The sequence below is a fragment of the Oncorhynchus nerka genome, linkage group LG27, assembly GCF_034236695.1.
Source record: "Oncorhynchus nerka isolate Pitt River linkage group LG27, Oner_Uvic_2.0, whole genome shotgun sequence".
Classification (NCBI taxonomy): Eukaryota; Metazoa; Chordata; class Actinopteri; order Salmoniformes; family Salmonidae; genus Oncorhynchus; species Oncorhynchus nerka.
In genome coordinates this window covers 97,140,387-97,192,886 of record NC_088422.1, presented here as the reverse complement: position 1 = coordinate 97,192,886, position 52,500 = coordinate 97,140,387, and the positions used below count along the sequence as shown (strand labels likewise).

Sequence of the window (52,500 nt, the reverse complement as noted above, 5' to 3'; positions counted from 1 at the left end):
ATACCAGTTGTTTATCCACTAGTCTATACCAGTTGTTTATCCACTAATCTATACCAGTTGTTTCTGGCTTTAGAAGATGTCCCAAATGGCTGCTGCTCATGTCAATCATATTACTACCCTGTAACACCACACCACTACCATCATATTACTACCCTGTAACACCACACCAACACACCACTACCATCATATTACTACCCTGTAACATCACACCACTACCATCATATTACTACCCTGTAACACCACACCACTACCATCATATTACTACCCTGTAACACCACACCACTACCATCATATTACTACCCTGTAACATCACACCAACACACCACTACCATCATATTACTACCATGTAACACCACACCACTACCATCATATTACTACCCTGTAACATCACACCACCACACCACTACCATCATATTACTACCCTGTAACACCACACCACCACACCACTACCATCATATTACTACCCTGTAACACCACACCACTACCATCATATTACTACCCTGTAACACCACACCACTACCATCATATTACTATATTACATATTACCCCTGTAACACCACACCACTACCATCATATTACTACCCTGTAACACCACACCACTACCATCATATTACTACCCTGTAACACCACACCACTACCATCATATTACTACCCTGTAACACCACACCACTACCATCATATTACTACCCTGTAACACCACAACACCACACTACTACCATCATATTACTACCCTGTAACATCACACCACTACCATCATATTACTACCCTGTAACACCACACCACTACCATCATATTACTACCCTGTAACACCACACCAACACACCACTACCATCATATTACTACCCTGTAACACCACACCACTACCATCATATTACTACCCTGTAACACCACTACCATCATACTACCCTGTAACAACACACCACTACCATCATATTACTACCCTGTAACACCACACCAACACACCACTACCATCATATTACTACCCTGTAACACCACACCACTACCATCATATTACTACCCTGTAACACCACACCAACACACCACTACCATCATATTACTACCCTGTAACACCACACCAACACACCACTACCATCATATTACTACCCTGTAACACCACACCAACACACCACTACCATCATATTACTACCCTGTAACATCACACCACTACCATCATATTACTACCCTGTAACACCACACCAACACACCACTACCATCATATTACTACCCTGTAACATCACACCACTACCATCACATTTTCTTTATTTGTACTATTTTCTACATTGTAGAATAATAGTGAAGACATTAACACTATGAAATAACATGTATGGAATCATGTAGTAACCACAAAAAGTGGTAAACAAATCTAAATATATTTCATATGTTGACAGCTTTGCACACTCTTGGCATTAGGTGTGTCCAAACTTGTGACTGGTAATATATATGTACCACAACAGTTACCACATGATAAAGAGAGAGAGAGAGAGGGAGAGAGATGCAGAGAGAGGGAGGGAGAGAGATGGAGGGAGAAAGAGAGAGAGAGAGAGAGAGAGAGAGAGAGAAAGAGAGAGAGAGAGAGAGATGCAGGGAGAGACAGAGAGAGAGATGGAGGGAGAAAGAGAGAGAGAAAGAGAGAGAGAGAGAGAGAGAGAGAGAGATGCAAGGAGAGACAGAGAGAGAGAGAAAGAGAGAGAGAGATGGAGATGGAGGGAGAGAGAGAGAGAGAGAGAGAGAGAGAGAGAGACAGAGAGAGACAGAGAGAGAGAGAGAGAGAGAGAGGAGAGAGAGAGAGAGATGCAGGGAGAGACAGAGAGAGAGAGAGAGGAGATGGAGGGAGAGACAGAGAGAGAGAGAGAGAGATGCAGGGAGAGACAGAGAGAGAGATGGAGAGAGTATCTAACAAGCAGTGGTCTAACAGGCATTGTGACAGATCTAACCATATTCAGCGTAGACTCCTCCCCCACTCTCCCTCTCTCTTAATGTCCCTCTCTCCCTCCATCTCTACTTTCTCTCTCCTCCCCCTTCAGTCTCCCTCACTCCCTCCCTCTCTTTTTCTCTCTCCTCATCCCCCCCTGTCTCTCCCCCTCCCTCTCTCTTCCCCCGCTCTCATTCGCTCCTTCGCTCCTCCCCCTCACTCCCTTTCTCTCTCTCCCCCTTCCTCCCCCCCCATCCCCCTCTGCTCCTCCCTCCCCTCTCTCTCTCCCCCCCTCTCTCTCTCTCTCTCTCTCCATGTTCAGCCTACATGTACTCTTCATGGAGCTCCACCTCCCAACCCAGACTGACTCACATGGAGCAACACAACATATCACCAAGACTGTGACAATCTATTTCTACATAGTACTATATCACTCCACAGGCTACTAGTGGACAATCTGTCTGGTAACTGTCTACTTCCCTTTGCCTGGCTGCTGAGGGGCTACTGTAAAGCCCTGTGGACTGTGGGACAAGCCGTGTTGGACAGTTGGATATTGGTCTCTTTCTTTAGTGCATAACTGTATGGATTAACTGCTGTTCTGTACCATGGCGTTCCTGACACTCCAGGAGGATTTCAACCATGGTAAGAGAGATAGACGGCTGTAATATCAAGTTACAGACTAAGTTGAACAAGGCAGAAGAACAGTATAAGTGCAGAGGGACTCTGGTTGAAGTGTTCTATGGGCATATAGGAGAGTCTAAGAGACATGAGAGGTTTGTTGGCTGGCCGTGTAGGAGAGTCTAAGAGACATGAGAGGTTTGTTGGCTGGGCAAGATCCTGTGACTGTCTGTTTCAGCCGATTAGCAATTTAGTTTTTGACGATTGTAGATGAACAACGAGCGCTAGAGATCTCTGTATGTCTCTCTTTTTCTCTCTCTGTGGTGAGATATGGTGAGCTGGAAGCATGAGTCGAGGCTGTGGCAGGCAGAAAGACAGACAGGCAGACAAGCAGGCACTCAGAAAGACAAGCATGCAGGCAGGCTTGTGATGAGCTTCCTTTGTGATTATGCCCGCTGTCATCATCACAGCCGCATATAACGTGACAGACGGGTGTAAACACAATTTTCACGTCTCCTTGGAGACACGGCAGTCAGAAACCACTCTTCACACTCTGAGGACAGAGAACGTTCTGTGCAGATGAACTAACACTGGAATGAAGTCCCAAATAGACCCCTATGCCCTAGGGTGCTATTTGTAATGCATCCCGGACTCAGACAGGGATGTGTCAGCCCGTAAAGCACAGCACATCCATACAAAGTGGTTCTGTAGTAACAGTGTAGACACAGGTGTGTTGTCCCTGTGTGCATTAGGATAGAGTTTAAATGTGATATCAAAGTCACGACAGCTTTGTTTTGTCAAATCCAGCTCCCACTATCTGTGGTGCTACTTCATACTGACCATCTGTGTGGTGCTACGGCTTCAGTTTCAACAGATCAACATTAGTTACATTAGCTACATCAGTTTCCTTAGTTAGTTTCCTTAGTTACCTTAGTTACATTAGTTACATAAGCTAGTGTGATGGATATCCTACTACTTCAGCTCCCCTCAGCAGGTTGACAATATGAATATACAATATGAATGTTCTTTGAGGGGGAGTCTAAGGGACTCAACAAATGATACTGTAGACTAAACTTGGGTGGGGGGGGGGTAAAGTGTACTCCGCCAAAACCCAGACGAAGCTGGGTCAATTGTGCGTCGCCCTATGGGACTCCCAATCACAGCTGGATGTGATACAGCCTGGAATCGAACCAGGGACTGTAGTGATACCTCTTGCACTGAGATGCAGTGCCTTAGACCACAGGTATTGATCTATACCACAGGTATTGATCTATGTCTTACTGTAGTGATTGATCTATATATTACTGTAGTGATTGATAGATATATTACCGTAGTGATTGATCTATATATTACCGTAGTGATTGATCTATATATTACTGTAGTGATTGATCTATATATTACTGTAGTGATTGATCTATATATTACTGTAGTGATTGGTCTATATATTACCGTAGTGATTGATCTATATATTACTGTAGTGATTGATCTATATATTACTGTAGTGATTGATCTATATATTACTGTAGTGATTGGTCTATATATTACTGTAGTGATTGATCTATATATTACCGTAGTGATTGATCTATATATTACTGTAGTGATTGATCTATATATTACTGTAGTGATTGATCTATATATTACTGTAGTGATTGGTCTATATATTACTGTAGTGATTGATCTATATATTACTGTAGTGATTGATCTATATATTACCGTAGTGATTGATCTATATATTACCGTAGTGATTGGTCTATATATTACTGTAGTGATTGATCTATATATTACTGTAGTGATTGATCTATGTCATAGTGATTGATCTATGTCATAGTTATTGATTTATGTCATAGTTATTGATTTATGTGTGAACGTAGGCAATTTGTACCATTGGTCAGAATTCCACTCAGCTACTTTTCTTTACACCTTCATATGGAACTGTCGTAGAGAAGCTGATCTGTAGCCTGCTCCTTGGACATGGTCTCAAAATGCTCACCTCACCATGTCTGTCGCATAATAGACTGAGCATCCCTCCAGTCTCTCCATCCCACTAGTCTACATCATCATCCCAGGCTGGGTCAGGTAACGTTCTGCAGCATTCTCAGCCACATGGCTCTTCACATGGTCTGCTGGCCCTGCTGATGGACACTGCAGTTGATGGGAGCAACCTACCACATTGCTCCTGCTGCTTCCGCGTCTGGCCTCTTCCGGTCCTCTCATTAAACTGGCCGATTCTGTTGCTCGTTCATTCATCAACATATCCTACATATCCTCCTTCCCCTCCGCTCTCCCCTGCTCTGGTGCTGCCTATGCTGATGTTGTTACATCACACTGGCTCACAGACTGACTGGTGAAGCTACTGCATAGCAGACAAGGACCCCAGACCCGCAGAATCTATCTGAATATCTCTGGATCCGAATATTTAGGCTATTCTGTTTAATTTCTGTGTGATTTTGATTCCTTTATTCGGAATATTATTTTCGGAAGGATGTAGGTAGATCGCAGTGCGAGAGATTCCACATACCGCCAGTCGGGGAAAAAAAGAAGACAAAAAAAAAAAACAGCAGGAAAAGGCGACAAGCCCTGCGCATCATGACAGATGGACTATCTACATCCTCGCGCAGCACCAGTAACCTTTCCGAGGGACTTTTACCTCTAACGCGGCTAATAACCCAGTACTGTGTACCATAATCTGAAAATAGCATTTAGGCCAAACTCAGAAAACACTGCATTGCTGCTGAAGGATGAAAAACAACGGCAGCACCTCCGCAGTCCTTCGCAAGCAGAAGCATTTCCAAAACAAGTTTGACTGACTTGCTTGGAAGTTGACACAAATATTAGTATCTCTCTCTTGAGTGCTGATATTGAATATTTATTTTGAAAATATAAATATAATCCTCCGTCTCAGCAACTGTGTGTGACATATGGTCCAAACGTAACAGGCACTGACTACACCTGTGCCCAGTCAATAACAGGTAAAATAGATGCGAGAGAAGTACAGAAAACTATAGGTCATGATTAAATGATTGATTGAATTTGATGCTTTTATACCGCCTATCGATCTGTGTTTTACTTTAAGTTTAATACATGAGGATTTCATTGAGCAGTCAGACTCAACCATAGTCTCTGTGTTTACTATAAATATAAGATATAGGCTTTATATATATATATATATATATATATAGGCTCAATATGATTGTCAATTAGGCCTATGCATTATTTTAGGTACAGACCTACATCTAAAAACAATGACCTTCTGAATTAACATAATCCTAACTATCAGCAGTTTAATAATGAATTGGTGTTAACTGTTGTTAATGGCTGTTAATTGATTTTTAAGTGTTTTAATGACTGTTACTTAATGTTTAACTGTTTTGCGTTTGAGGTTTCCCAAGGCTGCTTTGATCGTCCATTTAATAGTGATGGCGGCCTGTTAGTGTTTTTCCTCTGTATTGGGGCTATCTATTTAGGATAAGATTCTGCCTGGCTGGCTGTCTATAACTTCAGGGCCCACAGCGTAAAATAACAGTTTATTCGGACACTAAGACTATTAAAAAAAAAACATAACAAAAAACACAGTCAGTAAAATAACATCAAACAAACATTAGAAGATAGAATCGCCCTAAATATTTGTTTTTATTCCGATATTTTGAATTTACCGCCCGATTCCCCATCGTCTCGGTTCTCCACGTCTGTTGAATGACGCCGACGCTGACGCGGGCAGCCAGTCTGAATGGCGATGGTAACAGACTCGCAGCGCGGTGCGGACTTAGCGCAGCCCGACCTTATATCGCTTTGAAAAATCATCGCTATATCAAATGAAACGGACGAGAACAGTAAGTGATTCAATACTATTTTTATTTTTTTGGGTTGGATAAATGTATTGTTATGTGGGAAGGTCGTATTATGTTTTTAAACGGCAGGTTATGTGACATTTTCGTCGTCGGGTTTTCGACGTCGGCTTTGTGTTAGGAGGGAGCAGGATCCGCTGTTGTATGAAAGGGGACGACCACGGAGCCGAATAAAGCTAACTAGCGACGGCCTTGTGAGGTTAGCCAGCTCAACTCAAGACCCTCTGGCCAACAACAGGGCGCCTTTGTTCATGTCACGGGGATCGTTGGAAATCTCTCTCTCTCTCTATCAACCAAATATGTGGATAAAACGTTGTTTATATGGGTAACGTTATAATAGAAGAAGCCTTTGGCTGAATATCAACGATATTTCATTTTCCCCCTGTAAGGTTAGGATAATGCGAACAGTCAACTAGGGGGTCTGTTCCCCGAATTATCACCGGAGTCGGAGGTTCACGACTTTAATGGGGGGATCACATGGTTAACTTGGCTAGCAGTGGCTATCTGGAGAAAGTTAATCGTAATAACGTGGTTATCTTCACACAAAATAACCTATAGTCGGTAATACGGCGAGTATGTTTTGTTGGCAAGCTGCTATCGCCATGTTATTTACATTTAAACATTTCGGAGTGTTTTTCTGGTTCCGTTTTGGATAGAAAGTGTGTCGCTAGTTAGCGAATGATGCTACAGTAGCTAGTTTACCAGCCGACTCAACTCCACGATTTACTATGGAGTTGAGCGGCGCTGTGTTAACATTTATTTATTGTATTTTTTTAAAGGAAAAAAAGTAGCTTTTGTCCATTTGTCCCTAGATGACATAAAAGGGATTAGTTTTTACGTTTATGCTGTCCCTCAGTCCTCTCATGCAATGAGACATTAAATCATTAAAATGCACATTTAAAAAAACAGCAAGTACTTTTTTTAAATAGTAGTACACAATAATAGTACACTTTGTTTTTTAACTTGTTATTATTGTTTATGCCTTATAGACAGCTGTGGTGTCATTTGACAAGGAGCCGATTTAATAAATTAACCTCACTTGCTGCAGCAGAGGGGTGAGGACCAAGAGGCTAGAGTGGCGCTACCTCAGTGGAGCAGGAGAGGAGCAGCTGAGTTTAGCCAGGCAGGGCACACAAACACGGAAGTCACTAAATCCCGAGTGACGTAGGGAGCAGCTCGCTAAGACACTGCAGTACCTGGTTCGAAACCAGGCTGCATCACATCCGGCCTTGATTGGGAGTACCATAGAGCGGCGCATAATTGGCCCAGCTTCGTCCGGGTTTGGCCTGGGTAGACGGTCATTGTAAATAAGAATTCGTTCTGAACTGACTTGCCTAGTTAAATAAATGAAATCAACCAAAAGTAACTGGGGAAGCCTTTAAAAAGTATCTAAATACTTTTGCCAATAGAAGTCGCTGGAAGGATCTGACTTGCTAAATCTAGCTACAAAGTATTTAAAATGAAGTTTTTATTATTAAAAACTACTGATTTTATTACCCAAAGAATAGCCTGCAATTACATAAATTGTTCTCTGTAATTGCAGGCTAACGCTATTCTTTGGGTGCTGAAAGAGGTATTTTTTATAAAAACTGTCATTTTATGTGAGGTCGGAGGTCCAGTCCACCCACATTCAAGCCAGGTGTACATTTGTGGCCAAAAGTTTTGAGAATGACACAAATATTAATTTCCACAAAGTTTGCTGCTTCAGTGAATTTAGATATTTTTTGTCAGATATTACTATGGAATACTGAAGTATAATTACAAGCATTTCATAAGTGTCAAAGGCTTTTATTGACAATTACACGAAGTTGATGCAAAGAGTCAATATTTGTAGTGTTGACCCTTCTTTTTCAAGATCTCTGCAATCTGCCCTGGCATGCTGTCAATTAAATTCTGGGCCACATCCTGACTGATGGCAGCCCATTCTTGCATAATCAATGCTTGGAGTTTGTCAGAATTTGTGGGTTTTTGTTTGTCCACCCGCCTCTTGAGGATTGACCACAAGTTCTCAATGGGATTAAGGTCTGGGAAGTTTCCTGGCCATGGACCCAAAATATTGATGTTTTGTTCCCAGAGCCACTTAGTTATCACTTTTGCCTTATGGCAAGGTGCTCCATCACACTGGAAAAGGCATTGTTCGTCACCAAACTGTTCCTGGATGGTTGGGAGAAGTTACTCTCGGAGGATGTGTTGGTACCATTCTTTATCCATGGCTGTGAGTGAGCCCACTCCCTTGGCTGAGAAACAACCCCACACATGAATGGTCTCCGGATGCTTTACTGTTGGCATGACACAGGACTGATGGTAGCGCTCACCTTGTCTTCTCCGGACAAGCTTTTTTCCGGATGCCCCAAACAATCGGAAAGGGATTCATCAGAGAAAATGACTTTACCCCAGTCCTCAGCAGTCCAATCCCTGTACCTTTTGCAGAATATCAGTTTGTCCCTGATGTTTTTCCTGGAGAGAAGTGGCTTCTTTGCTGCCCTTCTTGACATCAGGCCATCCTCCAAAAGTCTTTGCCTCACTGTGTGTGCAGATGCACTCACATCTGCCTGCTGCCATTCCTGAGCAAGTTCTCCACTGGTGGTGCCCCGATCCCGCAGCTGAATCAACTTTAGGAGACGTTCCTGGCGCTGGCTGGACTTTCGTGGGCGCCCTGAAGCCTTCTTCACAACAATTGCACCGCTTTCCTTGAAGTTCTTGATGATCTTACTGGCAGCAATATCCTTGCCTGTGAAGCCCTTATGTGCAAAGCAATGATGACTGCACGTGTTTCCTTGCAGGCAACCATGTTTAACAGAGGAAGAACAATGATTCCAAGCACCACCCTCCTTTTGAAGCTTCCAGTCTTGTTATTTGAACTCAATCAGCATGACAGAGTGATCTCCAGCCTTGTCCTCGTCAACACTCACCTGTGTCAACGAGAGAATCATTGACATGATGTCAGCTGGTCCTTTTGTGGCAGGGCTGAAATGCAGTGGAAATGTTTTTTGAGGATACGGTTCATTTGCATGGCAAAGAGGTACTTTGAAATTAATCGCAATTCATCTGATCACTCTTCATAACATTCTGGAGTATATGCAAATTGCCATCATACAAACAGAGGCAGTAGACTTTGAAAATTAATATTTGTCATTCTCAAAACTTTTGGCCCCGGCTGTACATTACATGATTTTCCCCCCGATTTAGCAGTCTGGTCTCATCGATTAGACGTAGCAGTCCCCAGACTGGTCTCATCGATTAGACGTAGCATAGTAAAAGTAAATCCTGGACACTCAAGTTAGTATGATATGTTACGTTTGGTATTGTTACATAAGATAGGTTACTTATTAAATTTAAAGGAGCGTGGTTGGGTGAGTGTATAACGCGAATGTATAGCAACCCAAAGGTTGCATTTGAGCTAATTAGGACTTTGCAACTACTTACTACTTTTTTTATAGCTATTTTGCAACCACTTAGCATGTTAGCTAACCTTTCCCCTAAAGCTAACGTTAGCCACTTAGCATGTTAGCTAACCTTTCCCCTAAAGCTAACGTTAGCCACTTAGCATGTTAGCTAACCTTTCCCCTAAAGCTAACGTTAGCCACTTAGCATGTTAGCTAACCTTTCCCCTAAAGCTAACGTTAGCCACTTAGCATGTTAGCTAACCTTTCCCCTAAAGCTAACGTTAGCCACTTAGCAAAAAATGATCACAACAAATTGGAATATCCATATTTTTAGCAAATTTGTAACATATATTACTAACATATTGTACTAATTGCAATTTGTTACATATCATATGAAATGTATGATGGACATCCACAAATTAATGCATACCATACTAAACATATCATACTAAATGGAGTGTCTCGGATTTGCGTACAGAATGAATGTGAAATACTCTTTAGACCACGTTGTTGTCCCAGACTAGTTTTTGAGATCAGATTGCCTACTTGAGGCGCGAGGCTGTTACCAACGCTCGTTTAATGAGAGCGGGTCAGAGACGCAATCTGTGGTTTTCCAATCTTTGAGCAGTCCCAGACATCCCAATATTTTCAAACGTTTGATTTTAACGGCACGAACTCTGCAACGCTCTTGTAGTGTGAGATGTGCAATGACAAGTTTTGACTGAGAACGGTGATTATCAATGGCCAATGAGAGCTCGCTAGAGAAGCCAGTGAGATGTTGACGTTGTTTCACATCACCCAGAATGTGTCGACTCGAGCAGGAGCCATGACTACAACTAGTATGCATTTGTATTTGCCTTTAACCATAGCCAAAGTGTCAAATCGGCCGACGTTAATAACATCCAATTCAATTAAAACATGTTGGCTAGATATTTCAACTCTGTACATAAAGTGTGAAAACTAAGCTAACATGTGGAATTGTTTTAAGATGATCCTACCAAGGATCATTTATCTATTTCATTTTTTACATTTAGGACCTCCTTTAGGTATAAAATAAATATATATATATGAAACACTGAATTTGGCCTTACTGCTATTAGCTCATAGAAACACATTGAATAATAGATTGTAATTGAGACGCAGCCCATGCAGATGTCTCCAGCTTAAACAGGTGTATTTTGATGGGAATTTGTTTATTAAGCTAATTAGATTTCCGTAGCTGCGTGGACCTTGACTCTAGGCGTTTTAACTGGCTAATGTATGCCATATACACTGTGGCCAGTTTATTAGGTACACCAATTTAGTACTGGGCCAGACCCTCAGCCTAAAATCATCCGGGCATGGAAACATTGCTCAATTGGTATCAATGGACCTAATGTGTGCAGGGAAAACATTCCTTGACAGTCTCTTTTAGACCTCTCATCAACGAGCTGTTCTCGCCCACAGACAGACTGGGCACAGGACAGACTGGGCACAGGACAGACTGGGCACAGGACAGACTGGGCACAGGACAGACTGGGCACAGGACAGACTGGGGCGGCAGGGTAGCCTAGTGGTTAGAGTGTTGGACTAGTAACCGGAAGGTTGCAAGTTCAAACCCCCGAGCTGACAAGGTACAAATCTGTCATTCTGCCCCTGAACAGGCAGTTAACCCACTGTTCCTAGGCCGTCATTGAAAATAAGAATTTGTTCTAGGCACTGACTTGCCTAGTTAAATAAAGGTACATTTAAAAAAACAAAAAAACATCTGTGAGCCAATACCAGAATGGACACACTTGCTATACATCTTTTTTTTTTGTGAAAACCATCAGTAGAGTTGAAAATGTGATGAGAAACCATTTAACTTTAACTTTTTATTTTTTTACGTGGGAATTTAACCGCAAAATGTATTTTGATGCGCACTATGTCATCACTATGTCATCACTATGTCATCACTATGTCATCATGCGCATGTCATCATGCACATGTCAATTTGATGGAAACTCCGGTGGGAAAATTTGCATGTTGTTTTTATGCAGATTTTTAGAATATTTGTGTGGAAAATCTGTCGCCAATTGGATGAAAAACCCTAGTTTGAAACTTTTTGAAATGTATTAGCTAGCATTTCTCTCCATGTATTTCTCTTTTGGGTCATCTTAAATTGGCCAGTGACAGTCGTTCAGTCTGTTTGACGTCAGGCTATTAAAACGGCTGAATGGAACCGTGTCCAGTCAACCAGCCATGGCAGTGTTACTATTGTCTAATTGTTGTCTGATTGCTGACCTCAAGCATTGTGTTGTTTCTGTTTCAGGTTACCCCTATGTAAAATGGAGGATAGTTTTGATTGCGACTGTGGTGAGCTTGAGCCACCCGATTGTTGAGGGCCAGACTACTCTGTGAAGACTAAAAGGCAAGACACCATTTTGGATGAACGGTGGTTTCAACAGGAAGAAGATTTGAGTAAATATACAAAAAAAAAAAAAAAAAAGAGTTTAAAATTGTAGTTCTTTTTGGCGCAATAGTAATCAATGCAGCTACACAGGATGAGTCTATCACTGAATGTATCTGCACTGTGAGGATGCAACAAGATGCTGTTGTAGTTTTTGAATTGGCCTCTTGAGTTCATTCCATTATTGCTGGCTGTTAAACACTATAAACGTTTAAAAACGGTTTAATAACCGGAGAAGCGGCAAAAACAACCAACAAAAAAAAACAAAACAGATTTTGAAAAAGTAATTCATATTAGGCCTGGAAAAAGTTGCTCCATTTGTCAAACAAACATGACTTTCTACTCTGGATGTGAGTCAAGAGCTGTGTGATTCTGTGAGGGTTAGACAGGGGGAAACAGTAGTCTTCTGTAAGGGTTATACCATCCACATTTCTATTTTCACAATGTTACACACCAGGCAAGACCTCCTATAGCTTATTACCAGTCAGTTTGTCCATTTTTTTATTGAACAACCCCCAAAGTCAATCGCAAACTTAGTCAAAACACCAAATCCAAGATGGCGGAGAAGTTTGAGTCTCTGATGAACATCCACGGGTTTGACCTGGGCCCACGTTACATGGACCTGAAGCCTCTGGGCTACGGAGGGAACGGCCTGGTGTTCTCAGCCATCGACACGGACTGCGACAAACGAGTGGCGGTGAAGAAGATCATTCTGACGGATCCTCAGAGCGTCAAACACGCCCTGAGAGAGATCAAGATCATCAGGAGGCTGGACCACGACAACACCGTCAAGGTAACGCAGGAAATGCAGTAACGAACTACAATACTTTTTATTGGCCTTTCGTATGGAAATGTCTTTTGTCAGGACAGCAGTGGTATGGGTCAGCTCCTAACACTGCAGACAGTGGAATGGGTCAGCTCCTAACACTGCAGACAGTGGAATGGGTCAGCTCCTAACACTGCAGACAGTGGAATGGGTCAGCTCCTAACACTGCAGACAGTGGAATGGGTCAGCTCCTAACACTGCAGACAGTGGAATGGGTCAGCTCCTAACACTGCAGACAGTGGAATGGGTCAGCTGCAGACAGTGGAATGGGTCAGCTCCTAACACTGCAGACAGTGGAATGGGTCAGCTCCTAACACTGCAGACAGTGGAATGGGTCAGCTCCTAACACTGCAGACAGTGGAATGGGTCAGCTCCTAACACTGCAGACAGTGGAATGGGCCAGCTCCTAACACTGCAGACAGTAGGGGGCGGCGGGGGAGAGACTCTCCTTGCTCAAGTCACACTGCAACATCAAACTCTGCAGTCATACGACTTGTCCTGAGTCGAACAATACAAGTCACTTCCAATTGCTGGACAACCTCCCACTAGTTAGTGTTAAACAGGCAGGATGGAAGTTACACGGCACACAGTCAGGACCACACAGACAACATGCAGGTGTATCTGCTCGTATGAGTTGATGTTAACATATGAACACCTTCCCTCTGCCAGGTATTTGAGACCCTTGGGCCCAGCGGTCGTCACCTAACAGAGGACATAGTCTCTCTGACAGAGGTGAACTCTGTGTACATCGTCCAGGAGTACATGGAGACAGACCTGTGTCAGCTCCTGGAGAGGGGTCTACTCTCTGAGGATCACGCCAGACTCTTCATGTACCAGCTGCTGAGAGGCCTCAAGTACATCCACTCTGCCAACGTACTGCACAGAGACCTGAAGCCTGCCAACTTGTTCGTCAACACAGAGGACCTGGTGCTGAAGATAGGAGACTTTGGACTGGCCCGGATCATGGATCCTCACTACTCACACAAGGTAAGAGGCTAGTTAAACTAACAGTCATTACTGTCTGTAATAACCATGTGATACCTGCCTAGCGTTCTGGCTTTATTGCCCAGAAACCAACTGGGCTAATCCCACACCACACTGCACCGCAGGAAGTTAACAAGGAGGTATGGTAGTTCCTGATGTCGCGCCTCCGTTTCCCTTCCCAGGGGAAATGCTTCCGCTGAGATAAGGGCCCTGGGAACCAATATTTCCGTTGAGGGGTGGGAGGCCGCATCCACATCCTGCCCCGGTGCCGAGGACAAGAGTTTAGACTGTTGACCAGGCTGTGTGGGTGTTGACCAGGCTGTGTGGGTGTTGACCAGGCTGTGTGGGTGTTGACCAGGCTGTGTGGTGTTGACCAGGCTGTGTGGTGTTGACCAGGCTGTCCAGGCTGTGTGGTGTTGACCAGGCTGTGTGGGTGTTGACCAGGCTGTGTGGTGTTGACCAGGCTGTGTGGTGCTGACCAGGCTGTGTGGTGTTGACCAGGCTGTGTGGTGCTGACCAGACTGTGTGGGTGTTGACCAGGCTGTGTGGTGTTGACCAGGCTGTGTGGGTGTTGACCAGGCTGTGTGGTGTTGACCAGGCTGTGTGGTGTTGACCAGGCTGTGTGGTGTTGACCAGGCTGTGTGGTGTTGACCAGGCTGTGTGGTGTTGACCAGGCTGTCCAGGCTGTGTGGTGTTGACCAGGCTGTGTGGTGTTGACCAGGCTGTGTGGTGTTGACCAGGCTGTGTGGTGCTGTGTGGTGTTGACCAGGCTGTGTGGTGTTGACCAGGCTGTGTGGTGTTGACCAGGCTGTGTGGTGCTGACCAGACTGTGTGGGTGTTGACCAGGCTGTGTGGTGTTGACCAGGCTGTGTGGTGTTGACCAGGCTGTGTGGTGTTGACCAGGCTGTCCAGGCTGTGTGGGTGTTGACCAGGCTGTGTGGTGTTGACCAGGCTGTCCAGGCTGTGTGGTGTTGACCAGGCTGTGTGGTGTTGACCAGGCTGTGTGGTGTTGACCAGGCTGTGTGGTGCTGTGTGGTGTTGACCAGGCTGTGTGGTGTTGACCAGGCTGTCCAGGCTGTGTGGTGTTGACCAGGCTGTCCAGGCTGTGTGGTGTTGACCAGGCTGTGTGGTGTTGACCAGGCTGTGTGGTGTTGACCAGGCTGTGTGGTGTTGACCAGGCTGTGTGGTGTTGACCAGGCTGTCCAGGCTGTGTGGTGTTGACCAGGCTGTGTGGGTGTTGACCAGGCTGTGTGGTGTTGACCCAGGCTGTCCAGGCTGTGTGGTGTTGACCAGGCTGTCTGGTGTTGACCAGGTTGTCTGGTGTTGACCAGGCTGTGTGGTGTTGACCAGGCTGTGTGGTGCTGACCAGGCTGTGTGGTGCTGACCAGGCTGTGTGGTATATATTGTGTACCAGTCAGGCGTTCAAACCTCAGAGATGTGGAGATGAGGCTGATATGTCTGGCTCTGGGAGAATGTAGGTTGAGGTGGCTCTTTCCCCAGTCGTACACTGCTCTTTAGACAGGACTCTGAGGGGAGAGCAGGAGTCACAGAAGAATGAAGAAAGGGGTGAGGAGAGAGCTGAGGAGTGGAGTAGTCACCATGCAGCTACAGGTGTCTTAGATTAGTCATCACCGGGGCCTGTCTGGTGTGGGACTCGGCCCTCTCTCTCTGGCACAGCACAGGATTCACTCGGGACTTTTACAGTTAGCTAGGCCTCACACTTTCTCACACACACTGCTCAGCCCCGTGCCAGAGTCTTTTACAGCTAGGCCACAGCTTCACACACAACACAGCCCAAAAGCAGCTGGTTTTAGTGGCTCATATCGCAGATCAAGTGTTGACTCGCTACTCTCCAATGACGCATCGCTAGAGAACACTCTCTTCTTTGAATAGCAATCGTGCTGGGGACACGGCAGGAAACTGGCATTTCCATTTCTGTGTGTGTGTGTGTGCGCTACAGGTGCCTGTTTGAAGTTCGAGAGATTTTCTCACGATCTTCAGTCTCTAGCCAGACACCCCCTCCACATTCCCTCCTCTTCCTGCCTCTCCTAGCCCCTATAGCAGCTCTGCTCTGCTGTGTGTTTTCCCTATCTAAGCAGGTTTTGTTTAGATGAGGTGGAGGCAAGGGAACGGCCTATTGAAAAGACCCTCTGCTGATGTCAACTCTTTTTGTATTTCTGCGGACTGCAGAAGCTCAAGTGTGTGTGTGTGTGGACACGCTTCTCTCTGCAGAGGATCACGGCCATTTGGTGCCGCATTCCATGTACCATCCAGAGAGCCTGGACACACACACAGCCTGAGTGGACGGGGGGGGCAACCACTTGACTCACGTGCCCCTGCCTGCCCAAGCTGCCCTGCTGTTGGGGTAGCTGGCTGGCCCTGCCTCTCTGCATGCTATTTGTACAGCTCACTCTGTCTAAATAAAGAACCAGCCCATTTGCAGCAACTAACCTTGGTCTCTGTCAGGACACTGGCAAGAACTTGCACACGTCTCAATGTATAGATATTCTATAGTGTCTATATAGATGCTATATTTGAGCAATATGGCCCGAGGGGGTGAGGTGTATGGCACGACGTAATGCCTGGATGCAGCCCTCGGCCGTGGTATATTGGTCATATACCACAAACCCCCGAGGTGCCTTATTGCTGTTAGAACCTGGTTACTAATGCAATTAGGGCAGTAAAAATGTATGTTTTGTCATACCTGTGGTATACGGTCTGATATAACACGGCTGTTAGCCAATCAGCATCCAGTTTATATTTATATATATCTTCAGCAAGACCTACTCCATGTCCTGTGTTGTACATGACCAGAGATGGGCCTTGATTGGCTTAGTATGACCAGAGATGGGGCCCTGATTGGCTTAGTATGACCAGAGATGGGGCCCTGATTGGCTTAGTATGACCAGAGATGGGCCCTGATTGGCTTAATATGACCAGAGATGGGCCCTGATTGGCTTAATATGACCAGAGATGGGCCCTGATTGGCTTAATATGACCAGAGATAGGCCCTGATTGGCTTAATATGGCCACCATTTGTCTCTGATTGGGTTTAGGTGATTGGGTTCTTATGGAGATTACATTGTCTGTTTCTCAGACTTCCTTTAGGCTCTATTGAAGTTCTCTGAATTTGTCCCATCCCCCCACCCTTAGAAATATTCTGAACTCTGCTAGAGGATTGAGTGGTTCTGTATGTTGAGGGGTTTGTGTGAGAGCCTGTTGTGTGCATAGTTTCTCAGAGCCTCCTCAGCCTGCTTCTGTGGGACCCGCAGCAGTCAAACACCCAGTGGCCCACCACCAAGAATGTCTGGAATTCACGTGCAGGCAGGAATCAAGCATCCTGTGCATTTCCCTCCCAGTCAGTCAATCATTCCTTTGTCCTGCCTATCGTGGGAGCCTTTCTCCAAGGCTAGAGCTGCTCTCAAGCTGCTAACGTAGCATAATCATGCCTTGAGGTTAAGCAGGGAAGGTGGCTGAGCTGTTACAACCAGTGTTAGTTTAGCATTTAGCTTAGCGTGCCCTTGGGCTGACTAGACGCATTGGGTTCGGCAAAAGCATTGCATTTGCGTCCGTTAGCTTAGCATTAGCAATAGCATCCCTTTTTCGGCTTGGCACAGTGAGCATGGCAGGGACTCGGCCGGGACCAGAGTTAGCTAGCTTAGCAGTTAGCTTAGCTTAAGTGTGCCCTTCAGTGAAGCAGGTCAAGGGTCATGGCTGTGTAGACTAGCATTAGCTGAGTGATATGACATCTGCTCAGTGAGGCAACTTGACCTCCTATTTTACAAGTTGTAATCCAACCCTGAAGATTTCTTAATGCCAAATGGCTTTGACATACATACTGAGGGTTTGTTTATCGGAATATAAAACGTTTCATTGAACCCAGTTTTGTTCTAGGAAGTTAGATAAAATGAAGACAATAACATGTGAGCAACAAGTGGTTTAAGGGGTGTTTTTTTTTTTTTTTTTTTTACCAAGTAAGTTAGTCATTTTCCAAACAAGTGGTTTTCATCTAAAACCCTGAAAAGACGTCGGTGTGAATGAGACGTATATCCCCTAAACACCCTCCAGGCCTGTGTGTCATTATTAAGAAGCAGCAGACTGGTAGGTTTGCAGATGGTCGCTGCTCTTGATGTGCAGGTGTACATTTCCTGGAATGTTATAAGGAGAGAGGAGGGGGCTGAGACGGGGAAGATTGGGGGGGCTGAGACAGGGGAGGGGGCTGAGACTGGGGAAGATGGGGGGGTGAGACATGGGGGGCTGAGACGGGGAGAAAGGGAAAAATGTGTGGGGGGCTGAGGCAGGGGGAGATGGAGGGGGCTGAGACAGGGGGAGGAAGGGAAAGATAGAGGGGAGAGAACGTCATTCCACCACCACACATGCTTCCTGCTGTAGCTCTGATCACTCCACCACAGTCCTCCTCCCATGACACACATACTCACGTTGACCCAATTACCCAGCTATAGCAACACACACAGACACACACACACACACACAGCGCTCCTCTTGGCTCGCCGCTTCCACTCCAAGGTTCACAAGGCTTTTAAAACGGCAGGGAAAATGACTTGAGTCGTGTGTATTCGCCTTTTATAAGCAGAGCAACAGCTCTAAAAGAAACCATTCTACATGTCTAACACACATCTCCTGGGGATTAAAGCTGTGTGTATAAAGACATGCCTAACACATCTCCTGGGGATTAAAGCTGTGTGTATGTGTGTGTGTATATATAAAGCCAGTCAGTGTGTGTGTGTGTATAGCTAGCTAGCTTCGTGTGGTTCTCTGAGGAAACCTAGCCACTAATCCTCTGTCACCAGGTTCTCTGAGACAACCCTATAGTACTCTACAACTGCTGCCTTCCTCTTATTTTCCTCCTCCCTTCCTCTTCATCCTCCCTCTCCCCACTCCCTCTTCATCCTTCCTCTTCCCTTCCTCTACACTCCCTCTTCATCTTCCCTCTCTTCCCTTCCTCTCCCCACTCCCTCTTCATCCTCCCTCTCCCTTCCTCTCCCCACTCCCTCTTCATCCTTCCTCTCTTCCCTTCCTCTACACTCCCTCTTCATCCTCCCTCTCCCTTCCTCTCCCCACTCCCCCCCCCTTCCTTCCACTGAGGTGTTAGCCACCCATCTGAGACAGAAATATATGATGTATTTTTTTTTCTAAACCACATTACTTTAGCTTCATTTGTGCAAAAATGTAAACTATTCTACCCAGAAAAAGGCTTTACATAGAGAACCACAGCATGCATGGCTGTTCTTCCTGTCATGAATGGAAGACCCACTAGTCTGTCAGCGAGAACAGAACAGTGCTCAGTGAGTGGAAACAGGTTCTTCTCTCTGTCACACACTGGGCTAGATAACACGGCCTCTCTGACTGTTGCAAACCTGTGGCTTTGGTCTGGTCTGGAGAAATGAGTGTGTGCGTGCGTGCGTGCGTGCGTGCGTGTGAATTCTCCTGAAATGAGTTAGACAATTAGTTAGAATGTTCACTTGTTGTAATCTGCTGTGGATTCTCAGAACCTCTTTCATTCTAGACTTCTTATGCAACATTACAGGCAGTCTACCATGCTGGTTGTTGCCAAAGCTCTGACTACAGTCGTCTTGACTGCTGGGAACAGCTTGGAGTTTCCTCATTTGTGATTGTCATGAAATCAGTCAATACACTTTCTGTTGACTGGCAGACTGTTCTGGCTGGCTGGTTTTCTGACTGCTCCTTCAGTTGCTTAAAAGCTGCTGATGCAAGAGAGACATCTACCCATTTCTAAATATACCCACCCAGCCAACCGGGCCCTGGTGTTGCTTAGAATATCCACCAGGTTTTGTTGAGTAGATCATTTCTCCTGTCTCTACATCTAGATCATTCTGTTATTCAACCTAGATCATTTATCCTGTCTCTACATCTAGATCATTCTGTCATTCAACCTAGATCATTTCTCCTGTCTCTACATCTAGATCATTCTGTCATTCAACCTAGATCATTTATCCTGTCTCTACATCTAGATCATTCTGTCATTCAACCTAGATCATTTCTCCTGTCTCTACATCTAGATCATTCTGTCATTCAACCTAGATCATTTCTCCTGTCTCTACATCTAGATCATTCTGTCATTCAACCTAGATCATTTATCCTGTCTCTACATCTAGATCATTCTGTCATTCAACCTAGATCATTTCTCCTGTCTCTACATCTAGATCATTCTGTCATTCAACCTAGATCATTTCTCCTGTCTCTACATCTAGATCATTCTGTTATTCAACCTAGATCATTTATCCTGTCTCTACATCTAGATCATTCTGTCATTCAACCTAGATCATTTATCCTGTCTCTACATCTAGATCATTCTGTCATTCAACCTAGATCATTTATCCTGTCTCTACATCTAGATCATTCTGTCATTCAACCTAGATCATTTCTCCTGTCTCTACATCTAGATCATTCTGTCATTCAACCTAGATCATTTCTCCTGTCTCTACATCTAGATCATTCTGTCATTCAACCTAGATCATTTCTCCTGTCTCCATCTGATCATTCTGTCATTCTAGATCATTCTTCTGTCCTGTCATCTCAACCTAGATCATTTCTCCTGTCTCTACATCTAGATCATTCTGTCATTCAACCTAGATCACTTCTTCTACATCTAGATCATTCTGTCATTCAACTGTCTTTCTCCTGTCTACATCTAGATCATTCTGTCATTCAACCTAGATCATTTCTCCTGTCTCTACATCTAGATCATTCTGTCATTCAACCTAGATCATTTATCCTGTCTCTACATCTAGATCATTCTGTCATTCAACCTAGATCATTTATCCTGTCTCTACATCTAGATCATTCTGTCTTCAACTAGATCATTTATCCTGTCTTCTACATAGATCATTTCTCCTGTCTCTAGATCATTCTGTCATTCAACCTAGATCATTTATCCTGTCTCTACATCTAGATCCTGTCATTCAACCTAGATCATTTATCCTGTCTCTACATCTAGATCATTCTGTCATTCAACCTAGATCATTTCTCCTGTCTCTGTCTTCAACCTAGATCATTTATCCTGTCTCTACACCTAGATCATTCTGTCATTCAACCTAGATAGATCATTTCTCCTGTCTCTACATCTAGATCATTCTGTCATTCAACCTAGATCATTTCTCCCCGAGCCTCTCTACCTCTGAGTCTCTACATCTAGAGATCATTCTGTCATTCAACCTAGATCATTTCTCCTGTCTCTAATCTAGATCATTCTGTCATTCAACCTAGATCATTTATCCTGTCTTCTAGATCATCTAGATCATTCTGTCATTCAACCTAGATCATTTATCTGATCATTCTGTCATTCAACCTAGATCATTTCTCCTGTCTCTACATCTAGATCATTCTGTCATTCAACCTAGATCATTTCTCCTGTCTCTACATCTAGATCATTCTGTCATTCAACCTAGATCATTTATCCTGTCTCTACATCTAGATCATTCTGTCATTCAACCTAGATCATTTCTCCTGTCTCTACATCTAGATCATTCTGTCATTCAACCTAGATCATTTATCCTGTCTCTACATCTAGATCATTCTGTCATTCAACCTAGATCATTTATCCTGTCTCTACATCTAGATCATTCTGTCATTCAACCTAGATCATTTATCCTGTCTCTACATCTAGATCATTCTGTCATTCAACCTAGATCATTTATCCTGTCTCTACATCTAGATCATTCTGTCATTCAACCTAGATCATTTATCCTGTCTCTACATCTAGATCATTCTGTCATTCAACCTAGATCATTTCTCCTGTCTCTACATCTAGATCATTCTGTCATTCAACCTAGATCATTTCCAGTTGGTGCACATGTCTCTTGGCCCGCTAGCTGAGCCTTGTCTCTTGGCCCGCTAGCTGAGCCTTGTCTCTTGATCCGCTAGCTGAGCCTTGTTGTCCCTTGGTCCGCTAGCTGAGCCTTGTTGTCTATTGGTCCGCTAGCTGAGCCTTGTTGTCCCTTGGCCGCTAGCTGAGCCTTGTTGTCCCTTGGCCCGCTAGCTGAGCCTTGTTGTCCCTTGGCCCGCTAGCTGAGCCTTGTTGTCCCTTGGCCCGCTAGCTGAGCCTTGTTGTCCCTTGGCCCGCTAGCTGAGCCTTGTTGTCCCTTGGCCCGCTAGCTGAGCCTTGTTGTCCCTTGGCCCGCTAGCTGAGCCTTGTTGTCCCTTGGCCCGCTAGCTGAGCCTTGTTGTCCCTTGGCCCGCTAGCTGAGCCTTGTTGTCCCTTGGCCCGCTAGCTGAGCCTTGTTGTCCCTTGGCCCATTAGCTGAGCCTTGTTGGCCCGCCAGCTGAGCCTTGTTGGCCCGCCAGCTGAGCCTTGTTGGCCCGCCAGCTGAGCCTTGTTGGCCCGCCAGCTGAGCCTTGTTGGCCCGCCAGCTGAGCCTTGTTGGCCCGCCAGCTGAGCCTTGTTGGCCCGCCAGCTGAGCCTTGTTGGCCCGCTAGCTGAGCTTTGTTATGAGCTGAAGACATTAGACTGCTTAGTATGGGACTATCCTACCTGAGCTAATTCATTGATTTATTGGTATGTCCATAATAAAGGAGGCCATGGTTACAGACTGGTGTTCATTACATTTAGAAGGTCAGCACAACCTGTGTGCTTGTCAAAATTGTATAATGATATTCTGACTGACACACAGGGTGTGTGTGTGTGAGCCTTTCTAGCGACAGAGACCGAAACAGCCAGCTCACCACTCTGACGTAGCAGGGAACCAAACGGAAGCAAATGGAACACAACGGGGAGGGGCCTACCTGAATTTGTCCAATAGAAACTTGTTTTCGTTGCAAAATGTTTTCCAGTTGGATTAAATGGTTTCAGTTGTGAAATGTTTTTCGACTAATGATTTCTCCCCAGGTCAGAGGGTGTTGTTTTACCACTGTAGCACACACACACACACACACACACACACACACACACACACACACAGCATGGGACCTTGTGGGGATCTATAATTGATTTCCATTCAAAATCCTATTTTCCCTAACGGCTAACCCTTAAGCTTAAAATAGCCTTTGTCCTTGTGGGTGTGATCTTGTTTTACTGTCCTTGTGGGGACTTTTGAGGATGGAAGAACACACTGGTTTGGTGGGTCCCTTTTGTGTTGCAGGGCCTGAGGGCAGACTGGCAGGCAGCGTATTGTTGCTGACTCTACTGTCCCGGAAGTACAGATTGGTGTGTGTGTGTGTGAGGCAGGGGGATTATCCTGCTTTCTGTGGCTGCTGACTGGGCCTGTGTATGTCTCCTCGCTCTTTCTCTCACTTTTTGTGCGGCAAAGGGGCGCGAGGCTGTAGGGGCCCAGGCGCGAGGCTGTAGGGGCCCAGGCGCGAGGCTGTAGGGGCCCAGGCGCGAGGCTGTAGGGGCCCAGGCGCGAGGCTGTAGGGGCGAGGAGTGGGTGGGTGGGAGGGATTGAGCTCTGGGACAAACCTACGTGTATCTCCTGTCGTTACTGAGGATACTGCAGGCAGGTCTAATGTGACCGGGCCCGAGCAGAGCTCTAGTAGCTTTGATCTACCAGGGTGGGTGACTGGCCGCTGGGTAACACAAATAAACAGCGACGGCGGCTGTCTCCCAAATGGCAGCCTATTCCCTTTACAGTGCACTACTGTTGACCAGGGTCCATGTAGGGAACAGGGAGCTGTAGGGCTTTACAGTGCACTACTGTTGACCAGGGTCCATTTAGGGAATAGGGAGCTGTAGGGCTTTACAGTGCACTACTGTTGACCAGGGTCCATTTAGGGAACAGGGAGCTGTAGGGCTTTACAGTGCACTACTGTTGACCAGGGTCCATTTAGGGAATAGGGAGCTGTAGGGCTTTACAGTGCACTACTGTTGACCAGGGTCTATGTAGGGAATAGGGAGCTGTAGGGCTTTACAGTGCACTACTGTTGACCAGGGTCTATGTAGGGAATAGGGAGCTGTAGGGCTTTACAGTGCACTACTGTTGACCAGGGTCTATGTAGGGAATAGGGAGCTGTAGGGCTTTACAGTGCACTACTGTTGACCAGGGTCTATGTAGGGAATAGGGAGCTGTAGGGCTTTACAGTGCACTACTGTTGACCAGGGTCCATTTAGGGAATAGGGAGCTGTAGGGCTTTACAGTGCACTACTGTTGACCAGGGTCCATTTAGGGAATAGGGAGCTGTAGGGCTTTACAGTGCACTACTGTTGACCAGGGTCTATGTAGGGAATAGGGAGCTGTAGGGCTTTACAGTGCACTACTGTTGACCAGGGTCTATGTAGGGAATAGTGAGCCGTAGGGCTTTACAGTGCACTACTGTTGACCAGGGTCCATTGTAGGGCTTTACAGTGCACTACTGTTGACCAGGGTCTATGTAGGGAATAGTGAGCCGTAGGGCTTTACAGTGCACTACTGTTGACCAGGGTCTTTTATAGGTAATACAGTGCACTACTGTTGGCCAGGATCCATTGTAGGGCTTTAATACCAGGGTCCATTAGGGCTTTACAGTGCACTACTGTTGACCAGGGTCCATTATAGGGCTTTACAGTGCACTACTGTTGACCAGGGTCCATTATAGGGCTTTACAGTGCACTACTGTTGACCAGGGTCCATTATAGGGCTTTACAGTGCACTACTGTTGACCAGGGTCCATTATAGGGCTTTACAGTGCACTACTGTTGACCAGGGTCCATTATTTACAGTGCACTACTGTTGACCAGGGTCCATTATAGGGCTTTACTACTGTTGACCAGGGTCCATTGTAGGGCTTTACAGTGCACTACTGTTGACCAGGGTCCATTATAGGGCTTTACAGTGCACTACTGTTGACCAGGGTCCATTGTAGGGCTTTACAGTGCACTACTGTTGACCAGGGTCCATTATAGGGCTTTACAGTGCACTACTGTTGACCAGGGTCCATTATAGGGCTTTACAGTGCACTACTGTTGACCAGGGTCCATTATAGGGCTTTACAGTGCACTACTGTTGACCAGGGTCCATTGTAGGGCTTTACACTGCACTACTGTTGACCAGGGTCCATTATAGGGCTTTACAGTGCACTACTGTTGACCAGGGTCCATTATAGGGCTTTACAGTGCACTACTGTTGACCAAGGTCCATTATAGGGCTTTACAGTGCACTACTGTTGACCAGGGTCCATTATAGGGCTTTACAGTGCACTACTGTTGACCAGGGTCCATTATAGGGCTTTACAGTGCACTACTGTTGACCAGGGTCCATTATAGGGCTTTACAGTGCACTACTGTTGACCAGGGTCCATTATAGGGCTTTACAGTGCACTACTGTTGACCAGGGTCCATTATAGGGCTTTACAGTGCACTACTGTTGACCAGGGTCCATTATAGGGCTTTACAGTGCACTACTGTTGACCAGGGTCCATTATAGGGCTTTACAGTGCACTACTGTTGACCAGGGTCCATTATTGGGCTTTACAGTGCACTACTGTTGACCAGGGTCCATTATAGGGCTTTACAGTGCACTACTGTTGACCAGGGTCCATTATAGGGCTTTACAGTGCACTACTGTTGACCAGGGTCCATTATAGGGCTTTACAGTGCACTACTGTTGACCAGGGTCCATTATTGGGCTTTACAGTGCACTACTGTTGACCAGGGTCCATTATAGGGCTTTACAGTGCACTACTGTTGACCAGGGTCCATTATAGGGCTTGACAGTGCACTACTGTTGACCAGGGTCCATTATTGGGCTTTACAGTGCACTACTGTTGACCAGGGTCCATTATAGGGCTTTACAGTGCACTACTGTTGACCAGGGTCCATTATAGGGCTTTACAGTGCACTACTGTTGACCAGGGTCCATTATAGGGCTTTACAGTGCACTACTGTTGACCAGGGTCCATTATTGGGCTTTACAGTGCACTACTGTTGACCAGGGTCCATTATAGGGCTTTACAGTGCACTACTGTTGACCAGGGTCCATTATAGGGCTTTACAGTGCACTACTGTTGACCAGGGTCCATTATTGGGCTTTACAGTGCACTACTGTTGACCAGGGTCCATTATAGGGCTTTACAGTGCACTACTGTTGACCAGGGTCCATTATTGGGCTTTACAGTGCACTACTGTTGACCAGGGTCCATTATAGGGCTTTACAGTGCACTACTGTTGACCAGGGTCCATTATAGGGCTTTACAGTGCACTACTGTTGACCAGGGTCCATTATAGGGCTTTACAGTGCACTACTGTTGACCAGGGTCCATTATAGGGCTTTACAGTGCACTACTGTTGACCAGGGTCCATTATAGGGCTTTACAGTGCACTACTGTTGACCAGGGTCCATTATAGGGCTTTACAGTGCACTACTGTTGACCAGGGTCCATTATTGGGCTTTACAGTGCACTACTGTTGACCAGGGTCCATTATAGGGCTTTACAGTGCACTACTGTTGACCAGGGTCCATTATAGGGCTTTACAGTGCACTACTGTTGACCAGGGTCCATTGTAGGGAGCGGTAGGGGAAGCTTCCAGAAGCAGATTGTTCTGTTGATACAGCTTTGATGAGTCTCTGCTTCTCAACCATTAAGAGGTCATTAGCTGAATGTAGTTAACAGGATCAATGGTGCTTTTGAAGTCTATACAGACCTGGAGAGAGAGAGAGAGAGACACACACACACACACAGCAGTACAGTAGGATGACATCTGTTTCATTCATATAATTAAACTAGTAACTTATGGGTCTGTGGTTTAGGTGTATCTCATAAGAGCTGATAAACCAGTTTCAGTCACATTCTGTTTATTAATTCTGAACACACACAGAGTGAGAAAGAGGGGTTGAGTCATTCTGAACGGGGAGAGGGGTTGAGTCATTCTGAACGGGGAGAGGGGTTGAGTCATTCTGGAGAGAGGGGTTGAGTCATTCTGAACAGGGAGAGGGGTTGAGTCATTCTGAACAGGGAGAGGGGTTGAGTCATTCTGAACAGGGAGAGGGGTTGAGTCATTCTGAACAGGGAGAGGGGTTGAGTCATTCTGAACAGGGAGAGGGGTTGAGTCATTCTGGAGAGAGAGGGAGGGGTCCTATGAATTCAGCTTTATCAGGCTCTTGCTCCCGTTCAACTCTTAGTGTGCACTTCTCACTAAAGAAGTGTTAACTCACCCTCCCCTCTTCCTCTCTGCGTCCTTCTCCAGGGTCATCTTTCTGAGGGCTTGGTGACTAAATGGTACCGGTCTCCTCGCCTGCTGCTCTCTCCTAACAACTACACCAAGGCCATTGACATGTGGGCTGCCGGATGCATCTTCACCGAGATGCTCACCGGGAAAACGCTCTTCGCAGGTCAGTCAAGCACAGACTCACACGGGTTACCGGTGAGGCAGGTTCACTGTGCCACTGAACTACGTGGCAGAAATGTAGGCCACAGGCTTCATGGCACGTGGGTTCTGGCAGAGCTCACACTCTCTGACATGGTGTGACTGATATGGGGCAGACAGTTTTAAGTGGTGCCACGGGGGGGTTTGGATATGGAGCTGCTTGTCTATATCAGTGTTAACTCTGGGGGGGGTAACCTTGAAAGTTAGCTTGCTAACTGAGGTAACCAGGAGAGTTGGCTAGCTAAACTGAGGAAACTTGGAGAGTTGGCTAGCTAAACTGAGGTAACCTTGAAAGTTAGCTTGCTAACTGAGGTAACCTGGAGAGTTGGCTAGCTAGCCTGAGGTAACCTTGAAAGTTAGCTTGCTAACTGAGGTAACCTGGAGAGTTGGCTAGCTAAACCGAGGTAACCTGGAGAGTTGGCTAGCTAAACTGAGGTAACCTGGAGAGTTGGGTAGCTAACCTGGGGAGTTGGCTAGCTAAACTGAGGTAACCTGGAGAGTTGGCTAGCTAAACTGAGGTAACCTGGAGAGTTGGCTAGCTAAACTGAGGTAACCTGGAGAGTTGGCTAGCTAAACTGAGGTAACCTGGAGAGTTGGCTAGCTAGCCTGAGGTAACTTGCTAACTGAGGTAACCTGGAGTTGGCTAGCTAAACCGAGGTAACCTGGAGAGTGGGGGAGTTGGCTAGCTAAACTGAGGTAACCTGGAGAGTTGGCTAGCTAAACTGAGGTAACCTGGAGAGTTGGCTAGCTAAACTGAGGTAACCTGGAGAGTTGGCTAGCTAAACTGAGGTAACCTGGAGAGTTGGCTAGCTAAACTGAGGTAACCTGGAGAGTTGGCTAGCTAAACTGAGGTAACCTGGAGAGTTGGCTAGCTAAACTGAGGTAACCTGGAGAGTTGGCTAGCTAAACTGAGGTAACCTGGAGAGTTGGCTAGCTAAACTGAGGTAACCTGGAGAGTTGGCTAGCTAAACTGAGGTAACCTGGAGAGTTGGCTAGCTAAACTGACTGAATCTTATGCTTAGTGACCAGACAGAGAAGCATCAGGTCCTGTTTTTAGAGTCTTTGATATCACTCACTCAAACCGAGGATCAAACCCCCCCCCCCCCTTCAACCTTTCAATCTCAGGATGGACTAACCACAAGGCCACTGAGTTGGTGGTCTGACAGTTGGGTGTAAACGAACCCAGTGTCCTCCTGTGTTTTTAACCCTGTGTTGAACCGGTGTTCTTGCAGGAGCCCATGAACTGGAGCAGATGCAGCTGATCCTGGAGTCCATCCCTGTGCTGAGAGAAGAGGACAGGCAGGAGTTACACAGTGTTATCCCCGTCTTCATACACGGTGACATGTCCCAGCCGCACAACCCACTGGCCAAGCTACTGCCCGACGTCAGCCCACAGGGTGAGTCTAGACTCGCACTCGTGTAGACACATACACGGTGACATGTCCCAGCCGCACAACCCACTGGCCAAGCTACTGCCCGACGTCAGCCCACAGGGTGAGTCTAGACTCGCACTCGTGTAGACACATACACGGTGACATGTCCCAGCCGCACAACCCACTGGCCAAGCTACTGCCCGACGTCAGCCCACAGGGTGAGTCTAGACTCGCACTCGTGTAGACACATACACGGTGACATGTCCCAGCCGCACAACCCACTGGCCAAGCTACTGGCCAACCCACTGGCCAAGCTACTGGCCAACCCACTGGCCAAGCTACTGGCCAACCCACTGGCCAACCCACTGGCCAAGCTACTGCCCGACGTCAGCCCACAGGGTGAGTCTAGACTCGCACTCGTGTAGACACATACACGGTGACATGTCCCAGCCACACAACCCACTGGCCAACCCACTGGCCAAGCTACTGGCCAACCCACTGGCCAAGCTACTGCCCGACGTCAGCCCACAGGGTGAGTCTAGACTCGCACTCGTGTAGACACATACACGGTGACATGTCCCAGCCACACAACCCACTGGCCAACCCACTGGCCAAGCTACTGGCCAACCCACTGGCCAAGCTACTGGCCAACCCACTGGCCAAGCCACTGGCCAAGCTACTGGCCAACCCACTGACCAAGCTACTGGCCAACCCACTGGCCAAGCTACTGGCCAACCCACTGGCCAACCCACTGGCCAAGCTACTGGCCAACCCACTGGCCAAGCTACTGGCCAACCCACTGGCCAAGCTACTGGCCAACCCACTGGCCAAGCTACTGGCCAACCCACTGGCCAAGCTACTGGCCAACCCACTGGCCAAGCTACTGCCCGACGTCAGCCCACAGGGTGAGTCTAGACTCGCACTCGTGTAGACACATACACGGTGACATGTCCCAGCCACACAACCCACTGGCCAAGCTACTGCCCGACGTCAGCCCACAGGGTGAGTCTAGACTCGCACTCGTGTAGACACATACACGGTGACATGTCCCAGCCACACAACCCACTGGCCAACCCACTGGCCAAGCTACTGGCCAAGCTACTGGCCAACCCACTGGCCAACCCACTGGCCAACCCACTGGCCAAGCTACTGCCCGACGTCAGCCCACAGGGTGAGTCTAGACTCGCACTCGTGTAGACACATACACGGTGACATGTCCCAGCCACACAACCCACTGGCCAACCCACTGGCCAAGCTACTGGCCAACCCACTGGCCAATCTACTGGCCAAGCTACTGGCCAAGCTACTGGCCAACCCACTGGCCAAGCTACTGGCCAACCCACTGGCCAACCCACTGGCCAAGCTACTGGCCAACCCACTGGCCAAGCTACTGCCCGACGTCAGCCCACAGGGTGAGTCTAGACTCGCACTCGTGTAGACACATACACGGTGACATGTCCCAGCCACACAACCCACTGGCCAAGCTACTGCCCGACGTCAGCCCACAGGGTGAGTCTAGACTCGCACTCGTGTAGACACATACACAGTGACATGTCCCAGCCACACAACCCACTGGCCAACCCACTGGCCAAGCTACTGGCCAAGCTACTGGCCAACCCACTGGCCAACCCACTGGCCAAGCTACTGGCCAACCCACTGGCCAACCCACTGGCCAAGCTACTGCCCGACGTCAGCCCACAGGGTGAGTCTAGACTCGCACTCGTGTAGACACATACACGGTGACATGTCCCAGCCACACAACCCACTGGCCAACCCACTGGCCAAGCTACTGGCCAACCCACTGGCCAATCTACTGGCCAACCCACTGGCCAAGCTACTGGCCAAGCTACTGGCCAACCCACTGACCAAGCTACTGGCCAACCCACTGGCCAAGCTACTGGCCAACCCACTGGCCAACCCACTGGCCAAGCTACTGGCCAACCCACTGGCCAAGCTACTGGCCAACCCACTGGCCAAGCTACTGGCCAACCCACTGGCCAAGCTACTGGCCAACCCACTGGCCAAGCTACTGGCCAACCCACTGGCCAAGCTACTGCCCGACGTCAGCCCACAGGGTGAGTCTAGACTCGCACTCGTGTAGACACATACACGGTGACATGTCCCAGCCACACAACCCACTGGCCAACCCACTGGCCAAGCTACTGGCCAAGCTACTGGCCAAGCTACCAACCCACTGGCCAACCCACTGGCCAACCCACTGGCCAACCCACTGGCCAAGCTACTGGCCAAGCTACTGCCCGACGTCAGCCCACAGCGTGAGTCTAGACACACAGTCACACTCGTGACGTACACACACACGCCCACTGGACTAACTGATGCCTGACATACCACCAGATGAACCCACACAAACTAACACACTCCTATTCTATACCATATTGGCCCGTACATGCCACACTGCACCATGGTAAATGCTCCTCTTCCCTTCCAGCCCTGGATTTCCTGCAAAAGATCCTGACCTTTAACCCCATGGACCGTCTGACAGCAGAAGAAGCCCTAGCCCACCCTTACATGTCTGACTACTCCTTCCCCCTGGACGAACCCGTCTCGCTGCACCCCTTCCACATAGAGGATGAGGTGGATGATATCTTACTGATGGACCAGGGTCACAGCCACACCTGGGACAGGTACATGGAGATGCACTGTAGTCTACATACACACACTGGGGTACATGGAGACGTACTGTAGTCTACATACACACACTGGGTTCCATGGAGATGCACTGTAGTCTACATACACACACTGGGGTACATGGAGACGTACTGTAGTCTACATACACACACTGGGGTACATGGAGACGTACTGTAGTCTACATACACACACTGGGTTCCATGGAGACGTACTGTAGTCTACATACACACACTGGGTTACATGGAGACGTACTGTAGTCTACATACACACACTGGGTTCCATGGAGACGTACTGTAGTCTACATACACACACTGGGTTCCATGGAGATGCACTGTAGTCTACATACACACACTGGGGTACATGGAGACGTACTGTAGTCTACATACACACACTGGGGTACATGGAGACGTACTGTAGTCTACATACACACACTGGGTTCCATGGAGACGTACTGTAGTCTACATACACACACTGGGTTACATGGAGACGTACTGTAGTCTACATACACACACTGGGTTCCATGGAGACGTACTGTAGTCTACATACACACACTGGGTTCCATGGAGACGTACTGTAGTCTACATACACACACTGGGTTCCATGGAGATGTACTGTAGTCTACATACACACACTGGGTTCCATGGAGACGTACTGTAGTCTACATACACACACTGGGTTCCATGGAGATGCACATGGGGTACATGGAGACGTACTGTAGTCTACATACACACACTGGGGTACATGGAGACGTACTGTAGTCTACATACACACACTGGGTTCCATGGAGACGTACTGTAGTCTACATACACACACTGGGTTACATGGAGACGTACTGTAGTCTACATACACACACTGGGTTCCATGGAGACGTACTGTAGTCTACATACACACACTGGGTTCCATGGAGACGTACTGTAGTCTACATACACACACTGGGTTCCATGGAGACGTACTGTAGTCTACATACACACACTGGGTTCCATGGAGATGTACTGTAGTCTACATACACACACTGGGTTACATGGAGACGTACTGTAGTCTACATACACACACTGGGTTCCATGGAGACGTACTGTAGTCTACATACACACACTGGGTTACATGGAGACGTACTGTCTACATACACACACTGTCTACATGGGTTCCATGGAGACGTACTGTAGTCTACATACACACACTGGGTTCCATGGAGACGTACTGTAGTCTACATACACACACTGGGTTCCATGGAGACGTACTGTAGTCTACATACACACACTGGGTTCCATGGAGATGTACTGTAGTCTACATACACACACTGGGTTCCATGGAGATGTACTGTAGTCTACATACACACACTGGGTTCCATAGCTAGTTAGTTATAGAAGAGGGTTTCTTTTACTGTGGAGGTCAGACTCAGGGGTTTGTGCTTTGGGTTGTCTTAACCCTTTTATCTCCCTCCACCCAGCAGGTACCGTGACAGCCAGCTTTCAGAAGGGGACTGGCACCTCCACACCCACAGCATTCTGGACACTGACGAGGTACAGGTGGACCCTCGGGCTCTGTCTGACCAAACTGACGAGGAGGAGGTTCAGGTACGGAGAGACACACACACACACACACACACACCTTAAGTCACCACCCTAACCCCTGCCCCTCCTACCCCTCCAGGTGGACCCTCGTAAGTATGCAGACGGAGACCGGGAGTTCCTGGACGGTCCTTCATACGGCTACTCCTCCCTCTTCACTCCCGAACGCTCGTGGCCCGACCCCGATGACGAACACTTTGACCTTCACCACGAGAACAAGTACTGTGACCTGGAGTGTTCCCACACCTGTAACTACAAGGTGGTGTCTCCGTCCTACCTGGATAACCTGATCTGGAGGGACAGCGAGGTCAACCACTACTACGAGCCCAAGCTCATTATAGATCTGTCCAACTGGAAGGAGCAGCAGAGTAAAGAGAAACAGGCTCAGGCTGCAGGCAGAGACAAGGAGCACAAGGCTCAGAAGAGCAAGTGTGAGAAGAACGGCCTGGTGAAGGCTCAGATGGTTCTACAGGTAGAGAAGGGCCCGGTGGAGAAGGACTCCCAGCAAGAGAAGAACCAGACCCAGACTACTCAACAGAATCAAGGCTTTGACTTTGACTCCTTCATCGCCGGCACCATCAAACTGAGCCTGCGAACTGAGCCCAGCGACGTGGGACTCCTGGGGGACGTGGGCCTCCTGAGCGAGGTGGGAGTGGGCCTCCTGAGCGAGGTGGGCCTCCTGAACGAGCTCAACTCGTCTGTGTACCAGCTGGAGGCTCCGCGGTCAGGCTCCATGTCCAAAACCATCAGCCAGGAGAAGGAGGAGAAGTGCCTGGTGAACTTTGCTCAGGTCAGCATCACCGTGGGGACCGCTGGGCCTGGGGCGCGTCCCGCACACCCCTGGGAGAGCTTCGGAGGAGGGGAGAGGGTGGAGGAGCAGAGAGGTGGGTGTCTGATGGACGGGGCGGGGCGCTGGGACGTTGGGAAAGAGGAGCAGCTCCAGAAGGACAGCTGCTACACCAGCTACCTGGACAGACTGTTCAGCAGGAAGGACGAGGGCAGCGGGGAGAGTGCTGCTAGCGCCGCCGACACCCCAGAACCTGAGCCCTCGGATGTGGGAGTGGAGAGGGAACGGGACGAGGCGGGCTTCCTGGCGCGGAGTGGAGAAATCATGTTTAACATGCAGCTGGACTCTCTGGCGCTGCCGGGATTCGATGCTACGACCGACGTGCCGCTCAAATCCATCCAGGCCTCCCTCGCTCCCTCCACGGTCAAATGCTCGCCTCAGATCGCCCACACAACCTACAGCAGCTTCTTCAAGCATCTGAATTAAAAAAACAAATGATCCAATACCATGTTCCTCACAGTGTAAGATCTCTAGGCTGGTTCTGTTCTGTTGTCCTTGTATTTGATTTCATTATGATAGTGATGTTATTTTACTTGAATCATTTCATACCAGATCGTATGGCTCCTTTTTTTAAATATAAACTTTTATTTGTATTATTTTTTTTATTTTTGTTGTTGTAGGAGTTAAAGGTAAAATAGACTGGGTTGAAAAGTTGCAGATCAAACATCAGAGTTATTACCTCCGGGGGTCACTGACCCTACCTGAGTTGATCTCCCCAATTATCCCTCAGCATCCACAAACTGGCAGCATTTACACTGCACACTGAGTACTGTAGTCTAGAAGGAGAGGAGAGAAGGAATGGGGAAGAGAGAAGGAAGGTGGAGAATGGATAGGGGGAGATATATGGAGGGATATGAGAAGTGGTGCGATTCTAAGCAGAACAGCCCTGTTGATTCTGCAGCCTTTTCCCCTGAGCTCATCACTGATCTAAGACCTGTGGCTGAATAAGTGAAAGGAAGGTTTGCACCCTATCACTTAAACCAATCAGACCCTCTCAGATCAGTCATGTGGTCAACACAGGAAGAGGTGTATAGAAATCACAGCTTTGTATCTGTGCCATTCTGGTGTCTGTGACAACATGGCCAGTGCCATTGAGGCTATCTCTATTTTAAAGTAGTATATTTTATTCTTCTTTTGATGTTTGAAGAGTGTAACGCTAATATTGGTGACTTTACCGCCACCTGCAGTCTTCGAGTCTTGAAACCAAATCGTGTTTTTCATTTATTGTGGCCACTAGATGGCGGTCATATAGCTTAAAGCCATTTACAAACTAGGCAAACCAATTTGAAGAAGACAAATGCTCTGCTGATCGCTCCCAACCCATAGGAATCCCCACCCAGTTCAATACTTTAAAATGGTGGAAGCCCTCAATGGAAATGTCCATGCAAAAACAGGTTATTTCCAAGTAATGATCTCTACATCTCTGTGGGAGGAAGGATAAATATCTTAACAGAGCCAATGTGAGAAGATGGGAGGGCATTGTGAACTAAAGGAGAGAGGTGTATTGTGGGAGACGTAGTCATACTGACATCACAATCGCTGTAGGTCTTTTCACTAGGGGGGGGGGACAGGCTTTTCTTAAAAAAAAAAAAAGAGGTTTTATTTGAAAATGTACTTTAATTATTTTTACCAAGTGTTTTAATTTATTTCTGTATAATTTCCCAAAAGAGGCTTCCTGAAACCCCCTCATTTCATACTGTAGTTTGTTTGACACATGATGCCAGCAGCGAACCATTACTCCTGGACCTTTTGTGAATGTGTTATCTACCTCAAGGTAACAGCAGCGAGAGACATTCGAAGCCGCACTAGTGCTTTACACACACACACACACACACACACCATCCTCATACACTACCATACCATCCTCATACACCACACACACACACTACCATCCTCATACACACACACACACACACAACACACACTACCATCCTCATACACCACACACACACACACTACCATCCTCATACACACACACACACACACACACACTACCATCCTCATACACCACACACACACACTACCATCCTCATACACACACACACACACACACACCATCCTCATACACACACACACACACACACTACCATCCTCATACACCACACACACACATCCTCATACACCACACACACACCATCCTCATACACACACACACACTACATCCTCACACACACACACACTACCATCCTCATACACCACACACACACACTACCATCCTCATACACCACACACACACACTCCATCCTCATACACCACACACACACACTACCATCCTCATACCACACCACACACTACCATCCTCATACACCACACACACACACTACCATCCTCATACACCACACACACACACACACACTACCATCCTCATACACCACACACACACACACTACCATCCTCATACACCACACACACACACTACCATCCTCATACACTACCATCCTCATACACACACACACACACTACCATCCTCATACACCACACACACACACTACCATCCTCATACACACACACACATACACACACACACACACACTACCATCCTCATACACCACACACACACACACACTACCATCCTCATACACCACACACACACACACTACCATCCTCATACACCACACACACACACACTACCATCCTCATACACCACACACACACACACTACCATCCTCATACACCACACACACACACTACCATCCTCATACACCACACACACACACTCCACACTACCATCCTCATACACCACACACACACTACCATCCTCATACACACACACACACTACCATCCTCACACCACACCCACACTCTCTCACTACACCTCATACACACACACACACTCTCTCACTACCATCCTCATACACCACACCACACACTCTCTCACTACCATCCTCATACACCACACCACTCTCTCACTACCATCCTCATACACCACACCACACACTCTCTCACTACCATCCTCATACACCACACCACACACTCTCTCACTACCATCCTCATACACCACACCACACACTCTCACTACCATCCTCACACCACCATCCTCACTACCATCCTCATACACCACACACTCACACACCTCATACACACTCTCTCACACTACCATCCTCATACACACACACACACACCACTCTCTCACTACCATCCTCATACACACACCACTCTCTCACTACCATCCTCATACACACACACACACCACTCTCTCACTACCATCCTCATACACACACGCACTCTCTCACTACCATCCTCACACACACACACACTCTCTCACTACCATACACACACACACACGCACTCTCTCACTACCATCCTCATACACACACACGCACCACTCTCTCACTACCATCCTCATACACACACACACACTCTCTCACTACCATCCTCATACACACGCACTCTCTCACTACCATCCTCATACCATCCTCACTACCATCCACACACACACACACACTCTCACTACCATCCTCACACACACGCACTCTCACACTACCATCCTCATACACACACACGCACGCACTCTCTCACTACCATCCTCATACACATTGCATTGACATAGTGACCTTCTCTTCTGTTTTGACAGTCGTGTTTCCATTATTTATTTCTAGCAGATATTTATTTGAATGGGACAACGTGTTATTTCAATGTAACTGTTCTGGACACCGAGGCGTTGGACGAGAGGGACGGGGGGAGTGAGATGGAAGGACATCCCATTCTTCAATGTAACTGTTCTGGACACCGAGGCGTTGGACGAGAGGAACGGGGGGGAGTGAGATGGAAGGACATCCCATTTTTCATTGTGTCACTACGGTGATTCATTAGTTATGGTAGGTTGCAAGTTAATAATTAATTAATCTGTCTAAGTTATAGAAGCTTTCCATTTTCAATCATTTGTCATTTTTTATTTATAGGTGCATTCTGTTTGTTTTGGGGGGGGATGGTTCATGAGAAGCACCTAAGTCTTACTTTAAAAAATATCTAAATGTAAATGGTTAAAATCGTGTGCATGGAAGACACAGGAGGTACATCAAAACGAAGTTAAGGGTGTACATCATTACATTTAATTGTGTTTTTATTACATATTTAAGTTTCCAAGCATGATACGATTAAGTTCTGAAGGTGTAGCATGTTCAACATGAGGACATTAGTTTTTGCCTTAAAGCTGCCTCTCCATTTTGTAATAATCGGTTCCCCTGTTCTATGAAATATCTCATTTAATAAACATGACCAGCAAACAATTGGACTGTCTTTTTCTTTCTTCTTTATTTTAGAAAGGATTTGAAACCATTTGTTCCAAAGACAACTGTTGAAAAAGCGCTATGGACAAACACATCTTCATGCATCCGCTCCTGTCTCCCTTCTCTCTCTCTCCTCCCTCTCCTGTCTCTCTCCTCCCTCTCCTGTCTCCTCTCTCCTCCCTCTCCTGTCTCCTCTCTCTCTCTCTCTCTCTCCTCTCCTGTCTCTCTCCTCCTCCCTCTCCTGTCTCCTCTCTCCTCCCTCCCTCTCTGTCTCCTTCTCTCTGTCTCTCTCTCCTCCCTCTCTCTGTCTCCCTCTGTCTCCTGTCTCCTGCTGACTGCAGTCTCCTCCAGTTTCCCCCGTCTGGTTTTATTGTCTCTCTTCTTCCTCCCAGCTCTCCAACAGTCTCCGCCTCTTCTCTCAGCTACATGGACCCTTTACCACAGCTACTCGTTCCTTATCTCTCTCCTGTCTCCCTTATCTCTCTCCTCCCTCTGTCTCCTGTGTGTAAAGTGCTGACTGCAGTCCCCTATTGTAGGATCCAGTTTCACAATGTCCCCGTAGACTGGTTTTATTGCACAGCTACTGAACCAACAGCTTCACGGACGTTCCTTTACACACAGCTACTGAACCAACAGCTTCATGGACGTTCCTTTACACACAGCCACTGAACCAACAGCTACATGGACACTCCTTTACACACAGCTACTGAACCAACAGCTACATGGACACTCCTTTACACACAGCTACTGAACCAACAGCTACATGGACGTTCCTTTACACACAGCCACTGAACCAACAGCTACATGGACGTTCCTTTACACACAGCCACTGAACCAACAGCTACATGGACACTCCTTTACACACAGCTACTGAACCAACAGCTACATGGACGTTCCTTTACACACAGCCACTGAACCAACAGCTACATGGACGTACCTTTACACACAGCCACTGAACCAACAGCTACATGGACGTTGCTTTACACACAGCTACTGAACCAACAGCTACATGGACGTTCCTTTACACACAGCTACTGAACCAACAGCTACATGGACGTTCCTTTACACACAGCTACTGAACCAACAGCTACATGGACACGCCTTTACACACAGCTACTGAACCAACAGCTACATGGACGTTCCTTTACACACAGCCACTGAACCAACAGCTACATGGACGTTCCTTTACACACAGCTACTGAACCAACAGCTACATGGACGTTCGCCACTGAACCAACAGCTTGGACGTTTACCACAGCTACTTTACACACAGCCACTGAACCAACAGCTACATGGACGTTCCTTTACACACAGCTACTGAACCAACAGCTACATGGACGTTCCTTTACACACAGCCACTGAACCAACAGCTACATGGACACGCCTTTACACACAGCTACTGAACCAACAGCTACATGGACGTACCTTTACACACAGCCACTGAACCAACAGCTACATGGACGTTCCTTTACACACAGCCACTGAACCAACAGCTACATGGACGTTCCTTTACACACAGCCACTGAACCAACAGCTTCACGGAACCCTTTACACACAGCTACTGAACCAACAGCTGGACATGGATGGACGTTCCTTTACACACAGCTACTGAACCAACAGCTACATGGACGTTCCTTTACACACAGCCACTGAACCAACAGCTACATGGACGTTCCTTTAACAGCACAGCCACTGAACCAACAGCTACATGGACGTTCCTTTACACACAGCCACTGAACCAACAGCTACATGGACGTACCTTTACACACAGCCACTGAACCAACAGCTACATGGACGTTCCTTTACACACAGCCACTGAACCAACAGCTACATGGACGTTCCTTTACACACAGCCACTGAACCAACAGCTACATGGACGTTCCTTTACACACAGCTACTGAACCAACAGCTACATGGACGTACCTTTACACACAGCTACTGAACCAACAGCTACATGGACGTTCCTTTACACACAGCCACTGAACCAACAGCTACATGGACGTGCCTTTACACACAGCTACATGGACGTGCCTTTACACACAGCTACTGAACCAACAGCTACATGGACGTGCCTTTACACACAGCTACATGGACGTGCCTTTACACACAGCTACTGAACCAACAGCTACATGGAGCTCCAGCACCCTGTTCCCTATATGGTGCACTACTTTTAGACCAGAGCCATTTGGGATGCACATTGACTCTGTCTACCCCCTAGGGCCCTGATCTATACCGGCAGATACCAGCACTCTACCCAGCCCAACACCTCACTAGGACTGGGTTAATGTATCACTGTTGGTATGCCTGGGCTTATGACTGTGGTTACAACACCTATTCCCACTTGGCCTAACAGTTCCGGAACACTGGCTGTTCCTCTGTTGTTATAGTAACAACTCATCAGTCTACACTAGAATGGTTTACGGGTGCTAGCCTGCTAGGCAGAGCCATATATTTACAACTGCCTCCTGTTTCAGTCTGGCCCAAGTTCTTATGCAGTAGTTCAGCCAGGCAGCCGGAGAGTTTCAGTCTGGCCCAAGTTCTTATGCAGTAGTTCAGCCAGGCAGCCGGAGAGTTTCAGTCTGGCCCAAGTTCTTATGCAGTAGTTCAGCCAGGCAGCCGGAGAGTTTCAGTCTGGCCCAAGTTCTTATGCAGTAGTTCAGCCAGGCAGCCGGAGAGTTTCAGTCTGGCCCAAGTTCTTATGCAGTAGTTCAGCCAGGCAGCCGGAGAGTTTCAGTCTGCCCAAGTTCTTATGCAGTAGTTCAGCCAGGCAGCCGGAGAGTTTCAGTCTGGCCCAAGTTCTTATGCAGTAGTTCAGCCAGGCAGCCGGAGAGTTTCAGTCTGGCCCGTTTCATATCCAGGGTTGGAAATTAAATGTGTCCTGAATTGGCTGTCATTTACAGTGGGGTTCTGAACTTGACACCCTTGAAAAAGATGACCAATAATGACTTAAGTGTTACCTTTTGACCCTCTCTAACTTCCTCTTTATTCACAATTAATTTTGATTTATTTTTATTTCACCTTTATTTAACCAGGTAGGCTAGTTGAGAACAAGTTCTCATTTGCAACTGCGACCTGGCCAAGATAAAACGTAGCAATTCGACACATACAACAACACAGAGTTATACATGGAGTAAACAAACATACAGTCAATAATACAGTCCAGCAACAGACTTAGGAAGGACGCCTGTGTGATTGTAGCGACTGGGTGTATTGATAAATTGATCTAAAGTGTAATTATTAACTTTACCATGTTCAAAGGAATATTCAATGTCTGCTTTAAAAAAATAAATGTTTTACCCATCTGCCAATAGGTGCCCTTCTTTGCTTGGCATTGGAAAACCTCCCTGGTGTTTGTGGTTGAATCTGTGTTTGAAATTCACTGCTTGAATGAGGGACCTTACAGATAATTGCATGTGTGGGGTACAGAGATGAGGTAGTCATTCATGTTAAAACACTATTATTGCACACAATGAGTCCATGCAACTTATGTGACTTGTTAAGCATATTTTTACTCATGAACTTATTTAGACTTCCCATAACACAGGGGTTGAATACTTTTTTTATTCATTTGTAAAAATGTCGAAAAACATAATTCCACTTTGACGTTATGGGGTATTGTGTTGAGGCCAGTGACAATGTTTGGGGTGATTTAATCCATTTTAAATTCAGGCTGTAGCAACAAAATGTGGAAAAAGTCAAGGGGTGTGAATACTTTGACGGCACTGTATCTCACGCGGATAGATTTGGGGTCCGAGTAAGTCCTCTTGCTTCGCCTTTTCATCTCTGATACAAAGTCAGATATTTTTGAATCGGCAGTTTTGAAACAGGGTCCTGTCTGGCTCAGTTGGTAGAGCATGGCGCTAGCATTGCCAGGACCGTGGATTCCATTGCCCCTGGGGCCTCCCGTACGAAAATGGATGCATGCCTGATTGTCGCTTTGGATGACAGCGTCTCCTAAATGACTAACCCACCTGAAGTTGACCCGTCTCAGGTGAAGGTCTGGACTTGCACTAATAATGTCTGGGATTCAGAGAGGGTAAGCTGATCCTAGGTCAACTCTTACCAGAGTATGAGGGACACACATTCACCAATTGTACAGGCAAGCTATCCAATGACCACTGCACACAGAATTGTAGGTAGATACGTCATTGCCTGCACAACTTTAGCCAACTTCTCCCTCGAGACAGCTCCATGCTGCCTGGGCTGATGTCACTAGCTGTCTGTTGTCAGTAGATAACTAGTTAACCCACAAAAGCATTCCTGACACGAGGCCAACAGCTCCCTTTCGCTCTCTCTTTCCTGGAAGACCAATTAAAACCAACGTGGCAATATTAGCGCCGGGTGGAAATGGCACCGAAGCCTTCCTTCTAGTAAGGGGCTAAAATAAGTCCAATGGTGGAGGACATCTGTTTACTAAAATCTAACATGGATAACCTCAGAGCAGAATTCTGACTTATCTCCAAGTCTCACTTTGACATCAATCTCTGACTTGAGCTCTTAGTACACATTTATCTGTCTTTATAATGTGAAATGTTTATGATGCTTCCTTAAATGTTATCTATCTGCCCATGGACTACAGAAGAAAACTAGCCAGCTGGCAAAATCTAGCACTTTTACAGAAATGTTCATTAAAATAAATATATTTGTTTACCCAGCAGGCCATTTGGTGGGTGATGTTTACTGTTTTGGCACTACTAGTTCCAGAACACTACAGTACAGGCAAGCTATCCATTTAGTTCCAGAACACTACAGTACAGGCAAGCTATCCATTTAGTTCCAGAATACTACAGTACAGGCAAGTTATCCATTTAGTTCCAGAACACTACAGTACAGGCAAGCTGTCCATTTAGTTCCAGAACACTACAGTACAGGCAAGCTATCCATTTAGTTCCAGAATACTACAGTACAGGCAAGCTATCCATTTAGTTCCAGAACACTACAGTACAGGCAAGCTATCCATTTAGTTCCAGAACACTACAGTACAGGCAAGCTATCCATTTAGTTCCAGAACACTACAGTACAGGCAAGCTATCCATTTAGTTCCAGAACACTACAGTACAGGCAAGCTATCCATTTAGTTCCAGAACACTACAGTACAGGCAAGTTATCCATTTAGTTCCAGAACACTACAGTACAGGCAAGCTGTCCATTTAGTTCCAGAACACTACAGTACAGGCAAGCTGTCCATTTAGTTCCAGAACACTACAGTACAGGCAAGCTGTCCATTTAGTTCCAGAACACTACAGTACAGGCAAGCTGTCCATTTAGTTCCAGAACACTACAGTACAGGCAAGCTATCCATTTAGTTCCAGAACACTACAGTACAGGCAAGCTATCCATTTAGTTCCAGAACACTACAGTACAGGCAAGCTGTCCATTTAGTTCCAGAACACTACAGTACAGGCAAGTTATCCATTTAGTTCCAGAACACTACAGTACAGGCAAGCTATCCATTTAGTTCCAGAACACTACAGTACAGGCAAGCTGTCCATTTAGTTCCAGAACACTACAGTACAGGCAAGCTATCCATTTAGTTCCAGAATACTACAGTACAGGCAAGCTATCCATTTAGTTCCAGAACACTACAGTACAGGCAAGCTATCCATTTAGTTCCAGAACACTACAGTACAGGCAAGCTATCCATTTAGTTCCAGAACACTACAGTACAGGCAAGCTGTCCATTTAGTTCCAGAACACTACAGTACAGGCAAGTTATCCATTTAGTTCCAGAACACTACAGTACAGGCAAGCTATCCATTTAGTACCAGAACACTACAGTACAAGCAAGCTATCCATTTAGTTCCAGAACACTGTCCATTTAGTTCCAGAATACTACAGTACAGGCAAGCTGTCCATTTAGTTCCAGAACACTACAGTACAGGCAAGCTATCCATTTAGTTCCAGAACACTACAGTACAGGCAAGCTGTCCATTTAGTTCCAGAACACTACAGTACAGGCAAGCTATCCATTTAGTTCCAGAACACTACAGTACAGGCAAGCTATCCATTTAGTTCCAGAACACTACAGTACAGGCAAGCTATCCATTTAGTTCCAGAACACTACAGTACAGGCAAGCTATCCATTTAGTTCCAGAACACTACAGTACAGGCAAGCTATCCATTTAGTTCCAGAACACTACAGTACAGGCAAGCTATCCATTTTTAGTTCCAGAACACTACAGTACAGGCAAGCTTCCATTTAGTTCCAGAACACTACAGTACAGGCAAGCTATCCATTTAGTTCCAGAACACTACAGTACAGGCAAGCTATCCATTTAGTTCCAGAACACTACAGTACAGGCAAGCTATCCATTTAGTTCCAGAACACTACAGTACAGGCAAGAACACTATCCATTTCCATTTAGTTCCAGAACACTACAGTACAGGCAAGCTGTCCATTTAGTTCCAGAACACTACAGTACAGGCAAGCTATCCATTTAGTTCCAGAATACAGTACAGAACACTATCCATTTAGTTCCAGAACACTACAGTACAGGCAAGCTATCCATTTAGTTCCAGAACACTACAGTACAGGCAAGCTATCCATTTTTAGTTCCAGAACACTACAGTACAGGCAAGCTGTCCATTTAGTTCCAGAACACTACAGTACAGGCAAGCTATCCATTTAGTTCCAGAACACTACAGTACAGGCAAGCTATCCATTTAGTTCCAGAATACTACAGTACAGGCAAGCTATCCATTTAGTTCCAGAACACTACAGTACAGGCAAGCTATCCATTTAGTTCCAGAACACTACAGTACAGGCAAGCTATCCATTTAGTTCCAGAACACTACAGTACAGGCAAGCTATCCATTTAGTTCCAGAACACTACAGTACAGGCAAGCTGTCCATTTAGTTCCAGAACACTACAGTACAGGCAAGTTATCCATTTAGTTCCAGAACACTACAGTACAGGCAAGCTATCCATTTAGTTCCAGAACACTACAGTACAGGCAAGCTATCCATTTAGTTCCAGAATACTACAGTACAGGCAAGCTATCCATTTAGTTCCAGAACACTACAGTACAGGCAAGCTATCCATTTAGTTCCAGAACACTACAGTACAGGCAAGCTTTAGTTCCATTTAGGCAAGTTATCCATTTAGTTCCAGAATACTACAGTACAGGCAAGCTATCCATTTAGTTCCAGAACACTACAGTACAGGCAAGCTATCCATTTAGTTCCAGAACACTACAGTACAGGCAAGCTATCCATTTAGTTCCAGAACACTACAGTACAGGCAAGCTATCCATTTAGTTCCAGAACACTACAGTACAGGCAAGCTATCCATTTAGTTCCAGAATACTACAGTACAGTACAGTTCCAGAACACTACAGTACAGGCAAGCTGTCCATTTAGTTCCAGAACACTACAGTACAGGCAAGCTATCCATTTAGTACCAGAACACTACAGTACAAGCAAGCTATCCATTTAGTTCCAGAACACTGTCCATTTAGTTCCAGAACACTACAGTACAGGCAAGTTATCAATTTAGTTCCAGAACACTACAGTACAGGCAAGTTATCAATTTAGTTCCAGAATACTACAGTACAGGCAAGCTATCCATTTAGTTCCAGAACACTACAGTACAGGCAAGCTATCCATTTAGTTCCAGAACACTACAGTACAGGCAAGCTATCCATTTAGTTCCAGAACACTACAGTACAGGCAAGCTATCCATTTAGTTCCAGAACACTACAGTACAGGCAAGCTGTCCATTTAGTTCCAGAACACTACAGTACAGGCAAGTTATCCATTTAGTTCCAGAACACTACAGTACAGGCAAGCTATCCATTTAGTTCCAGAACACTACAGTACAGGCAAGCTATCCATTTAGTTCCAGTAAGGCAAGCACTACAGTACAGGCCATTTTAGTTCCAGAACACTACAGTACAGGCAAGCTGTCCATTTAGTTCCAGAACACTACAGTACAGGCAAGTTATCCATTTAGTTCCAGAACACTACAGTACAGGCAAGCTATCCATTTAGTTCCAGAACACTACAGTACAGGCAAGCTATCCATTTAGTTCCAGAACACTGTCCATTTAGTTCCAGAACACTACAGTACAGGCAAGTTATCAATTTAGTTCCAGAACACTACAGTACAGGCAAGCTGTCCATTTAGTTCCAGAACACAGTACCATTTAGTTCAGAACACTACAGTACAGGCTATCTGTTTAGTTCCATTTAGTTTTAGTTCCAGAACACTACAGTAGGCAAGCTATCCATTTAGTTCAAGTCTATCCATTTAGTTCCAGAACACTACAGTACAGGCAAGCTGTCCATTTAGTTCCAGAACACTACAGTACAGGCAAGTTATCCATTTAGTTCCAGAACACTACAGTACAGGCAAGCTGTCCATTTAGTTCCAGAACACTACAGTACAGGCAAGCTATCCATTTAGTTCCAGAACACTCCAGAACACTACAGTACAGGCAAGCTATCCATTTAGTTCCAGAACACTACAGTACAGGCAAGCTATCCATTTAGTTCCAGAATACTACAGTACAGGCAAGCTGTCCATTTAGTTCCAGAACACTACAGTCCAGGCAAGCTATCCATTTAGTTCCAGAACACTACAGTACAGGCAAGCTGTCCATTTAGTTCCAGAACACTACAGTACAGGCAAGCTGTCCATTTAGTTCCAGAACACTACAGTACAGGCAAGCTTATCCATTTAGTTCCAGAACACTACAGTACAGGCAAGCTATCCATTTAGTTCCAGAACACTACAGTACAGGCAAGCTATCCATTTAGTTCCAGAACACTACAGTACAGGCAAGCTATCCATTTAGTTCCAGAACACTACAGTACAGGCAAGCTATCCATTTAGTTCCAGAACACTACAGTACAGGCAAGCTGTCCATTTAGTTCCAGAACACTACAGTACAGGCAAGCTATCCATTTAGTTCCAGAACACAGTACAGGCAAGCTATCCATTTAGTTCCAGAACACTACAGTACAGGCAAGCATCCATTTAGTTCCAGAACACTACAGTACAGGCAAGCTATCCATTTAGTTCCAGAACACTACAGTACAGGCAAGCTATCCATTTAGTTCCAGAACACTACAGTACAGGCAAGCTATCCATTTAGTTCCAGAACACTACAGTACAGGCAAGCTGTCCATTTAGTTCCAGAACACTACAGTACAGGCAAGCTATCCATTTAGTTCCAGAACACTACAGTACAGGCAAGCTATCCATTTAGTTCCAGAACACTACAGTACAGGCAAGTTATCCATTTAGTTCCAGAACACTACAGTACAGGCAAGCTATCAATTTAGTTCCAGAACACTACAGTACAGGCAAGCTATCCATTTAGTTCCAGAACACTACAGTACAGGCAAGTTATCCATTTAGTTCCAGAACACTACAGTACAGGCAAGCTAAATCAGGCACACGTAACATATTTGGACAAACACATACTGTTTGGATCCAGCGGGTCTGTTATGTGCTCTGTCCATCCAGCTGACCCCAGAACAGCCCTGAGCTGAGAGGGACTGGACCGGGGCCAGAGAACACTAGGCTGTTATATTACAAAGTGCTCTTATAAATAGACATGTTGCGCTCTCTCTCCTCTCACTCTATCTCTATCTCTCTCTCACTCTCTCTCTCTGCAGCTATCTCTCACCTTCTCTCTGCAGCTATCTCTCACCTTCTCTCTGCGCCTATCCCCCTTCCTTTCTCTCTCTGCGTCTCCCTCTCTCAAATGACAACAATGAAGTTGTCAAGACAGCTCAAACAGCCTCTGGACTCAGGCTATAGTTTAATCACCTTATAATATGACTCAGACTATAGTTTAATCACCTTATAATATAACTCAGACTATAGTTTAATCACCTTATAATATGACTCAGGCTATAGTTTATTCACCTTATAATATAACTCAGGCTATAGTTTATTCACCTTATAATATGACTCAGACTATAGTTTAATCACCTTATAATATGACTCAGACTATAGTTTAATCACCTTATAATATAACTCAGGCTATAGTTTAATCACCTTATAATATGACTCAGACTATAGTTTAATCACCTTATAATATGACTCAGACTATAGTTTATTCACCTTATAATATGACTCAGACTATAGTTTAATCACCTTATAATATAACTCAGACTATAGTTTATTCACCTTATAATATGACTCAGACTATAGTTTAATCACCTTATAATATGTCAAAGTGCACAGTCAGGGTTTCCTCATCAGGTGAATTACATTCAGGCATTTTGAAATTGCTCCCAAGGATGAACCAGACTTGTGGAGGTCTACAATTCTTTTTCTGAGGTCTTGGCTGATTTCTTTAGATTTTCCCATGATGTCAAGCAAAGAGGTACTGAGTTAGAAGGTAGGCCTTGAAATACATCCACCGGTACACCTCCAATTGACTCAAATGATGTCAATTAGCCTATCAGAAGCTTCTAAAGCCATGACATAATTTTCTGGAATTTTCCAAGCTGTTTAAAGGCACAGTCAACTTAGTGTATGTAAACTTCTGACCAACTGGAATTGAGATAGAGTGATTTATAATTTGTCTGTAAACAACTGTTGGAAAAATTACTTGTGTCATGAACAAAGTAGATGTCCTAACCGACTTGTCAAAAACTATAGTTTATTAACAAGAAATTTGTGGAGTGGTTGAAAAATGAGTTTTAATGACCCCGACTTCAACTGTATCTATCCAAAATATGGACATGTAAGATGTATGGTGTATGGATATGTATGGTGTATGGATATGTAAGATGTATGGTGTATGGATATGTAATGTATGGTGTATGGATATGTAAGATGTATGGTGTATGGATATGTAAGATGTATGGTGTATGGATATGTAAGCTGTATGGTGTATGGATATGTAAGATGTATGGAGATGTATGGTGTATGGATATGTAAGATGTATGGATATGTAAGATGTATGATGTATGGATATGTAAGATGTATGGATATGTAAGATGTATGATGTATGGATATGTAAGATGTATGGATATGTATGGTGTAAGATGTATGGATATGTAAGATGTATGGTGTATGTATATGTATGGATATGTAAGATGTATGGTGTATGGATATGTAAGATGTATGGTGTATGGATATGTATGGTGTAAGGATATGTAAGATGTATGGTGTATGGATATGTAAGATGTATGGAGATGTATGGTGTATGGATATGTAAGATGTATGGATATGTAAGATGTATGGTGTATGGATATGTAAGATGTATGGTGTATGGATATGTAAGATGTATATGTAAGATGTATGGTGTATGGATATGTAAGATGTATATGTAAGATGTATGGTGTATGGATATGTAAGATGTATGGTGTATGTATATGTAAGATGTATGGATATGTAAGATGTATGGTGTATGTATATGTAAGATGTATATGTAAGATGTATGGTAAGATGGATATGTAAGATGTATGGATATGTAAGATGTATGGTGTATGGATATGTAAGATGTATGGTGTATGGATATGTAAGATGTATGGTGTATGGATATGTAAGATGTATGGTGTATGGATATGTAAGATGTATGGTGTATGGATATGTAAGATGTATGGTGTATGTATATGTAAGATGTATATGTAAGATGTATGGTGTATGGATATGTAAGATGTATGAATATGTAAGATGTATGGTGTATGGATATGTAAGATGTATGGTGTATGGATATGTAAGATGTATGGTGTATGGATATGTAAGATGTATGGTGTATGGATATGTAAGATGTATGGTGTATGCATATGTAAGATGTATGGTGTATGGATATGTAAGATGTATGGATATGTAAGATGTATATGTAAGATGTATGGTGTAATATGTAAGATGTATGGATAAACCATTTCTCCAACGTTAGCCATATAACAAAGAACTAAGAGCAAAAACATATCTCATGATAACGTGAAACCAGTTCTTGTAAATGTTTTGAGGAGGAATCGAATGTGTTTTCATGACTTTTATTAAAGAAAAATATACAAAGTGAATAAACCAAACCTTGAAGTGTCCTGTTAGGTCAGAACACTAAATAGAAAACAACAACCACAAAACATAGGTGTTTAAATTTAGCTGCCTATTTGGTTCCCAATCAGAGACAACGATAGTCAGCTTTCCCTGATTGAGAACCATACCCAGGCAAAACAAAGAAATACAAAACATAGAAAAAGGAACAAGAATGCCCACCCAAATCACACCCAGGGCGTTTCTCCAATTACATTGATTGAAATAGAGGACAGAAACCCTCCAACCCAAAAGCCCTGTGTTATACTAAACAAAATGATAAAAAATACAGACCACAAATTCAAATGGGCTATTCTTAAGTTTTCAACATTATCCTCAGCTTTGGCATATTCCTAATGGAACACAAGGTTCCACAAAAATGTGGAATATTTCCAGAATCTCTGATAAATCCTCTGCAGTATCATCAACAGCAGACTCCAACATTCCTCAGTGAAAATAATGTCCTGAGCAAATGTCAAATTGTTTCTCACTAAAATATTGTGCAACAGACCATTTAGTATACACCCTGGACACCCTTACTGACAAACAAACAATGTCTTCTCATTTTGTTGATTTAAAAAAAGCTTTTGAACAATTTGGCAAGGTCTGTCATACAAATTACGGAAAGCAGTGTTCAAGCATTTATAATATTAATGTACACAAACAACAAGTATGCAGTTAAAATTGGCAATAAACACACAGATTTCTTTCCTCACTTGCAGACAGGGATGCAGCTTAGCCACACCATCTTCAACATACAGTGCATTCGGAAAGTTTCATACCTCTGGACTTTTTCCACATTTTAAAAACAGCCTTATTCTAAAGAGATTCAAAAATATTTTATACCCAATAATGACAATACAAAAACAGTTTTTTAGAAAAAACTGAAATACCTTATTCACGTAAGTATTTGGACCCTTTGCTAGAGACTTGAAATTGAGCTCAGATGCATCCTGTTTTCAATGATTATCCTTGAGATATTTCTAAAACTTGATTGGAGCCCAGACAGTGGTAAATTAAATTGATTGGACATAATTTGGAAAGGCACACACCTGTCTATATAGACAGAAACAGGATTGTGTCCAGAGTCACAAATCTGAAAACATTTCTGCAGCATTGAAGGTCCCCAAGAACACAGTGGCCTCCATCATTCTTAAATGGAAGGAGGTTGGAACCATCAAGACTCTTCTGAGACCTGGCCTCCCGGCCAAACTCAGCAGATCGGGGAGAAGGGCCTTGGTCAGGGAGGTGACCAAGAACCCGATGTGACAAAAACCAAATTGAGACTGCATGCAGAATTCTGAAAACTATCCTCCTTGTATAAGGTAAATCACCAAATAATGCAGAGCAGAATTAGGCCGATACCAGCTAATGATCAAAATCCAGAAAAGAGATGTTAAATTCTACAACCACCTAAAAGGAGACTATAGTTCCCACACCTTCAGAACAAAGACCTACAGAGAGATGAACCTGAGAAGAGTCCACTAAGCAGAGGTCCTGGGGTTCTGTTCACAAACAGACCCACAGAGCCCCAGGACAGCAACACAATTAGACCCAGATGAGAAAACAAAAGATAATTACTTGACACATTGGAAAGAATTTACAAAAAAAACTGAGCAAACTAGAATGTCATTTGGCCCGAAACAGAGAGCACACAGTGGCAGAATACCTGACCACTGTGACTGACCCAAACTTAAGGAAAGCTTTGACTATGTAGACACTCAGTTAGCATAGAGACTATTGAGAAAGGTCACAGAGGCAGACACAGCTCTCAAGAAGACAGGCTATGTGCTCACTGCCCACAAAATGAGGTGGAAACTGAGCTGCACTTCCTAACCTCCTGCCCAATGTATGACCATATTAGAGACACATATTTCCTCAGAATACATAGATCCACAAAGAATTTGAAAACAAACCCAATTTTGATAAACTCCCATATCTACTGTGTGAAATACCACATGGTGACATCACAGCTGCAATATTTGTGACTTGTTGCCACAAGAAAACAACCAGTTAAGAACAAACACCATTGCAAATACAACTCATATTTATGTTTATTTGTTTTACCTTTTGTACTTTACAGTTTTCTCAATTGCTAAAACACTAAAACCCATTGACTGAACAAAGTTCTCAGTTGCCTGGACTCATTTAGCCCAATTATGCAGTCTGTTGTCACCTTAAACCATTTCACATGGTAAAACACAATTTGCAGATCTCACTTATACTTTTCAGCAAAACTCTAAACACATTCTCATTCTCAAAAACACATTCTGCACTCTGCACATGTCATCCATACTGGTAAACACAAGTGGCAACAATCACATACAAATAAGAACACATGTCATTGATTGAACACAACCACTCAAAATGTTTTACTTAACCTGTTTGTATGGAAATGATGCGACACAACCAATATAAGCCAGTTCAGAGAGCAAACAGGTTGTTGAAGGTAAGGAGAAAGTCTGAGAATGGATAGAAGAAACAATGTGAGAGGACGAGGACCAGGTGTATAATACTA

The 52,500-nt window shown here is 45.5% G+C and overlaps 1 protein-coding gene across 1 annotated transcript; it reads left to right on the top strand.

Moving 5' to 3' along the window:
• The first annotated feature begins 6,232 nt into the window (after positions 1 to 6,232).
• On the top strand, positions 6,233 to 34,347 carry mapk6 (mitogen-activated protein kinase 6). Its single transcript, XM_065012396.1, has 8 exons — positions 6,233 to 6,360; positions 12,052 to 12,982; positions 13,685 to 14,002; positions 27,135 to 27,279; positions 28,547 to 28,711; positions 31,137 to 31,332; positions 32,787 to 32,910; positions 32,987 to 34,347. Exons 2-8 carry the CDS (start codon positions 12,746 to 12,748, stop codon positions 34,175 to 34,177), a joined length of 2,376 nt encoding a protein of 791 aa, XP_064868468.1. The 5' UTR covers positions 6,233 to 6,360; positions 12,052 to 12,745; the 3' UTR covers positions 34,178 to 34,347.
• Positions 34,348 to 52,500: the final 18,153 nt, after the last annotated feature.

Bases quoted from the DNA above. Each gene is read 5' to 3' on its own strand.
- mapk6 (XM_065012396.1), top strand. From the start codon at position 12,746: ATGGCGGAGAAGTTTGAGTCTCTGATGAACATCCACGGGTTTGACCTG. The intron at 12,983-13,684 runs GTAACGCAGGAA...TCCCTCTGCCAG, and splicing joins ACCACGACAACACCGTCAAG to GTATTTGAGACCCTTGGGCC. The intron at 14,003-27,134 runs GTAAGAGGCTAG...GTCCTTCTCCAG, and splicing joins ATCCTCACTACTCACACAAG to GGTCATCTTTCTGAGGGCTT.